The following is a 72,089-nucleotide window of genomic DNA, read 5'->3' on the forward strand; positions in this document are numbered from 1 at the left end:
TATTTTTTGAAGAAAAAAGGAAGAAATATTGAAAGAGAAATATTGGAAGAGTGAAAGAGAAGAATTGTTGTTGTGTGAATGAAGAAGGAGTTTAGGGGTATTTATAGATAGGAAATTTAAAAGAGAGAGAGAGAGAGAGAGAGAGAGAGAGAGAGAAAATCGGACATAGCCGTTAAACTTCAAAATTCGATTTTTTATTTTATTAAGGCGCGTGTACAACACGCGCCAAAGCCAACCACCATCGAGTAGTACTCGACCGCTCGAGTAGGAGGCCTTTGCATCAGCCTACTTGATCTCCACCTTACTCGAGTAGGTGGGATTGGGTAGACCGATGCAGATGCTCTAATGATCGAATCATCGAATAGACAATTCAATTATTTCACTTTAATTGTCTTTTTCTAACCGAACAACATTACAAGCTAAGCCGCCCATGTTTAATTGGGTGTTTTTGAAGATTGAAAAGTAATTCAATTAATTAAATTCGTTACTTGTTGTTTAGTTTGGGTAATGAGTTAAATATTATCCTTATTTGAGGATAATCCAACCACCCAATTTGTTACCCCTCAAAATAGAGGGGAAACAAAAGAAAGAGAATTTTTTATTAGTGATTCATTTCCATTGTTAAACCAAACACTCAATCATTTTATCTCTTTACTTGATTTCATTCCCTTTCCATTCCTTTACTTATACCAAACGAGCACAAAATATGTTATTTCAAAAATAAATAAATAAATAAAACTGAAAATAGAAATAACATAATAAAAGTTAGCGAAGAAGAAGAGCATTAGCCTTAGTGAGCGTTGATCATTGAGTAACGGAAAAAATCCGTTATCTATGAGCGTTTTTCTAATAGTGACTGTTACATATTATAAGGGTGCATTCACTTTGATGAATGAGAAAATGAATGATACAAAAATTTATGCCTTTAAATGCCTTCCCCCCTCCCCCCACATTTTACACAAAAGAGAAATTCATCATTTTTTCTTTTTTATTTTCACTTCAAGAAGGAATAATATTATCCCCTATGAAGAAAAAATTATGAACTTCTCTTTTGTGTTAAATGTGGAAAAAAAAGGGAAACATTTAAAGACATAAATTTTTGTTATCTCTAATTTTCTCACCCATCAAAGTGAATGCACCCTAAAGGTATTGAAAAATGTGTTAGTGTGTTAGTTTAACGGCAGATGATTAATATCCAAGAACTGAGATATTAAATTTGAATTTATCGTCATGTGATTTTTAAATTTTTTTATTCGTAATTTATTTGAATTTATCGTCGTGTGATCTTTAAATTTCTTTATTCGTAATTTATTCAAAAAGAAAAGTAATCAAAAATGAAATAATTAATGATGGATTTGCCGTTAATAATTAGCATCAATATTTTAATATAGTGTAATATAATATGCTTATTACTACATATTAGTTTAAATATTATTATATTATTCTATATATGTCAGCAATCATATGATTAAAGTCACGTAGATATATTAATTTTTTTTGGTGCTAAAATTATCAATTTCACACAGGTAGACTGGATTTGTCTGGACTATCGAACTTTTAGCATATATACATTCAAATATAATTCAGATACAAACATATTTATATAGGGTTTATTGACGCTAAAGTATTTTGGTTTTGTAGATAAATTTTGAAATATGTGAATAAATATATGAACTTAAATATTATTGTGATTTTTTATAATTTGAATTTCCGCTCAAATAAAATCAGACTTGGAATCCAGTAGCATATTAAAAAAAAATTATTTAAAAAAAACACCCAAAGAGTGAGGGATTAGGCAGACCCCCAATCAGTAAATAACATCAACTAATATCTCATGCATGACGCTGCCCAAAAGTGACAACACTTATCAGAATCAAAATGAAAAATATATAAATCAAACTGACAAATGAAATACATGACCGTAGCCGACTACAATCAGAAGATAACTGAGACACTAACAAAATAGAAGCTAACCAAATCAAACTAACTATCATCATGAAATTTGAACCTAAAGTTAGAATAGCCAAGCTGGTCCATGCTAACTAGCGATAAAATATAACGGGGAGACAATCGAAAGTAGTCAAAGCCGAAACTTGATGTCCTCTCCTCGCTATAAAATCAGCATGCCGATTCCATTCGCCCTGAATGTGAGTGAAACGATCAGTAACATATTTAATTTTGCATGATGTAACTTCAAGTGACACAACTCTAAATAAATTGGAATTTATTTTTAAAATGCATAAAAGATTGAAATTTAAAATCCACCTCATTTTCCCTTATGAAAATGCATAAAAAAATTGGTTTTTATTTTTTTTAACAAATCCACCTCGTTTCTATCTCTCTTCTCCTTCTCTTTCTTTTTGGAAGTACTCTCATTTTCTGTTCTCCTCAGATTAAACTAACAACTTTAATTTCTACAAATATAATAATTGTGTGCTTCTTGTTGCAAAATGATAAGATGAGAGAATTTGAATTTTTACGGAACGTTTGATTTAGCACGTGGATGAAATAAATAAGATCAATAGAATTGAAGAGTAATTAAATAATCTATTTAATTTTAGGTGATTAATATAATCACTCAATTGCATGATTAAAGTGCATGTTTAGTTATTTATCAATCATGTAAATAAAAATTTGATTAAATTGAATTATTTTATCAATGATACCTTATCACACAAACCAACGCCTCCTTAATATTATGGTGATGATTGTTCTAGTTGAAAATTTGTGTAAATTATTCTCACCAACGCTGATGAGGAGATCAACCTCAAGAACTCGTTGATGCTGCAACTAGAGGCCCGTCAGCGACAATAAGCGCAAGTGGAACCCCCCGAAAAGGATTCCACTTACCGGATCCAACCCAAGAAAAATTGGTCCGATTAAGGACTTGTGCTGCGCTAAGTGAAGTTGAGCTAAAGTCAGCATTTTACGTCGCCGACTTCGGTGATCTGTTACGAGGAGTTCACTTCTTTAGACGACCTTGGTGTTGTAATCAAGATGTGGGGGAGAGGAGGGGATGAAAAAGGAATTGAATTGGAATTAACAATTGTTTTAAATATATATAACAAACAAAATAATGTAATTTTAATTGAAATTGTGCCACCTCAAAGTTATGCCAGATTCAATTTGAGCGAAATTATAAATTGTGGATAAATCATAACAACATTAAAACCTCGTATATATTACTAAAGTTGCAAATAAAACTTTAATCAAAGCAAAAGAAAAAAAAAAGATAAATTAAAAGGGTTAAAGTTAAGAAAGGACCTTCTCTTTAGGGGTTTAATTGATTAAAAAGAAGTTTAAGTGCAGATCTGATTTGGTGTAAATAGACCAGGCACCTGAATGTGCCTTTTCCTCGTAATAAGCGATTTTTTGGCAGCGCAATGGCACTATCAAATCCGCATACACATATTTGTCTCACAAAAAAAATATATATATTTGCATATACATATATTGATAAAAAAAAATTCCACATACTTTTATTTGTAATAGAGTAATTTGTAATTTAATACTCGATGTTTGAGATTATGCAATTTAGCCCTAATTTTTTAAACTTGCCAATAAGAAACCCACCTTAATATTCTTACCATTTTGCCACCTTAATATTCTTTATAGTTTAGATTTATATACGATATCAAAGTTGAGATTTAAACCTTTATTTAAGGCTGAAATTCAAAATTGACATAAAGTATTTTGTTTGAAATGTCCTACTTCCCCCGTCTCACAAAAATATGAACAATTGTAAATGACACGAATTTTAAGAAATATTGTACTCCATTAGATAAAAGTATATTGTGAGTGAAAAATGGATCCCATTTTATGAAAAGTGGAGATGAAAAGTTAAAAAATTATGATGGGATAGTGTACCAAAATAAAAATGTTCATATTTTTTAGAGACGATCAAAAAGTAACAAAATATTTATGTTTTTGTGAGACAGAAAAAGTATTATATTATCGATTTTATTTATTGGAGGTCCAATAGTTAAGTAATTGAGTCGCGAGGGGCATGTCAAAGCTAAGGCTCTGCTTTCGAACTAATTATAATTATAATTTCGATTGTTTGATAATGAAATTGACAACACAAAATAACAATTCAAATAATAACATTATAAAGCCTTCCATCATCTTTAATTTTGACAAAATCTTTACTTCACTCTCGAGCAAAAGATTAGGTATGTCTAAATTACAAAAAGAATATAAAAATTACTCCCTTTATTCATGAAAATTATGTCACTTTGGTCTTATTTGGCGTTCATTAAGGATGGTGTGTTTACTTTTTATCCCACTAAATAAAATGATTGTTTGGTTTGAATGAGTAATATATTATCCATTCCTCATAAGGTGATATAAAATTATACCATCCTCCCTTAAGTATAAAATTATCAATTTTCCAAATGAAAAAATGTTGTTAAAAAATTTATACCATCTGCTCAAATTTTTTATCACGTCAAAGCAAACGAGGTATAAGGTTGCAAATGAAGCTTTCCCTTCTTTATACCTCAAGCAAACACACTATAAAAGTATGGACGATGAAGTGCAGTCTATTGGTATGACACTTCTCCTTTGGCTAATAGGTCGGGGATTCGAGTCACCTAGAGGGTTAGAGTGTGAGTGTGTTTTTCCTTTTTTTGGGTAATAATAATTAAAAAAAAACACCATAAAAGTATAACATTTTCCTTTTCAGGATATGACCTTATACTATATCTTTATAATTCCATTTTACATACATCACTTAGAGCATCTGAAGCGCAGGCTCTAGCGCAGGGCTCGATCCCTGCTGCTAGAGCTTGCCTGCCGCCCCCCGCCCTCCTCTCCTTGACTTGACTTGATGCTGACCATTAAACTAGAGCTGAGCACGATGGTGTTAATATGGGGCGCGTGTTTACACGTGTCCATATTTAAAAAACAAAATCGTGGAAAATTGTGCAGAAATTCAAAATTTATTATTATTATTATTATTATTATTATTATTATTATTATTATTATTATTATTATTATTATTATTATCAAACAAACGGTTATTTCACATTTTTTTTCATTCCTACCTATATTAAATACACCTATTCATACTCTATTTCCTATGTCAAACACTTATTTCTTTTCCAATTGTAACTTATTTGAATTCAAGTAATTTGGTTGTAATTATTGTATTTGATTTTAATTAATGTAATGTAATAATTTTAATTTTAATGAAAATGTTGGATTTGCAAATTGAATAGTTAAAATAGAATAAAGTGAATGAGAAAATTAAAGTCCTTTCTTGAGCCATATTACAATATTTAATTAATTTCTCTCTCTTCCACATCATCAATATTCATCCCAACCCAACCACTCTATTTTTATTGGTTTATCAATGACCACCCAACCACCCAACCATATAATTATTTTGTTATTATTTTTAATCGTAATAATTTTAGTAATATTAAATAAAAATATTACAACAAAAAATAAAAATGAAAAAAATAACATACTATTAATAAAAATTTAAAATACGACAAACTAAAAATAGAAATTACAATAACCCAAACTCGAAATAGAAAAAAAAATAATACTACATACTAGCATTTAATTATCATTGCCAAACTTTTGCCATATGTGCTCGATCAAGTCATGTAATAGAGAGTTGTGAGCTTCTCTATTGCGAAGTTGGGATCTAGTTGTCATATAGCTCGCTAGGCTTGCAATCCTATTTGTAGAATATACGAAATCATTAGTTTCCTCTCCATCTTCACTTGGACGAGTATTCTGGCTTAGTTGATCTTCGATGAGTTCTGTAGGATCGTGATAGTTAAGGTAAGTGCTTCTTTCATCTTCCACTATCATATTATGCATGATGATGCAAGCAATCATTATTTTTCCCATAATATCACGATCCCAAATAAGTCATAGCCGCTTGATAAAAGCAAAACGCGCTTGTAAAACTCCAAAATGCTCGCTCAACATCTTTTCGGGCAGCCTCTTGATGTTGGGCAAACAACTGGTGCTTTCGAAGTTGTGGAGCAGGAATAGATTTGGTAAATGCCGCCCATTGAGGATATATACCATCAGTGAGATAATATCCTATATTTCTTTCGCGGCCATTAACGATATAATTGACCTTAGGTGCTCGACCTTCCAAGATATCATCAAAAATAGGCGATCGATCAAGTACATTGATATCATGTCTTGAACCTGGGGTTCCAAAAAATGCATGCCAGATCCATAGGTCTTGTGATGCAACTGCTTCCAGAATAATTGTTGGCGTACCGCTTCGTCCTGCATATTGCCATGCCCATGCCGTAGGGCCATTTTTCCATTCCCAATGCATACAATCAATACTACCCATCATGCCTGGGAACCCTCGCCGTTCTCCGATATGAAGAAGAGCTGCTATATCTTCTTCAGTGGGCTTTCGGAGGTACTCAGCTCCGAAATTGGAAATGACACTTTCAACAAATTTGATAACTGATTTACGAATGACTTGGGCGTTCATTTGTAAGTATTAGTCATGCAAATCGGCTGAAGTGCCATATGCCAACACCCTTATGGTTGTAGTACATTTTTGAATTGGAGACATACCAAGACAGCTAGTTGCATCAGGGTGTTGTTGAAAATATCTATCGGTGGCGACGAGCTAGTTCATTATACGTTCGAACAAAGGCTTTCGCATGCGAAACCTTGTTCGAAAATATTTTGGGGAATAGATTGGATCTTCTGAAAAGTACTGCTCGACCACACCTTCATGACCTATCTCACGTCTTCTTTCAATATACCGTCTCCTTGCTCTGAAGGCATGATTGGTAGGTTGTACAGATAGACTTGCGGCATGGACGACCACATTCTCAATTATATATATGCGATCAAGTTGGTGATTATGTTCGGCAACGCTTTATTCCCATGCTTCATCATCGCTAGAATTTGAAGCACCAATATTAGAACTGGAGGCCATTTTTTGAAGAGGAGTTTTTTCTATCTAGAGTATAGAAGAGATAATTGTTTTGAGATTTGAAAGAATACATGGATAAATATATAAGTAAGAGCATGATAAGTGTCACATGCTATCTTTTTGGAACTATCGTGACAATAATTCAGAAATCACATGGGTGGTGCCACCGAAAATCAATGCTTTTGAAACTATCATGACAATAATTTAGAAATCACATGGGTGGTGCCACCGAAAGTTAATGCTTTTTGAACTATCATGACAAAAATTCAAAAATCACATGGGTGGTGCCATCGAAAGTTAATGCTTTTGGAACTATCGTGACAAAAATTCAGAAATCACATGGGTGGTGCCACCGAAAGTAAAGGCTTTTGGAAATGTCATTGAAATTACTCAAAATGAAATTACATTGAAATTGCACAAACTGAAATTACATTGAAATTGCACAAACTGAAATTATAGAAAATGAAATTACACTGAAATTACATAAATCAACCATACAACAATAATTTAAATAACACAATAATTAAAAACAAGCATCATAAGTTCGATTACATTCCATAAAGTTCTGCCATTAGCCGACGTTTGAGAGTTTCCTCTTCTGGAGATAACTGGGGTTTTTTCATCAACGTATTCAACGTAGATGTTTTCATTTCTTTTTCACGTGTGATCCTCATTTCACGTAGTTCATCATTGAAAGCATCTGAAACTATCGAAGATTGTGATTTTGTTTGTTTTCCTTTTTTTTGCCTTACCTTTAGCTTTATCCCTACCAATAGGATGCTGAAATTTCGAAGCATCACTACCTGGAGTTTCTGGAGTGGAGTCGGTTGGAGGATTCGCATCTTCATCTGTCCTTGATTTTTTTGAGCTGTTGCGACTTTCGTCAACACTGTCTTCGTCGTCTGGGTGAGAATGTCGTACGTAACCAGTACTTTCCAATTTCAGTTCCCAGTTCGGACAGTTGCTCATAACTTTTTCAAACACCTCATGGTGAGTAAACTTAGTTTTACCATAAATTATTTGAGCTGCTTTCTCGATATCCTCTTTGGACTGACCACTCGTTCGTCGCTCATATGCTTTTTCGTATGCAGCAACCCACAAAGTTACATTTTTGTTGAGGCATTTGAAACGTTGCCTCAATGATTCCAAGGTCCTTGGACCTCTAATTTCTGGATTATCTGCTCGACTTTGCTCATACATACCTGCAACACTTTTCCAAAATGACTTACTATTTCGGTTTCTGCCAACAATTGGATTGTTACTGATAAAGCACCAAGCAGACATTAGTGATATATCTTCTATATCAGTCCAACTTTGCGCATTGTAGGAAGGGTTTCCTAAATTTTTTTCAGAGGTTTGGTGATATTCAGAAATAGGATAATCAGTTGGATTAATCGAGAATTCTGAATTCATAGCATAATCAAACTCTGAAAATTCATTGGAGCTTGGAATATCAGCAAGATTTGGATAATAGTCTTGGGAGAGGTTGAAATTTTGAGAGTTAAAGAAGGAATAGAGAAACAAATAATAGCAAGAGTGGTCTCTATTGAAATTGCCTCGATCCATTGAAAAATAGAGAAACAAATAATAGAAGTTATAAGTAAAGAGGATAAATGGGAGAATTTGAAGGTGTATTGAAATATAGCAAGAGTGGTCTCTATTTATAGAGAATGAAAAAATATAAATTTTGGTATTTTTTTTTATTTTTGTTTATATTTTATAGGGTTAAAGTACAGATTAGCCCCTAAAGTGGACACCACTATAGCGTTGGGCTCCCCAGACTCGACCGAGGCCCAAATAACTCCCCATAGCCCGTAGAAATACTACACTTAAGCCCACACCTCAAATGGCCCGTTAACGCCGTTTTCTTCGATTTTTAATTTTTTTTTGCGTGGGCCCACCTAATGTTTACGCGGGTTACTCTAACAAGAACATGAATACGAAGAGTCTTCTTCCATTTTTCAAACCTACAATCTTCAGACTTCCTCTTGGTGCTCCGACGATTTGTTCGTTCGATTTCTTCAAATTAGTGGAGTGCTCCGGCGACGAAGATAATCAAATTGGTCAAATATGTAAGTATTGCTTAAACTTGAGTGTTGTGAACAGTGTTTTCAGAGCATGCAAACCGTTGCAAATCATGTATTGAATGTTTACTTTGTGTTATTGTCGTGTTTTGGTTGTGCAGAAAGATGCCTGGTTCGAAAGTGAATTTTATTTTCAATTACTGGGGTTATTGGAAGAAAGATGATAAAACTGGTAAATTGTTATATGATGGATGGATTTCGGAGGAAATCGAAGATACTTTGGAAAATATGACTTTGGACAGAATTGTGAATGTATTCGAATCTTGCCTAAAATCTAAACCTAGGGCTATGTATGCGCTTTATGAGGATCGTTCTATAGAAGATGGCCTAGTACTTCTTAGGAATGATATGCATTGTGCAAAAGTGATAGAATACTTTGAAGTTATTGGTCAAACAGAAATACTATTTTTTGTTGACGCTGAGTCTGATCCTATGCCTAGTATTACACCACTTGAGTTATTTACTGATGATGAAATTGAGCGCATGAATGAAGCTAATGATGGGGTACGAGCAGAGGGTTTTCAGGTTGAGATTGGGGATGATGCTACTGTTACTAAATCAGGGTTAGAGAGAAAGGGTTCTGCTACTGAAATTGAGGCAGGGGAAGGGGTACAGAGAGAGGGTACTGCTACTGAAATTGAGGCAGGGGAAGGGGTAGAGAGAGAGGGTATTCCTACTGACTGGGGGGCAGGGGAAGGGGTAGAGAGAGAGGGTATTCCTACTGACTGGGGGGTAGGGGAAGGGGTAGAGAGGGAGGCTATTCCTTCTGAATTTGGGGCAGGGGAAGAGGGAGACATAGAAGCTATTCCTACTGACTTTGGGGAAGGGGAAGAGGGAGAGGGCGTAGAGAATGTTCAGGCAGAGGGCAATGAGGGAGAAGAGGATGACTCTAGTGTTTATAGTGATAATGGTGATGACAGTGATGGTGAAGAAATGAAAATAGGGCAGTTTTTTGCTAGTATTGAGGAAGGAGAAGAAGGTAGGTTTGAGTTGGGTCAGACCTTTGCCCCTGCAAAGGAGTGTAGGGAAGCAATCAATGCTTATGGTGTTAGGTTTGGATACAAAATTAAGTTTGTAAAAAATGAACCTACTAAGATTAGAGTTGTATGCATGAATGAGGCAGAGTGCCCATTTCTTATGCATGTCTCCAAGGATGGAGATGTCTCCGGTCTAATGGTTAAGACTTTTGTTCCTGACCATAGTTGTTGCAAACAGAGGGAAGTGCCTAGTGCCACTCAATCATATTTGGCTAAATACTTCAAGGAAGCAGTCTATAGGAATCCCAGATTCATAGCCAAAGACATGCAAGGGCATGTGAAGGATCATCTCAAACTACATGTCAGTTTAGCTAAATGTAAGAGGGCTAAGAAGGATATCAAAACTAAGTTGGAGGGTAGTTACAAAGAAGAGTTTAATAGACTTGTTAGGTATATTGAGAAGGTCAAAGAGTGTATGCCTGGAAGTAGAGTGGAGCTACAACTATCCACTGAACACTTAGAGAATAGAAGAAGAGTCTTCAAAAGACTCTTTGTTATGCTAGAACCATGCAAACTGAATTGGTTAGGAGGGTGTAGGCACATCATTTCAGTCGATGGCTGCCACCTTAAAGGAGTTACAGTTGGATGCCTTTTAACTGCTGTTGGGAAAGATGGAAACGATAGCATTGTTCCTATTGCATGGGCAGTAGTGAACAAAGAAAACAAGAACAATTGGAGATAGTTTTTGGGTTTGTTGAAGCAAGAACTGAAATTAGATGATGGAGGTGATGTAACCATCATGTCAGACATGCAAAAGGTATGATATTACTTTACTTTGTTCATTTAACTGTTAATTATGTTTCTTCAATACAGTTTTTAACTTATTTGGTGCTTTAGGGATTGATGGAAGCTGTAAAAGAGGTTACTCCAGAAGCTGAGCACCGATGGTGTGCAAGGCATATCTATGCCAACTAGAGCAAAAAGTGGAGGGGTGAGGAACTCAAAAAGAGGTTCTGGATTGCAGCATGGAGTTCATTCCACCAGGAGTACAAGCTCAACTTGGCCAAGATCAGTGCCATCAACAAGAAGACAGCCCAAGATCTTCTGCAATACCCCCCTGAAAACTGGTGCAGAGCCTTCCAAACACCAAGGTGCTCAACTTACATGGTAGATAATAATATCTCCGAGTCTTTTAATGCGAGTATATCTGATGCAAGACACAAACCAATCATTTCTATGCTTGAGGATATTAAGATGATAGTGATGAATAGGATTAATGATAAGAGGTGTTGGGTTGGTGGTTGGAAATCTGATTGGTGTCCCAATGCTTTGAAATTGTTTGAAGTAAATAAACAAGCCTCTGTTGACTGTAATGTTTTATGGAATTGGGATAATGCTTATGAGGTCAGTCAGGCAGATGACAAACACATTGTGTTTGTTGATACAAGACAGTGTACATGCAGAGCATGGGACCTACATGGAATTCACTGTGCTCATGCAATAGCTGCATTTTACTCATCCAAGATGGATCCCTGTCAGTCATGAGCAAATGGTATGATAAGGAGACATACCAGAAATGCTATCAACATGCAATACAACCCATTCCAGGTGTGAAATTTTGGAATGTGGATTGGAAGGATGCCATTGAACCTCCACCTATTAAGAAGAAAGTGGGGAGGCCGAAGAAAAATAGAGTTAGAGCTCCAACAGAGCCAAAATTGAAGCACAAACTTTCAAGAGTAGGAAAGGTGCAACACTGCAGCCTCTGTGGAAGTAAAACCCACAAGAAGGACAGATGCTCTAAAAGGCCATCAAAGATTCAAAGGTGAGTATTTCAGTTTATATGCACATGTTTTTTTTTCCATAAAAACTGACTTGTTGTATTTTTCCATGTAGTTGGTTCAAGAGTTACAAGCGTCCACGTCCTCCAATCAAAGAAAGAAGAGTACAAGAGGAGCTTCACATGCTGGACTAGGGTTGTATACCAATGTTGAGACTGGAAAGCAGGTCCTCAATGTAAGTGCTCAACATTTATGATACTCTAATATTCAATTTGGCATGCAATAAGCTATAAATCTGATCTGCTATTGTTTTCATTACACAGCCCGGGGGATCTTCATCTATTGTGATAAATGAAGGTACACAAAAGGAGAGTGATCCAAACACAAGATTCCCAATACCAAACGAGGCAAGCATAAGAAAAGAAAAGATGAAGAGAGGACCAAACACAACTGGAGGGCCTTCAAAAGTGAAGAAAGATGCAGCTAAACCATTTAAGGCACCTAGAGGAAAGAATGTCATTTCAACTGTTGAATCTACAACAACTTGTTGAAATGACATTTAGCAGTGTGTAGTTGGGCAGTAGTTAAGGGATTTCTATGATTTTTGGAATCTGAACTTGTTTTCTTCTTGCAACAACTTTTGTTTTTTAAATTACACAGATTTGGATTGTGGATGAATGAGTTGGTTTGGAATTAATGCTATTGGTTTCATTACACAGATTGTGGTGTTTGGAAATTCTGCATTTTGTGTAGTTCTCTTATACTTGCACAAGTATAACTCCTGCTATTTCATAACAGTATAACACCTATTCCAAAACCACAAAAAATATGTGAATCAAACTCATCTCTTTCATTCATTGATTCAAAAACAAAATACAAAAGTAATGAAGGACTAACAATTGAAAAAACACAATTTTCTTCATGATTGAACAACATAGCCTATCATCAACCAAGATAGTATCAAAACCATCACAACAATAAAATTTTTCCTTCTAACTCTCCTGCTTTCTTCCTTCAAGCCTTCGATTACATTCCAAAGATCACCAATTTCATTTTCCACATCCATAAGGGGGGCCGAACTTTGATGGATAATTAGGAGCTTCACATTTTCAATCTTCAACTCGTTTATAACTTCTCTAGCCCTCTCACACATTGGCTCGTCATACCATTGGAAAAAACCACAGCTTTTCGTCTACAAAAGAAATAACAAATTGTGAAAATTATAAACTTTCATGAGGGCCATGGGAAAATAAACTAAGTAGTGACATACCTTCCAATTTCTACAACCATAGAACCTTCTCCCTGGGTTGTCGTCTGTCCATGAGGTCATTCTCGGAGCCTTAAGCCGCTTGCCTTCAAACTCGCAACGACACCACACATAATTACTCCCATGCTCAGACTCCAAATGTCGTCAACCGCGCGACGAGGTTGACCCAAATCCGAAGTTCAAACTCATGTTCTTACCTCGAATTGTGATATCCACGAGAAACCCTAAGATAATTTCAACAAATTTCTTCTGCTTCACTCAATTCATCACACATGAGTTCGCTATTTAAGGTTCATGCTATTTGAACCCTAATTCCCAATTAAAGAACCGTTGGAAGCCGTTGCACGTGGGCCCACGCAAAAAAAAAAAAAATCAAAGAAAACGGCGTTAACGGGCCGTTTGAGGCGTGGGCTTAAGTGTAGTATTTCTACGGGCTATGGTGAGTTATTTGGGCCTCGGTCGAGTCTGGGGAGCCCAACGCTATAGGGGTGTCCACTTTAGGGGCTAATCTGTACTTTAACCCTATTTTATATAAAAGATATACTTGTTTTTATTAATTATCCTAATAAAATCGGCTCAACAAATTAAATAATGACAAGTGTTACAATATCATTAGTTTATACTTGAGGAGAGAAAGAGACCAAACATGGTCTCTTTTTTGGCAAGGTCAACCATGGTCTCAACGGCATTATCACTTTTTTTTTTTAATTTCGCTTTACTGATGTGGCAGGGATCTGGTCTCCCATTTTATAATCGATAATAGTGGTCTTAGAGCCTTTGGGATGGAGATGCTCTTAGAGCATCCACAATGGCAAGGCCCCTTTGAGAGCTCTAAGGGGTGGTCCGCACTCAAGAGCCACCACTCCACAACAAGGAGCTCTAAAAGAGGCTTTAATTATTTCATTTCTGTTTCATTCCAATTTACTTTTTCAATTTTATAATCTAATATTTTATTAAAATTTCAACATTATATTAATTAAATTAAATTTTAATAATTAAAATGAAATTAGAATAATTTAATTATGGCTCGATCGAACCAAATCGAACCCAAATATGTTCGATTAAATCTGAGTTGAGATGATTATGAATTTGGCTATCGTGAAGGGAGAATTTCCAACCCAAATATTGTCAAAATTATGACAAAGCTCCGGTGCGAGGACATGAAAAGTGTGCATTTTTTTTGAGACGTCCACAAGAATGTGCATTTATCATTTTTGGACACTACCTCATCGCTAACTCTTTATTTTTTACTCTTATTTCATTTCTCCATTTTTAATATACTCATCTAACATTTTATTAAACATGTGCATGTCATCAAAAGTGATGCACACTCTTGTGGATCGAATGAAGTATATTTTTAATGTCGGGTCGGGTTAGGTCAGATCGGGGCGAGTAGAACCTATCAGATCCATGCACACGGTCTGTCATTAAAATTTGTGTATAAAAAATTGGATATTAGATCAATAATATAAGATCGTATTTAGTTTCAAAAGAAATATAAGATCATATTCAAATAAAGCGACGAAATATGTTTGTTTTTTTTATTGTTTTAGAAATGAGAAGCCTACCCAAGTCAGCTACCCAAGTGAAGCTAAAGGGATTTTCATTTTAATATACACTCATAACGATGCAATCTGGCCGCCACGGCCACCTCCATTATTAAAAAAATACGTTCTCATTATTAAATATTTTTGGGTAGAAAAGATTGGCAAAAATTAGAGCTGGTGATTAGTGAAGGCCGATTATTATTTGTATTACACTAATTATGGTCCATCAATTACGCGGTCCCATACACTCCCGACATTGCATATTGCATGAATATCCCGAGAGACACACATTGATCAACTGGATTCTATATGAGAGAGAGAGAGAGAGAGAGGAAGGAGCTCACTTCTTTCTTAATGGCCGAAAGCAACAATTGTTGAACCTTAAATAAACTTTTACAACTCCAGCGCCAGCCACCAGCCAGCCCACAACACTCACCTATCACCCTTGATTCACTCTGATTAAACTATTCCAACACCTTTTTCTGTCAGAAAATAAAAATTGTTTTCACAGAGGAAAAAGATAAATTGAAAAGAACTTCTTTCTTGTCTCATCTCCCCGGATCAATTTCTGCGGGAGAGCCCATTTCATCTTCAAAATCTCTTCTTGGTCACAAAAAAATAAAATCTTGTTTTGTTTCCCGTGTTGAAAAGGAGTGCTATCTCAGTCAAATGTTTATTTTCTATTTCCCAATTCACCGTCTTTCGCGGCAGAGATTAAAGAATTAGAGCAACAACCTTGCATTTTCTTGATTTCGACCCCTCTTTTATTCATGGAATCTAGACCCAAACCAATGGCTGCATTCACACTAGGCGTTTTTTCTGCAGTGTAGTGCGTGTTTGAACATAGTTCTGAGGCAAAGTTTTGATTTTTTCTTTTTCTTTTTTCTGTGTTTTTGATAGAATATGTTTTATTGAGGTGTAATAGAGGGCTAAGTTTGGGGGGAGCTGTGGATTTAGAGGTTTCAGTTTACCGTAATGTCTGAATCCGAAGCCTCAGAAAACGAGAAGGATCTGAGGTCTTTGGCTCTGACTCCAACATGGTCTGTGGCTACTGTTTTGACCGTATTTGTTGCCGTTTCACTGCTCGTGGAGCGATCGATTCACCGCTTGGGAATTGTGAGTTGCATTCTCTTTAATGTTGAAGTTGTTGCCTGTTTTTGTGTTCACAACAGCTATATATATGTGTGTTTCTTGTTTGGACGAATGCAGATACAAGCATTTCCCTTTTTGATTTTAGGATACTCGTTTCGAATCATAATGCTGTTTGGCTTTGTTAATGGAAACAATGAAGTATATTTAGCCCACGTTTGGTTGGGTGTTTTTAGAGGTTGGAAAGGGATTCAATTAATTGAATCCATTACTTGATGTTTGGTTTGAGTAATGAGTTAACCATTACCCTTACTTGAGGTTAACCTAATCACCCAATTTGTTACCCCTCAAAATAGAGGGGAAACAAAAGAAAGGGAATCCCTTACTAATGATTTATTTCCATTGTTAAACCAAACACTCAATAAAAGTAATGATTATTGTTACCATTCCACTCCTTTATTTGATTTCATTCCTTTTCCATTCCTCTACTTGAACCAAACAAGCACTTAATGTGTCTTGCATAGTCTATAAATTGTGGAGGGTGAAGTTGGTAGTGGAAATACTTACCTCTATGTTTTCTTGATTTGAGTAAGTCGTGATAACGATGGTGTTGCAAGGACTTATTCTTATGTATAACTTTTTACGAATGGTTTTGTTGTTATTACGATGTTCTTTGTGTGCACATGCTGGTTCTTGTTGGAGTACTGGTTATGCCTATTCAAAGCATAGAAAAACTAGGAATGTATGGCTCTCGATCTGTCAGCAATTGAATGTCGTATTCCCATGAGCTCATGCATTCTTATTATTTCACTTTCAGTGGTTAAAAAAAACTGATCGGAAACCTTTGCTTGCTGCTGTTGAGAAAATGAAGGAAGGTAAATACGATGTATCACGCAATCCTCTTTTGAAAGTCTTGTTATGTCGAATAAGAACCATTTTGTTTATGCAAAACTTGCCTTCGATTGCATCTGTATTGTTGCAATGTTGGTTTTTTGTCCACTCATTGCCTCACATGTCAATACTGCGCTTCTACAGAGTTGATGCTTCTTGGGTTTATATCCCTTCTCCTTACAGCAACTTCAAGCATTATATCGAACATTTGCATACCTTCGAAGTTCTATGACAGTGCATTTGCCCCATGCACTAGGAAAGAAGTCGATGAGGAAATTGAAGATAATCATTTACAGGAGCGTGGACTTTTGACTGCCTTCTTTGATCATCGCGTACACAGGCGAGTGTTGATGGGTCTAAATCAGAATACTTGCTCAGAGGTAAGTTTTAGGAATAAAATCATTAGTCAAAATATGCACTTATGTTTCTTTCCCATAGTTGTCATGTGGTTATTCTTGCCATCATCTCTATAAAAACTTACAAAGTTTATGACTTCTCATACAGAATTATGAACCGTTTGTGTCATATGAAGGACTTGAGCAGCTCCATAGGTTCATTTTTGTTATGGCTATTACACATATATCTTACAGCTGCTTGACGATGTTGCTGGCAATTGTAAAGGTAGTACTTTGATGATTCAGTTTATTTACTACTGAAATACCAAGCATACTATTTTCATATATGGTATTTCTATCAATGCTTTTCAAATTTATTGCAACCCTTATCTCTAGTTATGTGATTCTACTATTACTATGTAATCTTTTTTATAGATTTTTTTTAATGAATATCCATGAACTTATTTACCTCTTTAAGAGTTCTAATCTTTGTTGCTCAACATTTCTGCTAGATTCACAGTTGGAGAGCATGGGAGGATGAGGCTCACTTGGACAGGCATAATTCATTGAGTGGTAAATACAAAATAATTTGTTTGTATCGGAGTTTGACCTTGTAATGTATTTACTGTAACATCCAAATTTCTCATTATGGATTCTTGAAATTATGCATCTTTTGAGTAACAGACGTGAATTTTAGAGGAACTCAACCCCTTGATGAAATGCCAATGAAGGCTATAGACTAAAATGCTACACTTATATGAGGAGAGAGTTCTACTAGTGAAGTCTTTCGCTTCATTCTGCTATCCTCTGCTTAAAATCTCAAGATTTGTCAGATTAACTTATAAATTCACCATTTTGATTGGGCGCACAGCTCAAGTAGGTGGCAAATAGTCTGTCGAATTGACAATCTCATATAAAAGCTTAAGCTTTTAGAGAGGAAAATCATTTAGTGATACCTAATAACTTCAATAGGAATCTCCACTTTCCTTGGAATCTTTTAAATATTATGATAGGCAGTGAGATTTGAGCAGATTCCCTTTTTATGGCCCAGCTATTATACCATGTTAAATGGTTACCTAATCTAAGAGCTAGTGGAGAATAATTTAGAATTTAAAAAATAAAAGCTATAAAGACTTTCCTTTCACAGAATGGTACCAAAAAACTATTACTTTAGTGAACTAATACGGAAAATTCAACCAGGACGCTTACTTTGACTATCACTGAGTCAGTATCTTTAATATCTCCTCGTGCATTTTCGTCTGTGCAGAAAAAACCAGAGCAATGACAATGCAAAGACAATCAACTTTTGTGAGAGTCCATACATCAACTCCTATGCAGAGGAACAACTTTCTTGTTTGGGTGGTAGGTTCACTACAATCTTGCATGAAAAGTTCAATAAAATTGTTGTCCAACATGGATTATGATTATAGCATAATCTTGAATGATTTACTGATGATACCTATTTGCATATGTGAACTTTTCTTTATTTTCACTAGCTAACTTCTTATTGTCCATTCATTAACAAATATTTGCTCAAACTAGTTGATGTTTTAAGATAATTCTCTATGAAGGGCTAGACACAACTTTCATCTGATTATATATTATTGATGTATATCCAGACGTGCTTCTTCCGCCAGTTTGGGCGTTCAGTTGTTCGTGCCGATTACCTCACCCTTCGACAAGGATTTATCACGGTATGTGAACATTCAACTTCATTTCATTATTCTCTAAAGTGGAAAAATAATGGAGTATGATTTATGTTCAAAGCATTATTCTCCACGAAAAACTTCCATCACTTCAAGATTTTTTCCAACTACGGCGACAAGTCTGGACAATTAATTGCAAAATAATGTTGAGTCTTTAGGCTGCGGACAATTCTGACCTAAGAGTTACTTGAATCCAATATACAACTAGGATGAATTATCTTGCGAACTTAGAATTTAGAAATGCCTATCTGTACGGATACTTTTGACATTCATGAAAGCGATTATTATACATGTAGTCATACTTGATCTTTATGCTTTCACTTTTATATGACTTTTTCTTCAAAAAATGAAGTCTTATATAATTACTTGTCGACTTTCCATAGAAAATTGCACCTCACTAGATCAACAACCAACAAGTCATTTGATCGATGATATGGATGGATATTTAATCACTCTGTTTCCCCGTACATGGATTTGCCTCATACGCCTTTGCTATGTTCTTTCTGTTGGTTTTGCATCAATTTAAGTTTTGATGTACTTGGACAAATTAAGCTTAGTGCTTACTTTTCTATTTCTTATTTATGGCAGAACCACAACCTCACATCAACATATGATTTCCACAGCTATATGATTCGTTCTATGGAAGAGGAATTTCAAAGGATAGTTGGTGTCAGGTAAGGAAAATTATCATTTCAAATGCTGACTATTCTCCTAGTATTGAATGGTTGACATTTTTAACAATGTTCATTAATCGAATATCGTGCTCATGCTTCTTAAACTAAGGGAAGTTCTGTACTAGATTGCAAGAATTTCAAGCTCCTATCATTTTCACTGACAGCAAAGCCAAAATAATTAAAGTTGATGTTGATAAACTCTAAATGCTTTTAATGACTTATCATATGCCAATAAATGAAGGATTATAGTACATTGTAATGGTTATATTGCATTAATCACTTGCTATCTATTTGTGTAATCTACTCATGCTTCCGGTAAAAGTTGGCCTGAGCTGTGTACAAAGCTAATTAGTTCAAATCCGTTAAATATAATATTTTGTTACTCCATGGTCGTCGTGGAAGCTTTCTGACACCCCCCTTCTTGTGGATTTTACAGCGCTCCACTCTGGGGATTCGTTGTAGCTTTTATGCTGTTCAATGTAAAAGGTTAGTTAGTTAAAAGCTTCTATGGCAACTCTCTCTCTCTCTAGGAAATTATGAGATTGACCCCGGGTCATTTCTGGTGAAACTACATTATCACTAGAAAATGATTGTCGATCCAGTTAGTTTTTTCATTATAACTCATTTACGTGTGGAAGGATCCACATGGAGGCTAGGGTGGGCTGAAGCCTACTCCCAAACTTTCAATTTTTTTTTAAAAGAAATCAATTTAATTATTATTTACACACATATATATATATATATGTAATTAATTTGTTTAAATAGTTTCTATATTTAAATCAATTAATCAACTTAATTTAGTATCAATTAATAGATTTTTAATTTTAATTTTAATAATTTGTGTAGATAATTGCATGTTTCTTTATTTAAAGGTAATTAATTTAAATATAAAAATACCAAAATTCACTAATAGTTTGTGGACTTACAGCCAATTAACGTCTCAAAAAATATGTTGTGAAATACTGATCTATAACTTTATAGTTAATTATAGAATTGGAAAAATACCAAAATTCACTAATAGTTTGTGGATTTACGGCCAATTAACCTCTCAAAAAATATGTTGTGAAATACTGATATGTAATTAAAAGTTCCAAAAACTCTTTCTACACTAATAGAAAATTTGAAAGAAAAAATATCTAGGTATTTTGGTGAAAACTTTAAAGAGATAATAGTGTTCATTAGATAAAAAAGGTTTTGTCAAAATCTTGATCATTCATTTGATAAGGCTTCAACTATAAAATAATTTCATTTCATTTTAATGCTATTATTTTTGTTAGAGCTATTTTATATAATATAAAAAACTTATAAAATTTTATTTTCTAAATATAATATTCTAAAAAATATAGATTATAATAGAATTTGGTTGGGATAGTCCCCGAACCCTCATACAAGTTTAGCACCCCTAATGTAAATTTCTGGCTCCGCCACTGTGTGGAACATCTCTTTGCCATCATATCCCGGTCCACTTTGCTTTCAGTTACTCTCTTTGCCATCACATCCCGGTCCACTTTGCTTTCAGTTACTCCTGCTACTGATTTAGCAGTAACGTTTTGTTATATGCCTTTCAATTGATTTCTTGTCCTCCTATTTATTCTTCGGCTGTTAACTTTTATTACAGGATCCAATCTCTACTTCTGGATTGCACTTATTCCTGTCACTGTAAGTTACAAAGCATAAACATATGATGCTTCTCATCTTTGGAAACATGTATTCGAGACTTCGTGTCTTAGGGCTTAGGACTAGTTTAGTACTCAATAAGTTGCATACAGAAATGGGACAAATAGTACGAGATTACTTCATTTAAATAACGGCATTGTGTTGAATTGCAGCTTGTTCTACTTGTTGGCACAAAGCTGCAACATATCATAGCAACCTTGGCATTAGAGAGTGCCGGAATTACTGGGAGTTTTAATGGACCTAAGTTTAGACCCCGAGATGAACTGTTTTGGTTCAAGAAGCCAGAACTGTTGCTGTCCCTGATTCATTTTATCCTGTTCCAGGTTTTCCACTTTTTTCACTACTGATTTGTGTGTATATGTGTGTGTGTTCCAGGTTTTCCACTTTTTTCACTACTGATTTGTGTGTATATGTGTGTGTCTAGGGCTATCGCGTGTTTCCTTTGAGTTTTCTAGTGGTTTATGTTATGGTCCCGTTACAAAATAAGTTCAACACTAACGATTTTTATCTATGTTAACACTGTGGCAGAATGCATTTGAGCTTGCTTCATTCTTCTGGTTCTGGGTACGTCCTCCTTTCTTGCTTTGGTTTATTTTCTTTATAAGTTCTCAAATTTGGAATGTTCTGGAACTAATGTTTTCCAGAAAGATATGTCGAGCATCAGTATTCCGAATTTATCATGTATCAAACTATGGTTTTCCTACAAATGTCAATGGATAATTTGATATCAAGGTTGTGATATGGTTGAAGTTTTTGTTAATTACAACATGCAATGAGGAAGTTCTTATATTGCAGTGGCAGTTTGGCTACAATTCTTGCTTCATAAGGAACCACTTACTAGTCTACTTACGACTAATTGTTGGGTACGTCTAAGTAACTTCAATTTTCACTTACTAGTCTACTTACGACTAATTGTTGGGTACGTCTAAGTAACTTCAATTTTCTCGTCCTAAGATGATCTGAAGTTGAAAAACTAAGGCTGCAGCTTTTGTCCTCCAGGTTTGCAGGGCAATTCTTGTGCAGCTACAGCACCCTTCCACTCTATGCATTAGTTACTCAGGTGATACGAATGGCTTAAATCCTCAATCGCCTGAATAATAATGTTTAGTTTGTTTCGTTGTTTAGATGGGAACGATCGCCCGAATCTGGGTTGTCTATCTTATACAATAATGTTTGGTTTGTTTCGTTGTTTAGATGGGAACGAACTACAAGGCTGCCCTGATTCCACACAATATACGAGAGACGATTCATGGATGGGGAAAGGCAGCTCGGAGGAGGAGAAAACTGGGCATCTTCACAGACGATTCAACCATTCACACAGATACTAGCACAGTCATGTCAGTCGAGGAAGATGATCATCAGTTACTAGACAGTCCCAGGTTCGGCCCTCAGTCAGCTGCAGAAATCGAGCTGCAACAAACCACGGTTGCCATCAGCGATCAATCCCCACCATCTGCTAACGAGACTTCAACTCGGGTTGGTACTCCTCTCCTTCGCTCCTCTGCTTCCGTTTCTGTTTCTTCCCCGGCTTCCTTCAGAATTCTGCAAGAAATGACACAGAGATCTTCCTCTATGCCGCGGTAGAGGAAGTCAGCAACGCAAACGAAAATTATAGTTAGTTTGATGTTAATACTTCTACAGGCAGTAGTTGTAACATACTTTGGTAGATGAAAACAGATGTGAAGAAGAGAATGTTGTTGTATCACAAATCTTCAAATCTTATAGAGTGAATGAGAATAGCTTAAATGTATGCAGTATGCTTTCTTTTTCTTTTTGCAAATTCTTAATGACAACATCTCTTTCAATTTTCTGCTTCATGTAATTCAATTTTCCTGCACCAAAAATCAATGCTTGCACAGAATCACAGTGTACACTATAGTTCTTGAAGTCTAATGATTTCAAACAATTTTTCAAATATAACTTATTTCTCAGCTGTTTCTTTGAGCTCAGATATGGCAGCAGTTGATTGTCTGATATTATTTGAAATTGAAAAAGAAGAAGACAAATAACAATATTATAACAGAATCATAAATATCTGCATTTAAATAGTAAAGTCAATCATCTATTTGAAACATTCAAAGGGAAGCTTGAGCAATATGCAGCACAACTTAATTGAAATACAATGAAATACTTCCTCCGTCCTGCGAAGTTTGAACAATTTCTTTTCAGCATGAATTTTAAGGAGTTAGTATTTTGTGTGTTAAATGTTGTAGGGGAAAAAAAAAGTGAACAAATGTAAAAAAAATTGTCATATAAAAAAAGTGCTCAAATTTCGAGGGACAGCCCGAAAAGTAATACTACCATTCAAGCTTTACGGGATGAAGAGAGTAATATAAAAATTATAAATATAAGATCGAGTATAGAATTTGTTTTAAAAGGAAATAGTTATTGGGGACAGAGAAAGTATATTATAAAGGCGTAGGCAGCAGATGAATTTTTGAGACAAGAAGGAAGACAGAAATAATAGTCGTACAAAAAATAGGTCTAGTGATATCCTCAACTCAACTAAATTCATGTCATATTTTGAAAAGGACGGAATTGCCCTCGCATATAAAATGGTAGTCGCAAATCCCAACCCTCTTAACTCACTCTCAATTGCTCGTGCTGCGGCCCCACTTGTTTCGGACACTGGCCACTTCGCCTCCTCAAAGTCAGCGGCGGCGACGCCAATCTCTCCCTACGCCGCCGCCTCCGGTATGCTTTCTTCTTCTTCTCCGATTCGATTTCTTTTCTCCGTTGATTATCGCGGATCAGGAGTGATCGTCCATACCTATCTGCTCAATCCTCTTCTTTTCCTTTTATGTTTTTTGTGCGTGTTACAATGAAGATATTTTTTATTTTCCAATCTTGTAACTCATGAATGTCGGAGATTGCAAATATGTGATTTATATTCTATTGTATGTTACTCCTCGTTTTTTGGAATTTTAATGCAACCAATGCGTAAAACTTCAAGGGTTGAACATGGGAAAGCAATTGTTTCTTTTTTCACTCTATTTTGATTTTCTGTTTCCAAGATATAAGATTGATTTTCTAATTAGTTGAGCTTTAGACTGTTTCAAGGCAAGGAGATAGGCATTTTTGTCGAGAGAAAAGAAGAAGAAGAAAAGCATCAATTTTTTTGGTATGAAGTAATGGCTACATCTACATGTTTAGGGTTTTGAACTGTATGGATACAAAAAAGGGCTTCTTTATAGCATTTTTATTGTGAAAGGTGCATCAAATAAATTATAGATGTCTGAAGTATACTAAAATGATCCAGCAGTATTTATATGTCGATAAAAGTCGAAATTTTTGGAATTAATTTTCTAATTATTAAGCTGGTAGAGTTCTTGAAGTGATTGTAGAAACTTGAGAGAATTCTTGATGTCCTTCCAGCTGAAGGCGATCCTAATTTGCAGAATTTCTTAATATCAGGGTTCTTGAAGTAGGAGCTAGTTATTGCTCAAGATTTTGATGGATTATGAGATAAATGGTGATGTAAATGGCGAAGTAGTAGGAAGTTCTACTAATTATGAAGGAAGAACAGATGATGACGATACAATTGTCGGGAGTTCTGCTGACGGGGTGCTCCAGCACGGACTAGATATTAAAGTGGACGAAGATTCCTCCGAGAGGGATTTGTTTCAACTGGATGAATTGCAGGATGTTAATTGCGTCACTCCTATTGATGAACCATATGTGGGCCAAGAGTTTGAGTCTGAAGCTGCAGCACATGCTTTTTATAACTCATATGCGACAAGAGTTGGTTTTGTCATCCGTGTCAGCAAGCTTTCTCGATCAAGGCGTGATGGAACTGCCATTGGTCGGGCACTGGTTTGCAACAAAGAGGGCTTCAGGATGCCTGACAAACGAGAGAAGATCGTACGCCAAAGGGTTGAGACAAGGGTTGGTTGCAGAGCCATGATTTTAGTTAGAAAAGTAAGTTCGGGTAAATGGACAGTTACAAAATTTGTAAAGGAGCATACTCATCCTCTAACTCCCGGTAAAGGCCGAAGGGATCTCATTTATGATCAATACCCCAATGAGCACGATAAAATCCGGGAACTATCGCAACAGCTGGCAATTGAAAAAAAGAAGGTTGCGACATACAAAAGGCATTTGGAAATGATATTCGAACACATTGAGGAACACAATCAATCACTTGGAAAGAAGATCCAAAACATTATGAACAGCGTCAGAGAGATGGAAACGAAAGATCAACTAGATCCTAGATTCTGTTGATAAAATCATGTTGTGCCGACAATAGAAGGAAAAAAAACCAGTATGAAGATTTCTGTTGGATGGAGAAAGTTTCTAGAACTATAGTTGATTAAGGTTTTTTCAAACTTTTATCCCCAACTTAGGTCTGGATTGATATGAACTAGTTTACATTGCCTTTTTTAGTCCTCTGTACATTTGTTGTAGGAATAGTGGGCTCAGAGTGTGTATTGTGTGCACTATCAATTGAATATGAATTGAGAGGGTTTACATGTCTCAGGAATTCAAAATTTTGATAAGAGTTATGAATTACTTTACAGGGAAAACACCTTCTCTCTCGGTGGTTACATGTTTGTAATCTGTCGTGTATATCAATTTTTTGGTTAATAGATTCCGTAATGTGCGAGCTGGTAAGTTCTTCTCACACATTTTTGTACCACACTTATCAAATTAGCCCATTACTTTTACTGTCGGCAATGCCTTTTTTTCCCAGCTGTTGGGTTATATGATAGTGCTCTTTTGACCATGTGGGCTTTCTATTCTAATGCTTTAGTCTGCCATATATATGGATCTCGTCATCTTCATTTATTAGGACAGTAGTGTTTGCAGATGATAGACAGATTCTGTTAGGCTATTTATTGAGAAACAGAATCCTTATGTTAACCTGATTGTTATCTAGGGAAGGAGTGTAATCTCTCCCAGTATGTCTCAGTGGTTTGCTGTTTTCAACTGAATTATTAACATAGATTCTATTGATGTAAGATTCTTTGCAATTGTGGCCATATAAATTGAATTACTGAAGCAGAATCGTTGGTCCCTTGCTGCATCATCTATAAGTGGCACCGGTTTCCGGCATCAGCAAAGTTTACAGGAAAGCTGCAGTGATTAGCTTCTCATGTGGTAAGTAATGAATTCTCATGCACATGGAAGAGTAACTTTTTTGTTTTTCCACTGGTGTTGAATTCTCATGCAGCCATTGTTCACTGCATTTAATTCTGAAGTAGTTTCTTTTTCGTTCATGTAATCATGTTTGAGCAAGAGATTATTCCGGTAATGCTTCTTGGAGAGTATGTTTTGTGCTGAGGAGAGTATCTTTGCTGGAGTTTTCCCCAAAAACTACGTGTTCAGTTTACTTCATTGAAAGCTTTGTTTATAGCAGGGTGATTTTGTCATTTCATATATTCCCCATCATCAATTCTGAATGCTTGTTTTGATATATGTATACCACCTATTCAAACTGTTAGGCTATTAGTATCTTTTATTTCGAGAATCCAGCAACCCATTTTTGTATAATTTCATCTAGTTTCCTGCACATTGCTCAGATTTTCAGTATCTAAGTTATTGTGTTAGCTTCTAAAAATATATTAAGAGCTATGTTCCATTATAAGCAAGATTTTGGAAAGGAAGTTACTGGCACGAACCCGATCGTAAGTAGTTAAGTTGAGCTCATTTTCATAAACATATTCACGCACATAGCAAACCAGATTGTAAATTTGTAATTTCATTTGATAAGTAAACAAAATAAAAACTACATTATGCTAATTTATATTCAAACTCAGTTCAAATGTCATTTGAAAAAGTCTTGGCATAATCCAAAGCTTCAATTTCTTGGTGTATAAGCGCACAGTTTTACAACAAAATGTAATGCAATAAATTATTCTAAAATTTTCCCAAAATTCTGATAAATAAGTGCAATTTCAGGAATATTAACCTTCATCAACGAACAAAAAGAATTCGTTCATTTATATGGCTAGCAGCTTCAATATCTGTAACTTTCTCCAGTGACCAAAAATATTTAACAAAGTGGTCTCACACCATATATGTATTAAACATATCCTCTATCATCAGTTTCAGGCACAAATTCTACGGAATCTACAGCTACTACATCCCAAAATTTGGAAGATGAATATGAAAGAAGGCACCTGCGATACGGAAACCTAACGTAAACAAGAAAGATCATATTCTTCAGACGCAAACTGAAGCATCAGCATCTGTCCCAACGTCTCAGATCTTACTCCTAAAAACCGCTTCGCTCTACTTTTAGGGTAGTATAAACGCATTAAAAGAGATCCAAGAAGCATCAAATAGTTCCTCAGGTAGCAACATCGGGATCCAACCTTCTTTGAATAGCAGCTGCCGCCTACAAATTTTAAAGAAAACCACCCCTGTTAGCAGACACGGTAGGGATGGATCATATTGACACAACAGTCACCTCACCTCAAAGTTGCCAAGCTTATATTGATAAGCCATCTCTTCCCTGAGTTGGGCTTGCTCTTTCATTGCTTGAGCCTAAACATATCAAACGAGAATGAGAATGAAGCCAACACATTTGTCAATCATGCCTCCAAGTGGGAGAAAAATAAATATAGAAAGAAAAAATAATGATGAAGAAAATTATTCATAAACAGCATACCATTCCAGACTGCATCGACTGCTGTAATGCTTGCACCTGTTCCTCTTTTTGTCTTTCACGCTCTTTCTGCAATTCTAGCCTGTAACAGAGGACATTGCAAGGAAGAACATTATGGACTTCAGCCCTGGACTGAGTGTCGGACTAAAGATCATCGAAGATCAAAGTTGGCAAGAAACTCAAACTGAAAATAGAACCGGTCACTTGCAATACATACAAATAGTCCTTAGACAGTTTCAACATCAAGTGGTTAAGTACGTAGTGAATGAAATGGAGCCAAACGAGAATGATTCCTCGACACATGTTGCTGATACCAAATAAACTTTTCCTTCCCGAGGGGGTGAACAGAAATTCTTTTTTTCAGAAAAGGCAGTTTACAACATTCAGTCATATGCAGACTGGAAGGCATTTCAAGATAAAATTTCAATGTCGCACTAAGTTATTGAATAAAATCCATTGAGAGCAATAAACAAGAATGATATCACCTAAGCAAACTAGATATTGTACTCAGTAATCGATAAGATACTGTCAGGCATAAATGGGCTGTCAGTAGGATTCCTCAATTATTTCTAACGCATGCTTTAAGTCTCTTTATGAGAAAAGGGCAGCTTCAAATCAAGACTATGGAGAATGGCCAGTTACAGTTAACTCTATAAATTCTTGACCAAGTTTGCTCACACTTACAGAGCTTTCAGGCCGAAAACAAAAACTTAAAATCATAAATTCGATCCTAACAAGTAGAAGTAGAAGGATGCAGTTTTGTTCTTTTGAACGTTTTCAGTGCTAGAATCAGAATTACAAGCCTTTTTATTCATGAAATATTCACAGAAATTATCAGATACTATCATAGTAAAGTAATCTGAAAAACAAACCAAATTCACTTTAAAAAAACAAAATCCTTTACTAATTATGTCATCTGTACTATTGGATTTCCATATAAACATACGATATTAGTTAGTTCTATAAGATATTACTCCCTCCGTCCCATTATTGAAGACACACTTTCCTTATTGGGCTGTCCCAATAATAAAGACACACTTCCAAATAAGGAAAGAATTAGAACTTAACAATCATTAATTAATTTATCACTAATCATCTAATAAAACCCTAAATCATTTCTCCCTCTCTTGAATATTCTCACTCATCATCTCTCTCTCACGGCTCTCTTGGCTCCGCCGCCGCCCTGACCACGGCGTCGCCGCTGCATGCCCTGCCGGCAGCATCCATCCTCATCGCGCCCTCCCCCCCATCACCGCCGCTGCCCTGCCGAGCCCTAGCCCCTCCCTCTTTCTCTCCGATTCTCCCTCAAACAGTCAAACCCCTTTTCTCATTTCCTTTGCAGAACTCCGGCGAACATCAATCGGACCTCCGCAAGCGTCCCTTGTCTCGCCTTTGTCTCACCCTCTCTCTCTCGGCGCTACCGGTCTCGCCTCTGTCTCGCCTTCTCTCTCTCGACGCCGGAAGAACAGCAGCAACGAGCCACCATTGGCGTCGCCGAACCACCAATTTCGAAACCCTGAGCCGCCGAACCACTACCACACAGTCCCCCAATTTTAGAACCCTCAATTTCTGGGTTCGATTTGAGAGAGGAAGAGAAGATGGATCTGAAATTTCTGGGTTCGATTTGAAAATCGGTGGATCTGGTTCTAGGGTCGATTTGAGAGAGGAAGAGAGAGGCGTCACTCGAGATACATGGCGGATCCAGATCCGCCAAACCACCACCGCCTTATGCAGCCGAACCACCACCACGCAGCTCCGGCCTCTTTCTCTCTCCGATGGCAGCGGCCATCGCACAACCCCCAATCTTTTCTACTTCTCCCAAAAACCTAGATCCCTAAGTTTCCCTTGAAGATTCATACCCCAATTTCAGATCCCTCAATTTTCATTTTGGAATGAGAATAGTTTTGTGTCAATTTTTATTTCTTCCAATTTTTGTTTCTGACAATTTTTGTTTCAAACGTTTGCCGATTTTTGTTTTGGAATGGATATAGTTTTGTTTGGAATGAGAATTGTTTGTTCTTTGCCAATTTTTATTTTGCAGTCACAGATTTGGTGCTAAATTGTTTGGATAATTAGCGATTTCTAAGTTTGATTTTCCGGCGGCATAACAGAGAGAATCGACGGTGGCAGTTGGCGGTGGCGGCGATGGTCGGCGGTGGTAGTCGGAGCCGGAGAAGATGAGAGAGAGAGAGAGAGAGAGAGAGTGTGAGTTAAAATAATTTAAAATAAAAATAAATAAAGCCCCTAATCAACTTCTTAATCAAATACCCACAACACACTTTATTCCTTAAACTACCTCACCTTAATCTCCGTGCCCAAATGAAGTGTGTCTTCATTATTGGGACGGAGGGAGTAAGATATAACTCATCATGAATGAACTTTCAGACATTAAATCCTTCTTTAATAGTGCCATTCTGCATTACTGAATATCCAAAATTAAAAATGATAACAAATATTTCTAGAAAGAGATATCTTATGATTCTTATCATATAGAAATGTAAACATATCTATGTAATTACGATTTTACTAAAAGTGGCACTAATTGCACAACAATTCTAAAAACCAAACAAGAGCAATTTATAGCTCTCAACCCAACTCTTACTTCATCAGTTTGTTAAATTTAGCCAAATTAAACTTGGATTATGAAAGTAAACTAATGAAAAGTCGTTGAACCATAAATTTTTCAAAACAATGCTAGAACTAGTGGTTTGTAATCACAATATTCAGTAATGATCAGAGAATGTAAAACTCAACGGAAAAAGATTTTTCACCTGCGCTGTTCTTCATCATTGAATACAGTACGTTCGGACTCCTGCACTTTAGCAAATCCCTTTTTGACTTCCTTTTCTATTTTATGTTTGTAATAAGCATCGAGGTTATAATACCTGCACACATAAGAACAAGAATCATTCATGCAACAGAAATAAGTAATGGAGCTGGCGACAATCGTACTTGCATGTCTGAGCAGAGGATACCCCCAAATAATACTATAAAAACATAGGTAAATGAAATAACAGAATCGACAAAAACAATCCATTAAAGGTGATGGAGTAAAGGTGAATGACGCCGGAAACAAAAGATATATTGCAAAGAGAACTGCTCAAACTGAGGCCTACGGTAATTCTACCGTCCCAAAATCCCAATCAACAAAAGCTACCCTAACAATGTCAATGAAAATAGAATCTATAACTAATAGTTACAAACCCTACTCTAAAGCCCATGCAAAAGCATGGGCCTGACTCTTAAATAAAAATGTAACTGATACTAAACCATAACTGAAAAATAAATAAAAACATAAAGAAGCAACTAATAATTCACGACAGCTTGTAAACCACTCATGGTTCGTTATCAAAAGGCCACAACGAAAGAAACTTTGAAGTATTATTGAGACGGATAAGAAAACATCTTAAAGAGGAATAAGAAAATATGTGTCCAAACCAATAAAGTTTGAGAGGTAGCATAGTAAAAAAGGAAAGAGGACTAACTTTTTAGATGGGAAGGTTGCTGTGTTATGATCTTCCATGAAGCTGCAGAGAAGACAAGCATTAGGAAATTTTAGTCCATCAATAAAAGCATATTGTACAAAGGAAGAATGGTCAAGTCATTTTGACACTAAGTGTCAAGCTTATTTTCAGGTATAACATTTCATAGAAGTCTAGGACTCTAGATACAATCAAGTACAAGAAATTACTCTTTGAAGAGCTGCTTCTCTTCCCAATTGGCTAGACTTTCCAGGTTGACCTGTTAACAGAAAAATCAGAAAGTATCATAAACGGAATCACTCCCCCCAGAGTCTAAAAAACAATGGATAGAATAGGTCTGTCCCAAAACATATGCAGGCTGCTGTTCTATGGAAACTTTCGTTGCTAGACATATCTTCCTCAGTATAAAAAAAATGGAAAGCATACAAAAATACTTTGAGAGAACCATCAGCCATATATAGTGAACAAAACAATGATAAAGAACACTATTAAAATTCCATGGGAACAATACAAGAACAAGAATTTTCACAAGGAACACAAGTACACAACTGTAGTAAAGGAAACTGATAAGTTCATCCAAAAGAATACCTTTTTCACTTCTGCTAACCATGCGGTAAACTCAGGTCGCTTATTCCTACAATAAATCATGTTAATGGATACTACATCAAAAGTAACCCAACAAGGTACTTAACAGTTAATCGATAAAATTCTAAGAAATGGAACCAAAAGCAGTAATCATAAAAAATGAGCATAGCAGCTCACAGTTATTGCAAGATTAAGGGAAAAAAATATTTGAGGCACAGAATAATCTTATCATGTAAAAAATGAAGGATGTTCGCCCTTTCCCCTGCGCAAGCATTTTAACTTCCTTTCATTTTCTCTATTGTTTTCCAGTAGAAACATGGTGTTAATTTATCATGACACGAAAGAAACAGACCCCGATCAACTAAAGCTAGGCTAGCAGAAACAACACAAGCTAAGCAGTCTCTAACCTTATATAAAACCATCTATTTTCCAAAAAAAAAAAAAAAAAAAATAATAATAATAAAGAAATCAATTTTGCAGCATATAACCATCTCAAAGCTACTCTTCAGCCTCAACCACAAAGGACAAGAAGATATTCATCATTCTTTCAACGCCATGAATTGAACAGCCTACTCCCTAACATGTAAGCAAAAGGTGAAATTGTGAGCAAATTAACATACCACATATCAGTCTCTCTAATAATCCCATACTTCCCCCAGGAATTAGTGACGGCGCCTTTCTGCCCCTTGTCTTTCTCCTTCTTTTTCTTCTTCTCTTTCCGCTTCTTCTCTTCCCTCCTCTTCCTCTTCCTCTCCTTCTCCTTCTCTCTCATCCGCCTCTCCTTCTTCTCCTCTCTCCTCCTCCTCTCCCTCCTGTGGCGCCTCCTCTCCTCTTCGTCCGACTCGGAATCGTAAGAGTCTTCATCGGAGTGCGACGAAGAGGTATAGGAATCGGAATCCCTGGAGCGCCTTCTCTTGGAGCTGGAGCTCCGGGTTCTACTGTGGCGCTTGCTCCGTTTCCTGGTGCCGTCGGAATCGTGATCGGAGTCAGAGTCCGGGTCGGGCTCGGATTCCGAATCGGATTTATGGTGGGCGCGCCGTTTGCCTGCGTTTTCGTTTGCGGGTCTATCCTTGCCCATTTTTCTTGATTTGGGCACAAACTCTTTCGCTGCTTTATACCTAATTCTTTCAAAACACGACTCTACTTTACTCCAAGGAAACGCCACTCGACTCTCTGTGTGTCTACTGTTCCGAATTTGATGTCGTGGACCCCAACTACCACCACGAGTCAACATCATTTCAAACTCGTCTTGCTAAAAATATCTATCTTATCTATATTAGATTTTCAATTTCAAATTGATTTCAAATCAATTTTTGGTAAAGCATAAATGATCGTTTGTTTGGTAAATTATCGGTGAATTGTGGATTTTATCTAGAGATCGATCGTAAAAGTGAGAGAAGATTGCTAGATCGCTGAGAGCACGAGGGAAAATTGTTGCAGTAGTAAAAGTATTGAAAGCGTAGGTTTACAAGGCACATGCCAAGGGCTATTTATAGATTACACGTAAAGGGTAAAATGGTAACTCCATTGCCGGAGCATGCGTCTTGCGTGGTCAGGGGCATAATAGTAAAATTGCCCTCAAGCGGGAGATTTTCCCGCTCTTCTGGTGATCCCTCTGGCGAAGACCGTTGCTCTGGCGAGAATGGCTTCTCTGGTGTAGGCCGTTCCTTTGATAAGGCCCATTCCTCTAACTTCTTTGGGAAGCCCGTTTCTCTGATGAAACCCGCTCCTCTGGTAATTTTATAGTTAGAATAAAATTGAAGGTTTATTTATAAGTCATACATTTTTTTTTCTTTTCCTTTTAACTTCTTATTTTTCTATTTTATTTCTTTTTTAAAATTATGAAATTCGACTAATTATAAAATATTTGATATGCATATCAAATTAAAGATCATGACAAGAGCTTTAATTTGGTATATGTTATGTAAATATTGGATTTAAAATATAAAAACTATATTTACTTAAAGATTAAAATTTAAGAAAAATCTCTCTCCTCTTTCCTCTTTTTTTTGAATAAATCTATTTTTTTCAATTATCTTTTAACTTATATTGTTTTCTTTTTTTTACAATATCAATTTTTATTAATATGAATTATTCTTTATTATTTTTATAATAAACTAAAATATATTTATCTTAAATTATAGTAGTATTTTTTTATTATATTTAGAATTTTTATATAATAATCAAATTAATATCAATTTTATATATAATAAAATATAAAAATATTTTGTGTGCGTTGCACGAGTGCAAATGCTAGTACTATATTAAAAAGGAAGTTTTCAATTTCAAATTGATTTGAAATCAATTTCAAAATTGAATGGTAATTTAGTAGTTATAATAAAATTGAAGGTTTATTCATAAGCTATACATATTTATTTTTTCTTTAACTTCTTATTTTTCTATTTTATTTCTTTTTTTAAATTGTGAAATTCGACTAATTATAAAATATTTGATATGCATATCAAATTAAAGATCATGACAAGAGCTTTAATTTGATATATGTTATGTAAATATTGGATTTAAAATATAAAAATTATATTTATTTAAAGATTAAATTTTAAGAAAATTCTCTCTCCTCTATCCTCTTTTTTTTTAATAAATCTATTTTTTTTCAATTATCTTTTAACTTATATTGTTGTCTTTTTTCACAATATTTTTTATTAATATGAATTATTCTTTATTATTTTTATATTAAACTAAAATATATTTATCTTAAATTATACATTTGAAATTTTTATATAATAATCAAATGATAATCAATTTTATATATAATAAAATATAAAAATATTTTTCTTGCGTTGCACGAGTGCAAATGCTACTTGTGATAAAAATGACTAAAAAATTTATATTAAACATAAACATAATGCTAAAAACATGTATTTTCATCATAAAACACAATTGAGTGGATAATTCGGTGAGCTTCATATCTTGGAATTACACTAGAACGGCATAAGAGCATTTATATCGGCTGATTCGATGGGGTGATTCGATTCAGCCGAATCGATGCAGAGGCGATGGGATAAGTCAAGCTTGTTCTTCCTTATAAATAATAACGTGTGAATTACACTCGCCTATTAAAAAAAATTAAAAATAAAAATTATTTAAATTTGAAATCAGGAGTGCAACGACTATTTTCAGCCATTTTTTTTCCTTCTTTTCTCAAACGGCGACTTCACCTTTTTCTATTTTATTTTTCTTCTATAAATACCTATCTATTCCTACACTATTTTCACACTAAAATCTTTCTCCCTCGTATTTAACTACTTCATCCTTTTGCTCAAATTTCTCTCATTCTCCCTCAACTTTCTCTCATTCTCTCAAATTTTTCTTCCATGGATCCCAACTCTCTCGATTATTTTTCTTCAAATTTGAACTAGTGATCTTTCGGTCCATACTACCAACCAAACCTTTCAGCGGTGAATTTGGGGAAGGATCCTCAAGGCGAAAGACATGGCTAGGCGGAGCCACAACCACCAAAAGCGAGGAACACAAAGGCCTACAAGAAGAAGGTGCGGGCTAGTGGAGGCGACAAAAAGGAGAGCCACGCTTACACGCTCGAGGAGACCGATCTCACCGCCCGATGCCATCCGTGGTGTCGACCAAAAAGGGGATCCCTATTGTGGGCGAGTACTAAATCGAGTAAACGCCATGGTGGCCGAGTCGTTTACCATCCGCCAAGTCAAATCGCATTGGGCGCGTGTCACTGTCGAGGTCAAGCTTTGGGAGGCTACATGGGTAGAAGCCAATGCCAATTGGTTATTTCGACTACATGATCCGGGAAAAGGCGTAAGCAAACGCTATATACATCGCACAATAAGGGCGTTCCATTCAAGTGGTGGAACGCGTGGAGGATTCTCCGGGCGAACCGAAAGTTCAAGTCCTTGTACCTCTGAGGCGACATTCATTCCTTCAAGAGGACAAAGATGTTGGAGAGTGGCGATTTCACTACTTCAGTCATAGGCAAAGAAATTTATTCTTCTCGACCAATAGGTAACAAGGCGGCAAAGGGCAAAAAATCGGAAGACTCGATCTCTCCTCCCGAGTACGTGGAATTCATGGGCGAAACGCGCATAAATCTCACCAAAAATCGCTGAAGTTATGAGAAAAAGAATCGGCTCAAGCGAGAGATACATAACAATAATATTTTATTCATGGATACGTCAAGGATGAAATCGAGCAACGAGAAATACATGCACAACGGGTGGCTGTGATCCTAGCGAGACAGAGAGCTAGGGATGTTTGATTTTTTTTTTAATTTTATGTATTTCTAATTTATGTAATTTTAATTTTCGTATTTTAAATTAATGTAGTTTTAATTTTAAGAATTATGTTATTTAAATTTGTTATTTTAATTAAATGAAAAAGTTAAAATCAAAACTAATCTATATATAATATAAAAGAGGAGTCTAACGTAAAATTTTTTCCACCAAAATTTCTCTCTCTTTATTTTTCTTTTTGTAGTTTTTGATTCTCTTTTAAAATCATCAACTTTAATTTATAAAAAAAATATTCAATATGGATGTTAAATTAAAGATAATAACGATATCTTTAATTTGATGTAAAAATTATAAAAAATAAATTTAAAACCATAAGTTATTATAGTTTAAAAGTCACAAATTTATTTTTTTTCTCTCTTCTCTCTCTTCCCTGCTCTATCATATCCTCTCACATTTCTCATTTTTAAAATGTTACAGTTCTTTAATTCCTTTTTCCATATTCTTTCATTTTATTTTTTTTATGTTGTTACTATATATTAGTAAATTGAAGAGTTTAATTTTGCAATAGCACATTTATTTAAATTTACTGAAATTGTATACATTTTATTTTTGAAAATGTTGGGAACCTTGTGGAATATCCTAACCCTTGTTTTGATGATACCAAAATTCATAGGACTTATATGTAATAGACTAGAATCGTTTTGAACTCAAGTGTTAGAGTTCGTTTCTAGTTTAGCTTGCGGTGTCAAAGACTGAAGACTAAAGACTGAAGAACGAAGACTGAAGACTGAAGACTGCAGATACCAACTGAAGTACCAGTTGAAGAATCAGTTGAAGACTGATTATTTAGTGCGCGCAATGGACTGATACTAAAGTCAAGTATCAGTTGAACATTCCTCCTAGGACTGATCTTCCAACGTTCAGAGGAAGCCACGTACGCACAAGTACAGCCGCATTAAATGCAGAGATCTCAGAATATCTTATCTCTGCAGAGGTCATTCCTATCTGGTGGTAACTTTTCAGAGACGTCACATCTCCTGTCCATCAAAGAGAGCCGTTTCCACACAGACAAGGAACCTCGAAGATTGAAGCCTCAGCCCAAATTCGAATTGCTCTCCAACGGAAGAAATCTTGAGGACGATTTACGCCAACGGATCTATTCAAGAGTTCTCCTACAAATAGCGCTCGAGGATCACTTCAACCTTCACCGATTCAACGACATAAGCTGAAGCTCTGCCAAAATTGCTACTCAGCCTAAAGCTTAACCTCCCCAAAGCTTGAATCGAAGAAGAGAATTCCAAAGCCAAAATCAGTCACTGCTGATTACATACATTCTCTTAGACCCTAGGCATTTATCTGTTTACCCAGAAGTCAAAGGTCAAACTTGCTTCAAAGAACTTGTTCTTTGTAAGTATAGTTGGCACTCGTTCAAACCTCCCCCCCCATAAGAGTGTTTGAGTGGTTCGGAGTTCAGGAAGGTACTCTAAACTCTGAGTGAAAAGTCTGAGCACGAGGTGTGCTTAGAAGGGAAATCCTACGCGAGGTTGTGTGGGTGCTGAAGATTCTTCAGTTCACGGTTGTGTGCACCAGGCAAGCACACGGGTACGGTTTGCAGTGCACCAGTGAAGCACTTGCGGAGTGGATTATTGGTCTGATCAACCAACCGTGGATGTAGGAAAGGGTTTTTCCGAACCACGTAAAAGTGTCTGTGCTGTTTACAGCTTTCAGTTTTACATTCTTACTTGTGCTATTTCAATTGATAAAACTGAACACTGACTAACAGCAAAGAGAAACCTTAATCCAACAACCTGCTTCACCGAGGCTATTACGAAACTAAGTTTAATTTCCGCTGCGCATGATATCGATCTGACTGAACTATCCTCTGATAGTCAGGAAGAGTGATATCATCTCTATCCTAGCAAACACGACTGAAGCCCTTACTTGCATCAGTTAAGTTCCAGCAACTTAACTGATAACTCATTACTGAAGAGCTTTCAGTATCAGTCGTCAACCCTGTTGGTCAAAACTGATTTCAGTAAAACATGAGTCATTGTTTACGTGCAAAGTTTCGTTTTGATCTCTGACTGAGATCCCTCTGATTGAGGTCAGTAGATTGTGCAAAAATAGCCTATAGGTGTATTCCCCCCCCCCCATACACCTATTCGAGACCCTCAGGACCTAACAATTGGTATCAGAGCAGGTTGTTCGCAAGAACTATCTGCATCTGACTAGGTTCTATTTGAACTAGATCCTTTTTCTTAAAGGTCTCGAAAAAGTTTTACTCTTTCTTTTTGTGCTTGCTATCTGCTCTATCTGCTGTTATCTGTTCTCTCTTTTTTGATGGAGACTAACCACATCAGATTATCTTCTCTACCTATGTTTAGTATTGAAAAATACGACATATGGAAGTTTCGGCTTGAAAGCTTCCCCACCGCCCAACATTGCCGAATGTGGGAAGTCATCACCAGCGGACCTATAACCATCACCGAAGTTATCAAAAGGGTTCCTGCTGATCACCATCAGGATCCTTACGATGAGGTCCAGCCCAAGTCAAAGGCAGACTTCACCACAGAAGAAAGGAAGCAAGATGAGCTTGACAACCTCTCCAAAAGCATCATCTCCGGCACCGTTCCCGACAAGCATGTCATGAAGATCATCAAGTGCGGAACAACAAAGGAGATGTGGGACATTCTGGAAAGAATGTGCGTAGGTTCCGAGAAAATCAAGGAGAATAAGCTATCAATAGCTTGCCAGAAGTTCGACTCCTTTCTCATGCTCAAGAATGAATCTGTCGAGGAAATGGAACAAAGATTCAATCTTATCTTGAATGAAGTTCAATCCATTTCCAAAGACAAATACACTCAACGAGAAATCAACCTGAAGATTCTTCGAGCACTGCCACGTGGAGAATGGCAGATCTACTCAGTCGCTCATAAGCATAAGCCAGGATTCAGTCAGCTCCCGACAAACAAGCTTTTCTCCGATCTCATGGCAAATGAGTTCGACCTTCTGAGAAATCTTGGTAACAAGAAGGCTGGAGGATCAGACGAAGATGGTCCATCAACCTCAAGAGGAGTTGCACTGAAGGCCTCAACCAGAGAAGGCAAGAAGCAGATCAAGGAGCCAACGGAACTCAACCCAGAGGACTTCTTCAGTCAATATGCTTTGTTGACTGAAAGATTCAACAAGATGGAGTCCAAGTTCCGGAAGTACAGAAGGTTCCACAAGCAGCACTACAAAGGAAAAGAAAGAGAAGGCAACCCCAGACATTCCACAGATCGAAGCGGAGAAAGGAAGTCACCCGCTTACGACATTAAAGATATGGAATGCTTTGGATGTAGAAAGAAAGGGCACTTTCGACATGAATGCCCTGATCTGACTCCAGCTGAGCGCAGAGAACTGAGAGCTAAGAAAGATCGTAGCTTTTCAAAGAAGAAAACGATGGTTGCTGACGATGCTGACTCTTCCAAAGACACATCAGAATCATCCGACTTCGACAGTTCCAGCTCAGATGATGAGAGCCGAGCCCTGATGGCCAATGAATCAGAAAGCGTGGCTGACAACAGCTACGACAATGGAATGAATGGCTCAAACTCAAAAACTCCTTATACTGATAACTTCCTGATGCTTTCAGGAGACCACTCAGAATCTGGAGGTAGCTCATCCGATGAAACTGACGAGTTTGATCAGCTCATGACTGATCACTGTCAGCTGAGGAAAATGTTCGAAGATCTCCTCAAGCAGAATCAGAAAATGGACAAGGAGATTAATGATGAACGAGCAAAGAATCAGACAATCATCTACTTACCGGATGAAACTTGTCTTGATCAGCTAATCATGGAGAACAGCTGACTGGAAGAAGAGCTCAGAATCTCCAACTCAGAATATGAAAGAGCATCTCATGAAATCAAGAGGCTCAATCACAAGCTGGAACAAAAGGCTACGGTGTGCTCAACATGGGTAACGCCAGTATCAGTAATGTTAGCTTTGTTTCTGGTCTTAAACATAATCTGTTGTCTGTGAGTCAATTTTGTGACAATGGTTTCACAGTGAAGATCAAGAAGGATGAATTCACTGTTAGAAACAATCAAAAGAAGGTGGTTCTGAAAGGATTCAGACAAGGGAGTCTCTACGTCGTTTCTTGGGAAGACAGCCCACCAGAAACGTGCCTCATCAGCAAGAGCAGCTCAGAGCTCAATTGGCTATGGCACAAGAGACTCAACCATCTCAACTTCAAGACGATCAACAAACTTGCTAAACATCAACTGGTAGAAGGCGTTCCTTCTATTGTGTTCCAGAAGAAGCAAGAATGTGAAGCATGCCTCAGAGGAAAGCAGACGCGGATGTCATTCAAGTCAAAGTCAGGACACTCTTCTGAAAGGATTCTGCATCTACTTCACATGGATCTGTTTGGCCCGATCACTCCAAGAAGCTACAACGGTAGGACGTACACCTTATTAGTTGTGGATGCTTATTCACGATATACTTGGGTTATCTTTCTCTTCAAGAAGAAAGAAACACTGGAGGAACTGCCAAAGCTGCTAAGAAGACTGAGCGTTGAAAAGGAAGTCAACATCATCAGCATCAGATCAGATCGTGGGACTGAGTTCCTCAATACTGTCATTCGTAAGTATTATGATGAACAAGGAATCAGTCCTCAAACTTCTGCATCAAGAACTCCTCAGCAAAACGGAGTTGCAGAAAGAAGAAACCGGTCTCTAAAGGAAGCAGCAAGGACGATGCTAGCCGAGTCAAAACTACCCTTGAAGTTTTGGGCCGAAGCAGTCAACAACGCATGCTACACGCAGAATCGCTCCTTCCTCACTCAGAGACATGGAAGAACTCCATACGAGTTATGGAAGAACAGAAAGCCATCGATTGCCTACTTTCATGCTTTCGGTTCTAAGTGTTTCATACACAACAATGATAAGAAGAGATTAAACACTTTCGATAGCAAGGCTGATCCAGGAGTCTTCCTTGGATACTCTGGAACAGAACGTTCAAGCAAAGCCTATCGAGTGTTTAATGCTCAAACTCTTTGTGTTGAAGAAACACCTAATGTGATCTTTGATGAGTCTACAGATGGTTTCAGGGAACATGAAGCTGAAAAGTGTGTTCAGAACACTGAAGGTTCCAAAGCTGAAATCCACAACACTGAGCCCTCTACTGTCTTGGTGTAGGGACCAGGCAAAGATGAAGATGCTGAGATGCTTCAGTATCAGAAGATCAACCAAAGGTCTGAAGTTCAGACTGGAGCCAATGCAGATGGCATCAGTCAAGGGGGAACTCCGGTTGCTAAAGTTCGAGTTGAACGAGCAGAAGCCGCTCCAGCTCAACACTCCCCTGCTCCAGAAGGTGCTCAACACCTCAGAACCATACTGACCGAAGAAGCCCTACCATCTCCAGAAGAGATCAAGAAGTATCGAAGATGGTTTGAACTCCACTCAAAGGAGAACATCATTGGAGAACCATCAGATGGCGTCAAGACTCGGAGATCTATGTGCAACCTCGTCTTCGACATCAATCAGAACTGCATCAACGAAGATAAGAATTTCAATTGTTTCTTATCATCTACAGTGCCCAAGGATATTGAAGAAGCTCTGAAGTCTACTCAGTGGGTCATCGCAATGCTAGAGGAACTCAATGAATTCAACCGGAATTCAGTTTAGGAGTTTGTGGATCGACCAGACGATGCAAAGATGATTGGTTTGAAATGGATTTTCAAGAACAAGGAAGACGAAGAAGGAAACGTTGTGAGAAACAAAGCAAGGCTAGTGGCTAAAGGATACAGTCAAGAAGAAGGAATCGACTACGACGAGACGTTCGCCCCAGTTGCCAGATTGGAAGCAGTCAGACTTTTCTTAGCCTTTGTAGCTCACAAAGGTTTCAAGGTACACCAAATGGATGTCAAGTGTGCATTTCTCAATAGAGTGCTCACAGATGAAGTCTATGTAGAACAACCTCCAGGGTTTGAGGTTGCTGGACCAGAAAAGGTGTACAAGCTGAAGAAAGCGCTCTATGGATTGAAGCAAGCACCAAGAGCGTGGTATGATACTCTCTCGGAGTATCTGGTTGAACAAGGCTTCAAAAAGGGATCTGTGGACAGAACTCTGTTCACTCTCAAAGAAGGAGAAGATCTCTTGCTTGTTCAAATTTATGTCGATGACATAATCTTCGGATCCAAATCCGAACGCATGTGCAAGAAGTTTGCTGACATCATGACCAACAAGTTTCAAATGTCCATGATGGGAGAAATGAATTTCTTTCTCGGATTGCAAGTCAAGCAGACCAACGAAGGAATACTGACCAGTCAGTCCAAATATACCAAGGAACTGATAGCTAAGTTCGGTATTCAGCACATGAAGTCAGTCAAGATCCCAATGAACACAAACTGGAAAGTTGATCCAGGTTCAGAAGGAAACTCTGTCTCTTCGAAGAAGTACAGAGAAATTATTGGATCTTTGCTGTATTTGACTGCAAGCAGACCAGATATCGCATTTGCAGTCGGGGTATGTGCAAGATATCAATCAGATCCTAAGGAAGCTCATTTGGATGCAGCAAAGCGGATTCTGAGATATCTCAAAGGCACGCCCAATTTAGGATTGTGGTATCCAGCAGACGACGACATCAAGCTCACCGGATATTCAGATTCAAACTTCGGTGGATGCAAGCTTGATCGCAAATCAACCTCCGGAACATGTCAATTCCTAGGCAACAAGCTCATCTCTTGGTTTTCAAAGAAGCAGACTTCAGTCGCCACCTCTACAACTGAAGCTGAATATGTTGCTGCCGGAAGCTGCTGCTCACAAATCCTGTGGTTAGTCCATCAACTAAAGGACTATGGGATCGACGAAAAGGAAGTTCCTATCTATTGCGACAGCTCCAGTGCTATTGCAATCTCCCAGAATCCAGTTCATCACACCAGAGTGAAGCATATTGCTATTCGACATCACTTCATTCGTGATCATGTCGAAAAGAAGGATATCTCTGTGGAATGGATTCCCACTACTATTCAGAGAGCGGACCTGCTGACCAAGGCTCTTCCAGAAGAGAGGTTCAATGATCTATGTGCAAAGATCAGCCTCATCAACCCTGAAGAGTGATGCTGTGTTTGAAGATCTTCTCAAACAGTCATGCTGACTGGTGGTCAACCAACTGCTGATTCAACGATCGCCAACGTGGAAAGCAATGAAGTCCGAATGCTCATCTGAAGAAGAAGTCATCCTGATGAAAACAACCAGGATCAAGTGGTATCAACTGACTACAATGTTCAGTTGATCAGTAAGTACTTTAAATGCTTACTTTTTAAATCAGTTATTCCAGTTAAGAGCTTTGAGTTTTTAGTTCAAAATCTTTTCTCTAACTGATCAGTTTCTTTCAAAAACTTTAACTGATTGTTGGAATTGTTGGTAAATGGAATATCCGTGAAGGACAAGATTTTTATAAAGGAAAAATCTGTTTTGACTGAACTTGTCCTGATCTTTTTGCCAAAAATATCCTTCCAACCTTTTTGCCTCTGCAATAAAATTTCTTGAAAAGCTCATTGACATGACAGTATGTAATGATGCCTTTCAACTTTTTGAAGACGCAGTCCCTCGCAGTGACGGCGGACGCGAATCTTCTCTTCAATTGCATTTTAGGCACAATTTTCGAAAAACCCTTTCATCTTCTTACATGGTTCAAATCTTGTCTTTTTATACCATGTTGTCTTCACGATTTTTCTGCATCAACTAACAAATCTCCACAGCCTTCACTGTGAGAAAAATTTTCAATCTTTTCTAAAGTTGCAGAGAAAATTTGTTCCGACTAAAGGAGAAATCTATGACTGCAAAGTCATGGAGTGGAAGAATGACGCTCACACACATGGTCTTCACCGGACCCTTCCACTGGACCTCAACGTCTCTCCGGCGTCAAAGTTTGCTCTACCCTCACTTGTATCCAGCGAAGCGAGCGTCTTCCATCCTCATGCCCGGCACATGGATTGGAAGTTCCTGTCTAAAAATGGACAGACTTCACCTGATTCTCAGGAAGCTTCTCGCCTTTTGGTGAAGCCTCCATGTGGTGCAACAACAATGAGCAGTAACTCATTGCCATCCGGTGAAAAATCGACAGTGCTAGTCCTCACGACTACCACTGATTCGATTCTCCATCTTCACCTCATCTTCTCCCCCATGTATGACGAGGCGCGTTTTAATCCATTTCTTTCATCAACGCCTCGCCATGCATTTCCTTCGTTTTTTCTCCCCCCCCTCTCGCACTCCTATAATTCTTCTCTCCTCGTCTGTCTCCTCACTCTCCGGATCGTATGTATAGTTGCATCTCATGTCTATCTCTAACGACGCTATGCATATTTTCCTTTCCTTCACACTGCTCTTCTCCATTCCTCTGTCTCCCCGCCTTCTCCGTCCTTCCATTTTCATCCTTCTCCACCCACTCCTGACGTCCTCCTCCTTCTGCATTTTCGGGACTCCTCCCCTTCTCAAAGTCGTCACCACAACTTGAGAATTGGAGTTGAAGTCTCATTTGATCTCAGCTTCCATGGTCATCTCTCTTTTTGATGTTGCCAAAAAGAGGGAAAGTTGGGAAAGTCAGAGTCAGTGAGCAACCTTTCATTTGGTTACTTCTGTCCCTATTTCTTGACTGTAGATGGGATAGCTAAGGATCACCAGAAGGATGACGTTTCAGAAGAGACCTCAATTCAACAAAACACAAGTGAAAGTGGAACAAGCTTAGGAACATGAAGACATGAAGACAGAAGATGAAGATCAAGAAGTTCAAGGCACAGCCAAGCAGACTGCTGGAGTCTATGGGTTTCCCATGTTGTTTTTGTTTTTTCTTTTTACTCCAATGTAAGTCTTGCTCTGTACCTCGACTGATGGTTTGTCAGTCCTTTTTAATGAAATGAACTTCTTATTGATCTCAACCAGAAGACAATGACTCTTTGTCCAGGCTCTGATTATGGTTTTTCTGTCTTCTTTATGTTCTGTTTTAGAACTGTTTTCGTTCTTACTCTAAGTACAAGTTTTTAGGTTCTATTGTTTAGGGGAACTATTTTCACCCCATGTTTAGAACTTGTACTGTGAGTTCAGTCTTTTTGCTGTCTAGAACTGCTGTGTGGTTTTGGCATCATCAAAAAGGGAGAAATTGTTGGGAACCTTGTGGAATATCCTAACCCTTGTTTTGATGATACCAAAATTCATAGGACTTATATGTAATAGACTAGAATCGTTTTGAACTCAAGTGTTAGAGTTCGTTTCTAGTTTAGCTTGCGGTGTCAAAGACTGAAGACTAAAGACTGAAGAACGAAGACTGAAGACTGAAGACTGCAGATACCAACTGAAGTATCAGTTGAAGAATCAGTTGAAGACTGATTATTTAATGCGCGCAATGGATTGATACTAAAGTCAAGTATCAGTTGAACATTCCTCCTAGGACTGATCTTCCAACGTTCAGAGGAAGCCACGTACGCACAAGTACAGCCGCATTAAATGCAGAGATCTCAGAATATCTTATCTCTGCAGAGGTCATTCCTATCTGGTGGTAACTTTTCAGAGACGTCACATCTCCTGTCCATCAAAGAGAGCCGTTTCCACACAGACAAGGAACCTCGAAGATTGAAGCCTCAGCCCAAATTCGAATTGCTCTCCAACGGAAGAAATCTTGAGGACGATTTACGCCAACGGATCTATTCAAGAGTTCTCCTACAAATAGCGCTCGAGCATCACTTCAACCTTCACCGATTCAACGACATAAGCTGAAGCTCTGCCAAAATTGCTACTCAGCCTAAAGCTTAACCTCCCCAAAGCTTGAATCGAAGAAGAGAATTCCAAAGCCAAAATCAGTCACTGCTGATTACATACATTCTCTTAGACCCTAGGCATTTATCTGTTTACCCAGAAGCCAAAGGTCAAACTTGCTTCAAAGAACTTGTTCTTTGTAAGTATAGTTGGCACTCGTTCAAACCTCCCCCCATAAGAGTGCTTGAGTGGTTCGGAGTTTAGGAAGGTACTCTGAACTCTGAGTGAAAAGTCTGAGCACGAGGTGTGCTTAGCAGGAAAATCCTACGCGAGGTTGTATGGGTGCTGAAGAAGGGTTTTCTTCAGTTCACGGTTGTGTGCACCAGGCAAGCACACGGGTACGGTTTGCAGTGCACCAGTGAAGCACTTGCGGAGTGGATTGTTGGTCTGATCAACCAACCGTGGATGTAGGAAAGGGTTTTTCCGAACCACGTAAAAGTCTATGTGCTGTTTACAGCTTTCAGTTTTACATTCTTACTTGTGCTATTTCAATTGATAAAACTGAACACTGACTAACAGCAAAGAGAAACCTTAATCCAACAACCTGCTTCACCGAGGCTATTACGAAACTAAGTTTAATTTCCGCTGCGCATGATATCGATCTGACTGAACTATCCTCTGATAGTCAGGAAGAGTGATATCATCTCTATCCTAGCAAACACGACTGAAGCCCTTACTTGCATAAGTTAAGTTCCAGCAACTTAATTGATAACTCATTACTGAAGAGCTTTCAGTATCAGTCGTCAACCCTGTTGGTCAAAACTGATTTCAGTAAAACAGGAATCCTTGTTTGCGTGCAAAGTTTTGTTTTGATCTCTGACTGAGATCCCTCTGATTGAGGTCAGTAGATTGTGCAAAAATAGCCTATAGGTGTATTCCCCCCCTCCCCCATACACCTATTCGAGACCCTCAGGACCTAACAATTGGTATCAGAGCAGGTTGTTCGCAAGAACTATCTGCATCTGACTAGGTTCTATTTGAACTAGATCTTTTTTCTTAAAAGTCTCGAAAAAGTTTTACTCTTTCTTTTTGTGCTTGCTATCTGCTCTATCTGCTGTTATCTGTTCTCTCTTTTTTGATGGAGACTAACCACATCAGATTATCTTCTCTACCTATGTTTAGTATTGAAAAATACGACATATGGAAGTTTCGGCTTGAAAGCTTCCCCACCGCCCAACATTGCCGAATGTGGAAAGTCATCACCAGCGGACCTATAACCATCACCGAAGTTATCAAAAGGGTTCCTGCTGATCACCATCAGGATCCTTACGATGAGGTCCAGCCCAAGTCAAAGGCAGACTTCACCACAGAAGAAAGGAAGCAAGATGAGCTTGACAATCTCGCCAAAAGCATCATCTCCGACACCGTTCCCGACAAGCATGTCATGAAGATCATCAAGTGCGGAACAGCAAAGGAGATGTGGGACATTCTAAAAAGAATGTGCGTAGGTTCCAAGAAAATCAAGGAGAATAAGCTATCAATAGCTTGCCAGAAGTTCGACTCCTTCCTCATGCTCAAGAATGAATCTGTCGAGGAAATGGAACAAAGATTCAATCTTATCTTGAATGAAGTTCAATCCATTTCCAAAGACAAATACACTCAACGAGAAATCAACCTGAAGATTCTTCGAGCACTGCCACGTGGAGAATGGCAGATCTACTCAGTCGCTCATCAGCATAAGCCAGGATTCAGTCAGCTCCCGACAAACAAGCTTTTCTCCGATCTCATGGCAAATGAGTTCGACCTTCTGAGAAATCTTGGTAACAAGAAGGCTGGAAGATCAGACGAAGATGGTCCATCAACCTCAAGAGGAGTTGCACTGAAGGCCTCAACCAGAGAAGGTAAGAAGCAGATCAAGGAGCCAACGGAACTCAACCCAGAGGACTTCTTCAGTCAATATGCTTTGTTGACTGAAAGATTCAACAAGATGGAGTCCAAGTTTCGGAAGTACAGAAGGTTCCACAAGCAGCACTACAAAGGAAAAGAAAGAGAAGGCAACCCCAGACATTCCACAGATCGAAGCGGAGAAAGGAAGTCACCCGCTTACGACATCAAAGATATGGAATGCTTTGGATGTAGAAAGAAAGGGCACTTTCGACATGAATGCCCTGATCTGACTCCAGCTGAGCGCAGAGAACTGAGAGCTAAGAAAGATCGTAGCTTTTCAAAGAAGAAAGCGATGGTTGCTGATGATGCTGACTCTTCCAAAGACACATCAGAATCATCCGACTTCGACAGTTCCAGCTCAGATGATGAGAGCCGAGCCCTGATGGCCAATGAATCAGAAAGCGTGGCTGACAACAGTTACGACAATGGAATGAATGGCTCAGACTCAAAAACTCCTTATACTGATAACTTCCTGATGCTTTCAGGAGACCACTCAAAATCTGGAGGTAGCTCATCCGATGAAACTGACGAGTTTGATCAGCTCATGACTGATCACTGTCAGCTGAGGAAAATGTTCGAAGATCTCCTCAAGCAGAATCAGAAAATGGACAAGGAGATCAATGATGAACGAGCAAAGAATCAGACAATCATCTACTTTCCGGATGAAATTTGTCTTGATCAGCTAATCATGGAGAACAGCCGACTGGAAGAAGAGCTCAGAATCTCCAACTCAGAATATGAAAGAGCATCTCATGAAATCAAGAGGCTCAATCACAAGCTGGAAGACACAGTCAAGAACTGCATGATGCAGTCTCCCATGATGAGCAACTTTCCATCGAAAGGTCTGGTCAACAGCATCGGAGGAAAGATTGCAGCTGACAAAGGAAAGGATATCATGATCATCTCAAAGGACGATCCTTCTGAAATCACAACCACAGAAGAATCAAGAGATCATGATATGGATGAAGTTCGCAAGCGCAGACTGATGGCTAGATCAAATGTTCCACCTCCACGAAGCTACAGACGAGCTGAGGAGGCCCCCAACCAGATCATTCTATTAAGAAGGCTGGAAAGCAGATTTCAGTCAAAGATCAGGGAAGGAACATCAGAAGTCAAGAAGAATCTTCCTCATCAATCCAGGGGGAAGAAAGGCCTCATCAGTCAGAAACTGACATCTTCAGTTCAGTTTCAGAAGGAACAACATCCATGGAGACCAAGCAATGCTGAGTCCAGACGAACCAAGAGCCATCCACAACAACAAGCTACTGGACATCAGCCAAGTCTCCAAAAGTCTGCAAAGACTCGAGTATCTCAGGGAAGATACTTCGCCGAGCAAAGAAGACCTCAACCACTCATCAGACAGAACTGCTACAAGAGTGAGGCCTTCAAAAAGATTTCTCAACAGAAGAATGCTCATGTGCCACCTGAAGCGCCAATGACGTCAATCAGACATTCAACAAAGCGCAAGAGATCAGCCAGACCAATTCTGAAGCAGATATGGGTTCCAAAGGGAACTCGAGCTAACATCGAAGGACCCAAAGCTTGATTGGGTGCCTGAAGCAACTCTTCCTTGCAGGTCAATGTCAGGAAACACAAAAAGAAGGAAGATGCCAAAGCTTTAATTAGAACGTGGTATCTGGACAGTGGCTGCTCGAAGCACATGACGGGCTACAAAGAATATCTATCTCAGTATGTTGAGAAAGCTGGATCCAAAGTTGCATTCGGAGACAACTCAATCGGAGAAACAAAAGGCTAGGGTGTGCTCAACATGGGTAACGCCAGTGTCAGTAATGTTAGCTTTGTTTCTGGTCTTAAACATAATCTGTTGTCTGTGAGTCAATTTTGTGACAGTGGTTTCACAGTGAAGATCAAGAAGGATGAATTCACTGTTAGAAACAATCAAAAGAAGGTGGTTCTGAAAGGATTCAGACAAGGGAGTCTCTACGTCGTTTCTTGGGAAGACAGCCCACCAGAAACGTGCCTCATCAGCAAGAGCAGCTCGGAGCTCAATTGGCTATGGCACAAGAGACTTAACCATCTCAACTTCAAGACGATCAACAAACTTGCTAAACATCAACTGGTAGAAGGCGTTCCTTCTATTGTGTTCCAGAAGAAGCAAGAATGTGAAGCATGCCTCAGAGGAAAGCAGACGCGGATGTCATTCAAGTCAAAGTCAGGACACTCCTCTGATAGGATTCTGCATCTACTTCACATGGATCTGTTTGGCCCGATCACTCCAAGAAGCTACAACGGTAGGAGGTACACCTTATTAGTTGTGGATGCTTATTCACGATATACTTGGGTTATCTTTCTCTTCAAGAAGAAAGAAACACTGGAGGAACTGCCAAAGCTGCTGAGAAGACTGAGCGTTGAAAAGGAAGTCAACATCATCAGCATCAGATCAGATCGTGGGACTGAGTTCCTCAATACTGTCATTCGTAAGTATTGTGATGAACAAGGAATCAGTCATCAAACTTCTGCAGTAAGAACTCCTCAGCAGAACGGAGTTGCAGAAAGAAGAAACCGGTCTCTAAAGGAAGCAGCAAGGACGATGCTAGCCGAGTCAAAACTACCCTTGAAGTTTTGGGCCGAAGCAGTCAACAACGCATGCTACACGCAGAATCGCTCCTTCCTCACTCAGAGACATGGAAGAACTCCATACGAGTTATGGAAGAACAGAAAGCCATCGATTGCCTACTTTCATGCTTTCGGTTATAAGTGTTTCATACACAACAATGATAAGAAGAGATTAAACACTTTCGATAGCAAGGCTGATCCAGGAGTCTTCCTTGGATACTCTGGAACAGAACGTTCAAGCAAAGCCTATCGAGTGTTTAATGCTCAAACTCTTTGTGTTGAAGAAACACCTAATGTTATCTTTGATGAGTCTACAGATGGTTTCAGGGAACATGAAGCTGAAAAGTGTGTTCAGAACACTGAAGGTTCCAAAGCTGAAATCCACAACACTGAGCCCTCTACTGTCTTGGTGTAGGGACCTGGCAAAGATGAAGATGCTGAGATGCTTCAGTATCAGAAGATCAACCAAAGGTCTGAAGTTCAGACTGGAGCCAATGCAGATGGCATCAGTCAAGGGGGAACTCCGGTTGCTGAAGTTCGAGTTGAACGTGCAGAAGCCGCTCCAGCTCAACACTCCCCTGCTCCAGAAGGTGCTCAACACCTCAGAACCATATTGACCGAAGAAGCCCTACCATCTCCATACCTTCTCCAGAAGAGATCAAGAAGTATCGAAGATGGTTTGAACTCCACTCAAAGGAGAACATCATTGGAGAACCATCAGATGGCGTCAAGACTCGGAGATCTATGTGCAACCTCGTCTTCGACATCAATCAGAACTGCATCAACGAAGATAAGAATTTCAATTGTTTCTTATCATCTACAGAGCCCAAGGATATTGAAGAAGCTCTGAAGTCTACTCAGTGGGTCATCGCAATGCTAGAGGAACTCAATGAATTCAACCGGAATTCAGTTTGGGAGTTTGTGGATCGACCAGACGATGCAAAGATGATTGGTTTGAAATGGATTTTCAAGAATAAGGAAGACGAAGAAGGAAAAGTTGTGAGAAACAAAGCAAGGCTAGTGGCTAAAGGATACAGTCAAGAAGAAGGAATCGACTACGACGAGACGTTCGCCCCAGTTGCCAGATTGGAAGCAATCAGATTCTTCTTAGCCTTTGCAGCTCACAAAGGTTTCAAGGTACACCAAATGGATGTCAAGTGTGCATTTCTCAATGGAGTGCTCACAGATGAAGTCTATGTAGAACAACCTCCAGGGTTTGACTGTCGCAGCCCGATTCCCGACACTAATGATAGTGGGGTACGAGTATCGATACGACTATTTTTAAAAGAATAAAAGATAAGAAGAATAGGTCGAACATCAAGCGGAAGCTCGCATCAAAAGGTGTTAAAGAAATCATTATAAATGAACCCAAGGGTAAAATCGTCAATGTCGTTATAACTTTTTAATTATCAGGAATTTCACGAACAAAAACAAAACGGGTATCGCTCATTTTTCGTAAGGAATCATAATATGCAGAGTATCGCAGCAAAAGGCGAACCGATTATATGTATGAAGACATATAACCGTGAGTACATTGCTTAACTTCAAAAGAAAAATAAAGTATATCAATCATCAAGACTTTATCGTCAAAATGGAAATACGATAAAGTAAATACATCCTCCAACATTTCCCCGCCAGCACCAGACCAATCTCGCTCCTCGCTTAGTCTGCACATTTAGAAATACATGCAGGGCGTGAGTATATAATACTCAGTGGGCAAACGCCGAAAAACAAGAAAGGTGCTCATAGAGCTATAAGTTTGAAACTTGCCACATCTCAGCAATACACAGAAATAAAGTTAGCGTAAATGAATCTGTGCATGCAGTTTTCATAATTATGATATCATAAAGAAACGATAGCGCTATCAAAGTACTCATCATCATGCATGTACCACATCTACAACTCATCATTATTAAGGTACTGAGAAGTAGGCCTCCTTCTCAAGCACCGTGACCGGCCGACCCGAAGACGGCTCACGATCACCTCTGTGTACACAACCCCGCTTTTGGCAGGATCCGAATTCGTCTCATCAGTAGAGGGTAACATACAAGCTCAACATCAAAAATTGGCAAGTCAAACAGTTCTCAAACATCATTTATCTCAAAACATTTGTTAATCTCATAACATCATTAAACAATTTTAGAAAGCTCATATAATATTCGTATACTCAAAATATTGCCCACCTGAAGACCTTACTCAAAAACTCCCGTCAAAGCGGAGTTACTTACTTCCCTGCTCTGCTCGTGTCTTCAGGGATCATCGTCATCATCGTAGGTTCATGTCATAAAATGAATCTCGATTAGAAACTCAACGACAAAAACTCATGCCTCAACTCATGTTCTATCTTATATTCTATCTCTTAATCAACTCTACATAAACTCTTTACTCATTTCAAATCCTTAAGTCCAAGGATAGGGTTCAAGAAAATCATGGTTCTAGGTCTCGATTCATCTCTCATATAAGACTCGTCTAATCTCATTCAAACACTTGGGCAACATAAACACATAAGGCACATAAGAGAATACAATCAAACATCAACAAATCATGTTCTGTTTTTACACAGACTCGACTTCAAACTTTAACACGTTCTGACTCCGACATCCCCTGGATTCCAGACTCATACCAAAAGAAAGGTATTTGAGTCTAGTTTCATTTAAAAAAAAAGTAGAGTCAGAAACTCCAAGTGGTTTGGGAGATATGGCGTTTTTACCACGGTCTACCATATTCGGCAGTTTTGAGCAATCGGAAACATTGATTTTTGAAAAATAGTAAACGTTGTCAAACTGAGCTCAAATTTGGTGGATATCTAGCCCATACAGTAAGGTTGATACAATAAAAATTTGGAAAGCTAGATCATACAGGAAGTCACTGAAATGAATGACTTTGTCCCCTGTTCTCTGAAATTCCCGGCAGAAATGTGCAGATTTGGTTTTGCATTTTATAAAAATAGCAAATCAAGTCCAAATGACTTGAAATTTTACAGAGGTGCTCAAGACTCATGTAGGGACATTCTGTAAAATTTTCAAAGCTTTTTGACATCGACAAACCGTCGATCACAGTAGGTCAGTAGCCTACGAAAAATCATCAAAAACTCATCTCAAACTCTTAAATGCTCAATTCAACATTCCTTCAAGGAAAACCAATCAAAGCTCAATTTAAACACATATAACACTCAAAAACATTCAAAAACATTAAAATACTCATCATACTCAAATTAACTCTCCTCTTTTACATCTTAACTCAAATCTCAAGGGAAACGTTTCAACAACGTATCAATCAATTCTCTTTCTCAATTTCATGCTCGAAATTTCTCAAATACTCAAATATGATCATTTACATCATATAACTCATTATTCTCATATTTACTCTCTTTTTATCATAAAAACTATATTTATTACATTTTTATGAAAATCCATGTATCAACATAAAACTCTTAGCAAAACATGGATAAAATTCTCATAATGATCATAGAGCAAATAAACCTCATTTTATAAAGCATCAAACTCACATCATATAAAAACTCAAAACTCATACAAACTAAACTTAGTCAAAATTTTATTTAGCCTACAATAGACTTAATCAAAAATACAAAGACACTACTATCATGCTTAAAAACATATATCTCAAGCAAAAACACTTAAATAACACATAGACTAAAAAGTCCTAATTTTTACTAACTAACTCTTTGAAATTTTTACAACACATACAAATCTTTAATCTACTCATAGATCTTTCATTTTTAACCAATTAATCTCACATCAAAACCATCAATTCACAAATAGGGGCATATATACACATATCCCTAATTTTTAATAAACTAACCCACATCAAAAACTCCAATTGACATCATATACTTAAATTAATCCATCAATCATCATCATCTACACCTCATAGACTCATTTATATCATCAATTCATCATTTAACTCATTAACTCAAAAGTTACCATTTTTGGGGTAAACTAACTTCCATCAAAGTTTCACATCTCATGACACATATTTCACAACATATATCAAACATCAATACACATCACATAACTCTCATTTTTCACCCCCAAACAAGAAAAGAAAAAGAAAAATTTTGAAAGGGGTGAAGACCCATTTTTCGAAAATTTGGGAAAGAAAAGGGAGGGGTGATTTTCTTGCTCATCCTTCAAGAATACACTTACATAACATCTTTCAAACAAGATTTTAGGAAAGACATGGTTACTTACCCAAGTTCTTACCAAAGTTTACACTTTCTCACTCTACTTTGGAGCTTCTTCTTCAAGGATTCTCTTGAATAAATGAGGATAGATAGTGTTTATGGAAAGTTTTAGAGTGGTTTGAGGTGTTTGGTAATTTTGTTGGAAGCTTCGAAGGTTTGCTCTAATGGTGGAAAATGGTGGAATAGAGAAATGGAGAAGATGAGTGTGTGTTGGGAGAAAATGTGTGTGAGGGAGAGAGATGATGTTGGCCGAAAATTGTAAGTGAGGGAGAGAGAAATTAGCTTTGCAAGATTGAGAATGATCTTGCAATCTTTAAAGGAGATTTGCAAATCTTATGAAATATTTGCTAATTAATGAATGATCTTTCTCTCTCTAATCTCTCTCTAATCTCTACACTCTCCCATCTCATACTCTCAATTCTTTACTCTCTCAATTCCATACTTAGCAAAATTGAGACATATAACATATGGTATGGGAAAATAAATAAAGTGTGAAGGGTGATTAAATAAAAATCACAAAACTATGGTAAAGTCACTCATTAATAAAATACCATAGTATAATTATTCATGTGACCAAAATAATGATCATAGCACTATTATTAGTGCACTCACTCAATTATAATATTCCTCTTCGTAGGAAAAATAATTTAAAAAATATTATGCCCGGAAAAATTTTCATAAACCGGCATCATTCGATTTCTCGATAAAAATAACCCATACCTGCTTTGGAAACTCAATCAAAATTCCAAATGCTAAGGTCTCGAATAAAAATCATAATAACTCGGTCACAGTGACACACATCACGAAAATCACATAATCGATCAGTCACGTAATTTCACATAATGTCACATTAAAGCAGTCGGCAAACAAACAAACTAGACATCTCTCGGACCGACTCTTTTCATCAAGGTTCTCACTCTTTCTTCCTCGACTCTAGGTCGGACTCATTATACCTATTCTCTTTAATAGGTCAGTCAAACTCTGATAACTCAGTATCTGTAAAATTTATTCCCGGTAATCGGAAATAAAATCTCAACTCAATTCAATCAGCATCTCTATCTCAGCTCATTTCTCGAATCTCATCATTCTAACTCTATCCTCGGTTTAGTCACTCGTATCTCTATTTAAATGACAATCTGTCTTATCTAATCATAAAAAAAATAGTCTCGTATTTCGACATCTCGGTACTCTTATTAGTGTTAAGACACTATCTCACAACATGAGGAAAAGTACGGGGTGCTACATCCTACCCCCCTTAAAAAAAATTTCGTCCCGAAATTTGAGTTATTCTTCTTCGGGAAAAAGCTCTGGGTGCTTCTCTTTCATCTTCTCTTCAACTTCCCATGTTGATTCTTCTTGACTATAATATCTCCATTGGATTTTCATCAAAGGAATCGATTTGTCCCTCAATTATTGGATCTTCCAGTCCAGTATAGCATCAGGTCTATCTCTTCGTAGCTCAAAACTGGTTCCAGGGACACCTCTTCTTGATAGATGACATGTTTTGGATTAAACACGAACTTTCTCAAATGAGAAAATATGGAAAACGTCATGGACGTTCGCGAAGCTCGGAGGCAACGCTAGTTTATAGGCTACATGGCCTACTTACTCTAATACATCATAAGGTCCTATGTATCTCGGTTTGAGTTCTTGTTAACTCGAAAATAACATGCTCCCCGAGATAGGGAAAAACTCACATAATCATCGTTTCTATCATCAACAGAATCTATTCACAATTACTCAATTGTTGAGTTTTCTTTTCTCGATTTTGCTAATCGATGCCATAATTCATGGCTAAGTGGTCTCACTTCTATTGTGGAAGTCTCTAATAGGTATAATTGTATAAGGTTGCCAAAGTGGCGCCTTCACGTGTTAACACGTTAAATATCCTTCTACGAAAGATGCCCTTTCTCGCTTCTTATTCTCCTATCAAAGCGTCGTTTCAGTCTTGGCATATTTTTATACTGCTCACATGTGTGGTGTAAGGGTGTCATGAGCTTCGCTCATAATCTCATTCCTCAACTCTTCTTTATCGGGTATACACACTCTCTTTTTAAACAAAAAGGCATTATCTGACATCTCTCCATAATTCTCTACTTTTTCGGTTCGAAACTTTATTCGCAATCTTTCCATCTTCTCATCCACTCTCTATGCTGTGACCAGTCTCGATCGTAGGTCAGGGGTAACGTTCAGCGCAGAAATTATTATTTCTGTCGTTCGTGGTGGTATTACTACCTCCAAATTCATCTTCTCGAATTCCTCGATTAGGTTCTCTTCTCGAGTAAGGAGAAATCCTAACTCTCTCTGATTCTTTCTGCTCAACGCGTCGGTTACAACGTTAGCCTTCCCAGGGTGATAATTTATTCCACAATCGTAGTCCTTCATCAACTCTAGCCATCTTCTTCGTCGTATATTCGGATCTTTTTGCTCAAAGAAATATTTGAGACTTTTATGATCGGTGTACATCTCACACCGTGCTCCATAGGAATGGTGTCTCTAGATCTTCAAAGCATGCACTACGGCTGCTAATTCTAAATCATGCGTCGGATAACTCATCTCGTGTGATCTCAGTTGTTGCGAAGCATACGCTATAACTCTTCACTCTTGCATCAGTGCACATCTTGGACCGTTTCTTGATGCATCAGTATAAACTGCATACTCTTGATCCCCTTCTGGAATAGCTAACACTGGGGCTATAGTGAGCCTCTTCTTTAACTCTGAAAACTTCGCTCGCATTTGTTCGTCCAAACGAACTTGACTTCTTTCTTCAGCAGGTGCGTCAATGGCTTAGCGATTTTCGAAAAGCCGTAAATAAAACGTCGATAATACCCTGCTAATCCCAGAAAACTGTGAATCTCGTGCGGTGTGGTTGGCGATCTCCGCTCCTGTACCGCTTGAACTTTTGCTGGGTCTACTTCAATTCCTCTCGCAGAAACAATATGGCCGAGAAAATTGACTTCTTCAGGCCCGAACTTTCATTTGCTAACCTTGCTTAAAGCTTTTCAGCTCGTAATCTTTCTAACATGATCATCATACGCTCTTTGCGTTCTCGTTTACTCTTTGAGTAAATCAGGATATCGTCAATAAAGACTATCACAAACTTGTCTAGGTATTCGCGAAAAACGCGGTTCATGTGATCCATGAATACTGTCGGGACGTTCGTCAAACCGAAAGACATATCTTCCAAACATCTTTGAGTTTATAGTAATGCCATAATGCATACGCGATGCCGTCTTCGGAAATATCTTCCGATCATATCTTCAGCTGATGGTATCCCGTTCTCATGTCAAACTTTGAAAAAGTGCTCGCTCCTTGTAGTTGATCGAATAGATTATCGATCCGGGGTAACGGATATTTATTCTTTAACGTCACTTTGTTCAGCTCTTGATAAACGAAACACAACCTCAAGCTTCCATCCTTCTTTTAGAAAGAACTGGTGCTCTTCCACGGAAAAACACTGGGTCGAAAAGAAAATCATATCTGGATATTCTTGGAGTTGCAGCTTTAACTCTTGCAACTCTGTGAGGGTCATTCTGTACGACGCTTTCGACGTCGGTACGGCGCTAGGTTCTAACTTGATCGTAAACTCAAGCTGTCGATCTGGGGAAAACCCGGTAAAGTTTTAGGGAAAACGTTTTTGTAATCTCACACGACTGGCGCGTCATCAACATTTGCCTTGGATTCGTCTCTCTGGTTCAGATATACAACATACGCGGTTGTATCTTTTCTTTGCAAGGGATTTCTTGTTTACAGTGCCGAGATAATCGGCGTCTTCTTCCATTTTCTCTCAATACCAATGAAGGAAATTGGTTCTCGGCCAAATAGCTGAAAATATATTCATCTCTCCGTGCATTGTATCTTCGCACGATTTTCTTCTAACCAGTCCATTCCTTACATTTATATCCAAGTACCACATATGCATCAGTCTCAGATTTCTAATCTCGAGCTTAATCGATTCTAACTTAAATTCTAAGTTAGAGCATACGGATGAAACCGTAGTAATTCTGTCTATGGGTATGGCTACTCTTTAGAGGTTGTGGAGCAAGCTCTATGTTCAGTGTCGAACAAACATACTATGGGCACATCTTTCAACTCGCCTATATCTAACGAATTTCCTCTATTCTTGTCCGGTGCTTCCTACTCAAGCGCGAACAGTTTCTGGCGATGCGGTTGATACGCCCACGACGATGCAGTCGATTCGCCTGCGGGGCTGGTAGTTGCCTTCCTGACTGACGCGGTCGATAGGTTGGCTGTTGTCGCTGTGGTGGAAATAGCGGTAGATTCCCTCCATTGCTTTGAGTTGCGGTCGAAACTGAATCGGTCGTCTTTCGCTTCCACTTTGCTGACGATTCGGACACTGGTTCGAGTAGTGCCCGATCCTTCCGCAGGTATAATTGCTATTCTTTCTCATCTTGCATTCTCTCAGACGTAATTTATTGCTCTTCGACAAGGCGATAACCCTCGCGGTCCCTGAAAAACTGCTGCTGGGGCAGCTGGGCCAATTTAAAGCCGTTCGTCTCGGTTCTGATATTGTGGTGGCGTATTTTGACTCCGCCACGGCTCCTTGGGAATCTTGACTTCGGTCGTCCTATTTTCTCTTTTCTTCTTGCTTGCATCCAGTAAAGGATGGATTGCACGTCTGAGTGCTCTAACTCGTTTGGGTGCTGAAGCTCAAATCACGTTCTCTGGCTGCATTGCCAGTTTTATATCAAATGCTCTATTTAATGCTTCAGTACACATAACCGCATTCTGACTCGTTAAATCGTCTCGTACTTCTTGTCTCAAGCCTGATCGAACATTTTCTCGTTCAACTCTTCTCGACAAGTGGCATACCGAACCAAGTCGCGAAACTGACGTTCGTATTCAGCTACGGTTTTATTGCCTTATCTCATATCATCAACTCTATTTCTTTCTTCGATCGGTTTTCTCTTTCTCGGTAAAAGTCTAAGGGAACATATATCAACCTTAGAACTAATTCTCATAACTCACGAATCATAAGACTCTTACTCAACATCATACTATTTTCTCAATTCTCATAACTCATCGTCAAAGACATATTTCATGTCTATCAATGCAACATCAGCTCAAAACTCTACTCAAGCATAGAGACTCTCTGGTCATCGTCATATAGACATATAAGAAAATTTTCTCTTTCGAGAACTCTTATTAATTGCGGGGCAAAACGAAAATAAAACATCCCCTATTATTACGACGATGCTACTTCTATACTAGTCATCATCCCAGTCTGCTATCGTCGAAAACGTTATCTGCTCTAATCTGTAATCTCGATCTCCTTGTATCTGCTGTTGCCTATTCTGGCTTAGCATCACTTCTTCTCATCCTCGAATTAGTTAGCTTTCGGCATACTTGGCTAATATAAGAAAATCCATAATCAAACAGTCATGCTCGTCCCGTAATAAAATATATTCTACGACTGCTCCCCTAAATCGGGTTTCTTCCATACACTCTTCTTGTTATACCATCCTAATTACCTAGACGATCCTAACTCTTGTCGGATGTGGTAGGGAATAGGATGTGATGAATAAAAATGTCTGATCTTGAACAAGACGAGCTCAAGTAATGGAATGATTCCATAATAGCCAGTACTATTTCAAGGATAATGAAGAAGTTACAATCAAGGTAAGATCAAAAGCTAGAACAGAATCTAGAATGAAACTGAGATACGATATGATAGGAATAAATCAATACTGGAGGTAGAAACAATCCACTAAGTGGAAAATGAATATATTGTCCACTGTTAAAGCAAGGGGTAAAAATTTCCAACACAAACGGGTCAGGCTCAAATACAGTGGATCTGGAAAAAAAATTTCTCAATAGTAAATAGTTCTTCTCCTGCGGGAGTTCAAATGGATGCAGAAAAATTTAAATACGACCAAGCGGGATAGGGACTCAATAAGTCTACTCTCATGACTACTCTAGCGATGATACGCGCGGTCCCGGTGAAAGTACCTCTATTGCGAAGTACAATTGGTCAATAGTATCTATGCATCCCATGAGTCTCCATTATACGTTCGTCCTATTAGGGTCGTGTCCCTAAATCGCGATGAAATCTCTAACTCTCGTCGTATTATCTCAACGGTTGGTTTCTCTGTTCCTCTTCTTCATCTTCTTCTCGATTTATGTTCCTTCTGTTCCCTCTTCTTCTCGGAGGTATACTATAAAGGAAAAAGAGTTATATATAACTATCGGCTTCTAAACTAACCGTTCGTCGTTACAAAATACAAATCCTCGTTTCTCATTTCACTTCTATATCTTATTTGTGATCTCAAAGTTCTCAAAACTCTCATCCAGTCTATTTCTCGTCTATCATCGTTCGTAATTCTCATCAATCTTTATTTCTCATTTTTCATCAAGCATCAACATCATCATCATTCTCAAAGCTCTGATAAAGATAGTGAAACTCACTAATCAACTACATCTCTGTATATACATATATAAGGAAAATTGCCTCTCTCTCGAGGTCTTTTACAAAAGTAGGATCCTATGTACAAAGGTCCTAACACTATAATGATGCTCTAACTATACAAGCATCATAGGTACTAAGCACCTATAGATATATACTATATGCACATACACACTATACTATGCCTCTCTTCCTATATATATACATATACGTATATATCGACTATGCATCCATACGTATGTACGTGTCTACTAGATACACGTGATCGCTAGTCGTCGTCTTCTGAAATCCTACTCATCGCATCGTCAACCTCCATATCCTCACTCGGCTCCGTCTCCTCGCTCGGCTCCGACTCCTGACTCTCGTACTCGTCGATCAGTCGGTAGACACTATCGTCGCTCGGCTCATCCTCGACATCGGTGTCCATCATCGGACCATAAATCGGCACCTCGGGAACAGGTACCCACGTCTCGACTCTGTCGGCAGTAATATGACGCTGTAATGGCTGGGTCCTTCCGTGGCCAACCGTCATCTCTGGAGTTTCCTCATCCGGGTCCTCCTCATCACTGTCCAGGTGTACTGGCCGAGACCTTCCCTCATGGGCGTCTCGGGACGGTGAATATAAAATCGAGTGTATATACGTCTGAAAAGCCAAAGTGCCCGGCTCAGGCAACGGGGCAACCCTCGGATAAGGATCAAAGGGCACATACTGTATCTGAGGCTCAACAGAAACAATCGGCTATGCCGACTCAACAGGTGGCAATGGCAAAGGTGCCGTTGCCAGAGTCAAATCCCAAGGCGGTAACTCAGCGCTGGGAAAAGGAATAAGGGATAGAAACGCAAACGGGTCATGCTCTACCACTGGAGAGTACGCCTCGAAGTCCATTGGCTCTGAAACATCAGGCTCAAAAGAAACTGGAATCGGATCAGCTGGGGGTAGAGGGGCAATCGGAAATGGCTCCTCGGGAAGTGGGGGCACAACAACAAGCTCCCTTCCCTGGGCTGGTCCCTCAGACTCTCCATACGGCGGTGAAGGTGGCTCGCCATAAGCAAGGTAGCGGTGGCTCAACGTTGCGATGAAACCACGAAAATCGGCGCTCACGAAACGCCTAAACTCAGTCCTCAAGATATGTTACGGCACTAGCGGAGCCGCCCAATCATGCCACTCGGGTGGCAGCTGTGGAATCAGGTGAGTGATGGCCTCAGACTCGTCAATCCTGTGGATACTAGCCTCTAACCAACGACGGTGGTAATGCGCTAGAAATTCTCCAAGAGTATCGCCCTCTCTCGGTCCATTAGTCCTGAACCAACGGCACATCGTCTCGCTATATCGTCTCTGTATCGCTGCCTCTTCTCGACTTCATCCTCGTTTGGTACTGTAGGGCATCGGCTATACTAGCCTCAACATCTCTCCTCGTATTCCACATCAACTGCCTCGTATCGGAATTCATCATCTCAAACAATTTCGTTATTAAAACAATACATGACTCATTAGTGAATCAAACTCAGCTCTCAACAAGAAAGCAACAAGAAACAACATCAACCTCTTACCTCGTTAAGCCGGAGGAGATGGGGTGCTGGGGTTTCGTTTCAAACTGACTCTCTCAAACTAGCCTAAGAATTCAAATTAGACTAGTACTCAATTTAAAAAGATATCACTAATCAAAGGTTCAACTCAGTCAAGCAATAGACTCAGAGCAGATGACCTGCTCTGATACCACCCTGTCGCAGCCCGATTCCCGACACTAATGATAGTGGGGTACGAGTATCGATACGACTATTTTTAAAAGAATAAAAGATAAGAAGAATAGGTCGAACATCAAGCGGAAGCTCGCATCAAAAGGTGTTAAAGAAATCATTATAAATGAACCCAAGGGTAAAATCGTCAATGTCGTTATAACTTTTTAATTATCAGGAATTTCACGAACAAAAACAAAACGGGTATCGCTCATTTTTCGTAAGGAATCATAATATGCAGAGTATCGCAGCAAAAGGCGAACCGATTATATGTATGAAGACATATAACCGTGAGTACATTGCTTAACTTCAAAAGAAAAATAAAGTATATCAATCATCAAGACTTTATCGTCAAAATGGAAATACGATAAAGTAAATACATCCTCCAACATTTCCCCGCCAGCACCAGACCAATCTCGCTCCTCGCTTAGTCTGCACATTTAGAAATACATGCAGGGCGTGAGTATATAATACTCAGTGGGCAAACGCCGAAAAACAAGAAAGGTGCTCATAGAGCTATAAGTTTGAAACTTGCCACATCTCAGCAATACACAGAAATAAAGTTAGCGTAAATGAATCTGTGCATGCAGTTTTCATAATTATGATATCATAAAGAAACGATAGCGCTATCAAAGTACTCATCATCATGCATGTACCACATCTACAACTCATCATTATTAAGGTACTGAGAAGTAGGCCTCCTTCTCAAGCACCGTGACCGGCCGACCCGAAGACGGCTCACGATCACCTCTGTGTACACAACCCCGCTTTTGGCAGGATCCGAATTCGTCTCATCAGTAGAGGGTAACATACAAGCTCAACATCAAAAATTGGCAAGTCAAACAGTTCTCAAACATCATTTATCTCAAAACATTTGTTAATCTCATAACATCATTAAACAATTTTAGAAAGCTCATATAATATTCGTATACTCAAAATATTGCCCACCTGAAGACCTTACTCAAAAACTCCCGTCAAAGCGGAGTTACTTACTTCCCTGCTCTGCTCGTGTCTTCAGGGATCATCGTCATCATCGTAGGTTCATGTCATAAAATGAATCTCGATTAGAAACTCAACGACAAAAACTCATGCCTCAACTCATGTTCTATCTTATATTCTATCTCTTAATCAACTCTACATAAACTCTTTACTCATTTCAAATCCTTAAGTCCAAGGATAGGGTTCAAGAAAATCATGGTTCTAGGTCTCGATTCATCTCTCATATAAGACTCGTCTAATCTCATTCAAACACTTGGGCAACATAAACACATAAGGCACATAAGAGAATACAATCAAACATCAACAAATCATGTTCTGTTTTTACACAGACTCGACTTCAAACTTTAACACGTTCTGACTCCGACATCCCCTGGATTCCAGACTCATACCAAAAGAAAGGTATTTGAGTCTAGTTTCATTTAAAAAAAAAGTAGAGTCAGAAACTCCAAGTGGTTTGGGAGATATGGCGTTTTTACCACGGTCTACCATATTCGGCAGTTTTGAGCAATCGGAAACATTGATTTTTGAAAAATAGTAAACGTTGTCAAACTGAGCTCAAATTTGGTGGATATCTAGCCCATACAGTAAGGTTGATACAATAAAAATTTGGAAAGCTAGATCATACAGGAAGTCACTGAAATGAATGACTTTGTCCCCTGTTCTCTGAAATTCCCGGCAGAAATGTGCAGATTTGGTTTTGCATTTTATAAAAATAGCAAATCAAGTCCAAATGACTTGAAATTTTACAGAGGTGCTCAAGACTCATGTAGGGACATTCTGTAAAATTTTCAAAGCTTTTTGACATCGACAAACCGTCGATCACAGTAGGTCAGTAGCCTACGAAAAATCATCAAAAACTCATCTCAAACTCTTAAATGCTCAATTCAACATTCCTTCAAGGAAAACCAATCAAAGCTCAATTTAAACACATATAACACTCAAAAACATTCAAAAACATTAAAATACTCATCATACTCAAATTAACTCTCCTCTTTTACATCTTAACTCAAATCTCAAGGGAAACGTTTCAACAACGTATCAATCAATTCTCTTTCTCAATTTCATGCTCGAAATTTCTCAAATACTCAAATATGATCATTTACATCATATAACTCATTATTCTCATATTTACTCTCTTTTTATCATAAAAACTATATTTATTACATTTTTATGAAAATCCATGTATCAACATAAAACTCTTAGCAAAACATGGATAAAATTCTCATAATGATCATAGAGCAAATAAACCTCATTTTATAAAGCATCAAACTCACATCATATAAAAACTCAAAACTCATACAAACTAAACTTAGTCAAAATTTTATTTAGCCTACAATAGACTTAATCAAAAATACAAAGACACTACTATCATGCTTAAAAACATATATCTCAAGCAAAAACACTTAAATAACACATAGACTAAAAAGTCCTAATTTTTACTAACTAACTCTTTGAAATTTTTACAACACATACAAATCTTTAATCTACTCATAGATCTTTCATTTTTAACCAATTAATCTCACATCAAAACCATCAATTCACAAATAGGGGCATATATACACATATCCCTAATTTTTAATAAACTAACCCACATCAAAAACTCCAATTGACATCATATACTTAAATTAATCCATCAATCATCATCATCTACACCTCATAGACTCATTTATATCATCAATTCATCATTTAACTCATTAACTCAAAAGTTACCATTTTTGGGGTAAACTAACTTCCATCAAAGTTTCACATCTCATGACACATATTTCACAACATATATCAAACATCAATACACATCACATAACTCTCATTTTTCACCCCCAAACAAGAAAAGAAAAAGAAAAATTTTGAAAGGGGTGAAGACCCATTTTTCGAAAATTTGGGAAAGAAAAGGGAGGGGTGATTTTCTTGCTCATCCTTCAAGAATACACTTACATAACATCTTTCAAACAAGATTTTAGGAAAGACATGGTTACTTACCCAAGTTCTTACCAAAGTTTACACTTTCTCACTCTACTTTGGAGCTTCTTCTTCAAGGATTCTCTTGAATAAATGAGGATAGATAGTGTTTATGGAAAGTTTTAGAGTGGTTTGAGGTGTTTGGTAATTTTGTTGGAAGCTTCGAAGGTTTGCTCTAATGGTGGAAAATGGTGGAATAGAGAAATGGAGAAGATGAGTGTGTGTTGGGAGAAAATGTGTGTGAGGGAGAGAGATGATGTTGGCCGAAAATTGTAAGTGAGGGAGAGAGAAATTAGCTTTGCAAGATTGAGAATGATCTTGCAATCTTTAAAGGAGATTTGCAAATCTTATGAAATATTTGCTAATTAATGAATGATCTTTCTCTCTCTAATCTCTCTCTAATCTCTACACTCTCCCATCTCATACTCTCAATTCTTTACTCTCTCAATTCCATACTTAGCAAAATTGAGACATATAACATATGGTATGGGAAAATAAATAAAGTGTGAAGGGTGATTAAATAAAAATCACAAAACTATGGTAAAGTCACTCATTAATAAAATACCATAGTATAATTATTCATGTGACCAAAATAATGATCATAGCACTATTATTAGTGCACTCACTCAATTATAATATTCCTCTTCGTAGGAAAAATAATTTAAAAAATATTATGCCCGGAAAAATTTTCATAAACCGGCATCATTCGATTTCTCGATAAAAATAACCCATACCTGCTTTGGAAACTCAATCAAAATTCCAAATGCTAAGGTCTCGAATAAAAATCATAATAACTCGGTCACAGTGACACACATCACGAAAATCACATAATCGATCAGTCACGTAATTTCACATAATGTCACATTAAAGCAGTCGGCAAACAAACAAACTAGACATCTCTCGGACCGACTCTTTTCATCAAGGTTCTCACTCTTTCTTCCTCGACTCTAGGTCGGACTCATTATACCTATTCTCTTTAATAGGTCAGTCAAACTCTGATAACTCAGTATCTGTAAAATTTATTCCCGGTAATCGGAAATAAAATCTCAACTCAATTCAATCAGCATCTCTATCTCAGCTCATTTCTCGAATCTCATCATTCTAACTCTATCCTCGGTTTAGTCACTCGTATCTCTATTTAAATGACAATCTGTCTTATCTAATCATAAAAAAAATAGTCTCGTATTTCGACATCTCGGTACTCTTATTAGTGTTAAGACACTATCTCACAACATGAGGAAAAGTACGGGGTGCTACATTGAGGTTGCTGGACCAGAAAAGGTGTACAAGCTGAAGAAAGCGCTCTATGGATTGAAGCAAGCACCAAGAGCGTAGTATGATAATCTCTCGGAGTATCTGGTTGAACAAGGCTTCAAAAAGGGATCTGTGGACAGAACTCTGTTCACTCTCAAAGAAGGAGAAGATCTCTTGCTTGTTCAAATTTATGTCGATGACATAATCTTCGGATCCAAATCCGAACGCATGTGCAAGAAGTTTGCTGACATCATGACCAACAAGTTTCAAATGTCCATGATGGGAGAAATGAATTTCTTTCTCGGATTGCAAGTCAAGCAGACCAACGAAGGAATACTGATCAGTCAGTCCAAATATACCAAGGAACTGATAGCTAAGTTCGGTATTCAGCACATGAAGTCAGTCAAGATCCCAATGAACACAAACTGGAAAGTTGATCCAGGTTCAGAAGGAAACTCTGTCTCTTCGAAGAAGTACAGAGAAATCATTGGATCTTTGTTGTATTTGACTGCAAGCAGACCAGATATCGCATTTGCAGTCGGGGTATGTGCAAGATATCAATCAGATCCTAAGGAAGCTCATTTGGATGCAGCAAAGCGGATTCTGAGATATCTCAAAGGCACGCCCAATTTAGGATTGTGGTATCCAGCAGACGACGACATCAAGCTCACCGGATATTTAGATTCAAACTTCGGTGGATGCAAGCTTGATCGCAAATCAACCTCCGGAACATGTCAATTCCTAGGCGACAAGCTCATCTCTTGGTTTTCAAAGAAGCAGACTTCAGTCGCCACCTCTACAACTGAAGCTGAATATGTTGCTGCCGGAAGCTGCTGCTCACAAATCCTGTGGTTAGTCCATCAACTAAAGGACTATGGGATCGACGAAAAGGAAGTTCCTATTTATTGCGACAGCTCCAGTGCTATTGCAATCTCCCAGAATCCAGTTCATCACACCAGAGTGAAGCATATTGCTATTCGACATCACTTCATTCGTGATCATGTCGAAAAGAAGGATATCTCTGTGGAATGGATTCCCACTACTATTCAGAGAGCGGACCTGCTGACCAAGGCTCTTCCAGAAGAGAGGTTCAATGATCTATGTGCAAAGATCAGCCTCATCAACCCTGAAGAGTGATGCTGTGTTTGAAGATCTTCTCAAACAGTCATGTTGACTGGTGGTCAACCAACTGCTGATTCAACGATCGCCAACGTGGAAAACAATGAAGTCCGAATGCTCATCTGAAGAAGAAGTCATCCTGATGAAAACAACCAGGATCAAGTGGTATCAACTGACTACAATGTTCAGTTGATCAGTAAGTACTTTAAATGCTTACTTTTTAAATCAGTTATTTCAGTTAAGAGCTTTGAGTTTTTAGTTCAAAATCTTTTCTCTAACTGATCAGTTTCTTTCAAAAACTTTAACTGATTGTTGGAATTGTTGGTAAATGGAATATCCGTGAAGGACAAGATTTTTATAAAGGAAAAATCTGTTTTGATTGAACTTGTCCTGATCTTTTTGCCAAAAATATCCTTCCAACCTTTTTGCCTCTGCAATAAAATTTCTTGAAAAGCTCATTGACATGACAGTATGTAATGATGCCTTTCAACTTTTTGAAGACGCAGTCCCTCGCAGTGACGGCGGACGCGAATCTTCTCTTCAATTGCATTTTAGGCACAGTTTTCGAAAAACCCTTTCATCTTCTTACATGGTTCAAATCTTGTCTTTTTATACCATGTTGTCTTCACGATTTTTCTGCATCAACTAACAAATCTCCACAGCCTTCACTGTGAGAAAAATTTTCAATCTTTTCTAAAGTTGCAGAGAAAATTTGTTCCGACTAAAGGAGAAATCTATGACTGCAAAGTCATGGAGTGGAAGAATGACGCTCACACACATGGTCTTCACCGGACCCTTCCACTGGACCTCAACGTCTCTCCGGCGTCAAAGTTTGCTCTACCCTCACTTGTATCCAGCGAAGCGAGCGTCTTCCATCCTCATGCCCGGCACATGGATTGGAAGTTCCTGTCTAAAAATGGACAGACTTCACCTGATTCTCAGGAAGCTTCTCGCCTTTTGGTGAAGCCTCCATGTGGTGCAACAGCAATGAGCAGTAACTCATTGCCATCCGGTGAAAAATCGACAGTGCTAGTCCTCACTACTACCACTGATTCGATTCTCCATCTTCACCTCATCTTCTCCCCCATGTATGACGAGGCGCGTTTTGATCCATTTCTTTCATCAACGCCTCGCCATGCATTTCCTTCGTTTTTCCTCCCCCCCTCTCGCACTCCTATAATTCTTCTCTCCTCGTCTGTCTCCTCACTCTCCGGATCGTATGTATAGTTTCATCTCATGTCTATCTCTAACGACGCTATGCATACTTTCCTTTCCTTCACACTACTCTTCTCCATTCCTCTGTCTCCCCGCCTTCTCCGTCCTTCCATTTTCATCCTTCTCCACCCACTCCTGACGTCCTCCTCCTTCTGCATTTTCGGGACTCCTCCCCTTCTCAAAGTCGTCACCACAACTTGAGAATTGGAGTTGAAGTCTCATTTGATCTCAGCTTCCATGGTCATCTCTCTTTTTGATGTTGCCAAAAAGAGGGAAAGTTGGGAAAGTCAGAGTCAGTGAGCAACCTTTCATTTGGTTACTCCTGTCCCTATTTCTTGACTGTAGATGGGATAGCTAAGGATCACCAGAAGGATGACGTTTCAGAAGAGACCTCAATTCAACGGAACACAAGTGAAAGTGGAACAAGCTTAGGAACATGAAGACATAAAGACAGAAGATGAAGATCAAGAAGTTCAAGGCACAGCCAAGCAGACTGCTGGAGTCTATGGGTTTCCCATGTTGTTTTTGTTTTTTCTTTTTACTCCAATGTAAGTCTTGCTCTGTACCTCGACTGATGGCCTGTTAGTCCTTTTTAATGAAATGAACTTCTTATTGATCTCAACCTGAAGACAATGACTCTTTGTCCAGGCTCTGAGTATGGTTTTTCTGTCTTCTTTATGTTCTATTTTAGAACTGTTTTCGTTCTTACTCTAAGTACAAGTTTTTAGGTTCTATTGTTTAGGGGAACTATTTTCACCCCATGTTTAGAACTTGTACTGTGAGTTCAGTCTTTTTGCTGTCTAGAACTGCTGTGTGGTTTTGGCATCATCAAAAAGGGAGAAATTGTTGGGAACCTTGTGGAATATCCTAACCCTTGTTTTGATGACACCAAAATTCATAGGACTTATATGTAATAGACTAGAATCGTTTTGAACTCAAGTGTTAGAGTTCGTTTCTAGTTTAGCTTGCTGTGTCAAAGACTGAAGACTAAAGACTGAAGAATGAAGACTGAAGACTGAAGACTGCAGATACCAACTGAAGTATCAGTTGAAGAATCAGTTGAAGACTGATTATTTAATGCGCGCAATGGACTGATACTAAAGTCAAGTATCAGTTGAACATTCCTCCTAGGACTGATCTTCCAACTTTCAGAGGAAGCCACGTACACACAAGTACAGCCGCATTAAATGCAGAGATCTCAGAATATCTTATCTCTGCAGAGGTCATTCCTATCTGGTGGTAACTTTTCAGAGACGTCACATCTCCTGTCCATCAAAGAGAGCCGTTTCCACACAGACAAGGAACCTCGAAGATTGAAGCCTCAGCCCAAATTCGAATTGCTCTCCAACGGAAGAAATCTTGAGGACGATTTACGCCAATGGATCTATTCAAGAGTTCTCCTACAAATAGCGCTCGAGCATCACTTCAACCTTCACCGATTCAACGACATAAGCTGAAGCTCTGCCAAAATTGCTACTCAGCCTAAAGCTTAACCTCCCCAAAGCTTGAATCGAAGAAGAGAATTCCAAAGCCAAAATCAGTCACTGCTGATTACATACATTCTCTTAGACCCTAGGCATTTATCTGTTTACCCAGAAGCCAAAGGTCAAACTTGCTTCAAAGAACTTGTTCTTTGTAAGTATAGTTGGCACTCGTTCAAACCTCCCCCCCATAAGAGTGTTTGAGTGGTTCGGAGTTCAGGAAGGTACTCTGAACTCTGAGTGAAAAGTCTGAGCACGAGGTGTGCTTAGCAGGAAAATCCTACGCGAGGTTGTGTGGGTGCTGAAGAAGGGTTTTCTTCAGTTCACGGTTGTGTGCACCAGGCAAGCACACGGGTACGGTTTGCAGTGCACCAGTGAAGCACTTGCGGAGTGGATTGTTGGTCTGATCAACCAACCGTGGATGTAGGAAAGGGTTTTTCCGAACCACGTAAAAGTCTCTGTGCTGTTTACAGCTTTCAGTTTTACATTCTTACTTGTGCTATTTCAATTGATAAAACTGAACACTGACTAACAGCAAAGAGAAACCTTAATCCAACAACCTGCTTCACCGAGGCTATTACGAAACTAAGTTTAATTTCCGCTGCGCATGATATCGATCTGACTGAACTATCCTCTGATAGTCAGGAAGAGTGATATCATCTCTATCCTAGCAAACACGACTGAAGCCCTTACTTGCATAAGTTAAGTTCCAGCAACTTAACTGATAACTCATTACTGAAGAGCTTTCAGTATCAGTCGTCAACCCTGTTGGTCAAAACTGATTTCAGTAAAACAGGAATCCTTGTTTGCGTGCAAAGTTTTGTTTTGATCTCTGACTGAGATCCCTCTGATTGAGGTCAGTAGATTGTGCAAAAATAGCCTATAGGTGTATTCCCCCCCTCCCCCATACACCTATTCGAGACCCTCAGGACCTAACAATTGGTATCAGAGCAGGTTGTTCGCAAGAACTATCTGCATCTGACTAGGTTCTATTTGAACTAGATCTTTTTTCTTAAAAGTCTCGAAAAAGTTTTACTCTTTCTTTTTGTGCTTGCTATCTGCTCTATCTGCTGTTATCTGTTCTCTCTTTTTTGATGGAGACTAACCACATCAGATTATCTTCTCTACCTATGTTTAGTATTGAAAAATACGACATATGGAAGTTTCAGCTTGAAAGCTTCCCCATCGCCCAACATTGCCGAATGTGGGAAGTCATCACCAGCGGACCTATAACCATCACCGAAGTTATCAAAAGGGTTCCTGCTGATCACCATCAGGATCCTTACGATGAGGTCCAGCCCAAGTCAAAGGCAGACTTCACCACAGAAGAAAGGAAGCAAGATGAGCTTGACAACCTCGCCAAAAGCATCATCTCCGGCACCGTTCCCGACAAGCATGTCATGAAGATCATCAAGTGCGGAACAGCAAAGGAGATGTGGGACATTCTGGAAAGAATGTGCGTAGGTCCGGAGGAAATCAAGGAGAATAAGCTATCAATAGCTTGCCAGAAGTTCGACTCCTTCCTCATGCTCAAGAATGAATCTGTCGAGGAAATGGAACAAAGATTCAATCTTATCTTGAATGAAGTTCAATCC

The 72,089-nt window shown here is 38.2% G+C and overlaps 4 protein-coding genes and 2 long non-coding RNA genes across 9 annotated transcripts; 2 read left to right on the forward strand and 4 right to left on the reverse strand.

Moving 5' to 3' along the window:
- Positions 1 to 5,866: 5,866 nt before the first annotated feature.
- Positions 5,867 to 6,472, reverse strand: LOC131008274 (uncharacterized). The gene has a single exon (XM_057935161.1). It carries the CDS (start codon positions 6,470 to 6,472, stop codon positions 5,867 to 5,869), a length of 606 nt encoding a protein of 201 aa, XP_057791144.1.
- Positions 6,473 to 14,878: 8,406 nt separating this feature from the next.
- On the forward strand, positions 14,879 to 22,703 carry LOC131013294 (MLO-like protein 11). The gene is made up of 15 exons (XM_057941363.1): positions 14,879 to 15,697; positions 16,488 to 16,545; positions 16,706 to 16,941; positions 17,066 to 17,182; positions 17,409 to 17,469; positions 18,164 to 18,258; positions 18,516 to 18,590; positions 19,191 to 19,276; positions 19,713 to 19,762; positions 20,895 to 20,935; positions 21,106 to 21,276; positions 21,482 to 21,517; positions 21,749 to 21,816; positions 21,953 to 22,013; positions 22,148 to 22,703. The coding sequence occupies exons 1-15, from the start codon at positions 15,557 to 15,559 to the stop codon at positions 22,535 to 22,537; spliced, it is 1,686 nt and encodes a 561-aa protein (XP_057797346.1). The 5' UTR covers positions 14,879 to 15,556; the 3' UTR covers positions 22,538 to 22,703.
- A 689-nt stretch (positions 22,704 to 23,392) lies between these two features.
- Positions 23,393 to 25,476, forward strand: LOC131013295 (protein FAR1-RELATED SEQUENCE 5-like). 4 transcript variants are annotated; one of them, XM_057941365.1, is made up of 3 exons: positions 23,426 to 23,647; positions 24,003 to 24,074; positions 24,368 to 25,476. In XM_057941365.1, exon 3 carries the CDS (start codon positions 24,407 to 24,409, stop codon positions 25,172 to 25,174), a length of 768 nt encoding a protein of 255 aa, XP_057797348.1. In that variant the 5' UTR covers positions 23,426 to 23,647; positions 24,003 to 24,074; positions 24,368 to 24,406; the 3' UTR covers positions 25,175 to 25,476. The 4 variants fall into 4 exon arrangements, with proteins under 4 accessions (XP_057797347.1, XP_057797348.1, XP_057797349.1 ...); XM_057941366.1 differs by having other exon boundaries at positions 24,014 to 24,074; XM_057941364.1 differs by lacking the exon at positions 24,003 to 24,074 and having other exon boundaries at positions 23,393 to 23,647.
- Positions 25,477 to 26,871: 1,395 nt separating this feature from the next.
- On the reverse strand, positions 26,872 to 32,789 carry LOC131013296 (uncharacterized). Its single transcript, XM_057941368.1, has 8 exons — positions 32,248 to 32,789; positions 31,631 to 31,676; positions 31,252 to 31,301; positions 31,046 to 31,087; positions 30,332 to 30,445; positions 27,564 to 27,642; positions 27,368 to 27,439; positions 26,872 to 27,290 (listed from the first exon to the last, which is right to left on the reverse strand). The coding sequence occupies exons 1-8, from the start codon at positions 32,703 to 32,705 to the stop codon at positions 27,243 to 27,245; spliced, it is 909 nt and encodes a 302-aa protein (XP_057797351.1). The 5' UTR covers positions 32,706 to 32,789; the 3' UTR covers positions 26,872 to 27,242.
- Positions 32,790 to 51,480: 18,691 nt separating this feature from the next.
- On the reverse strand, positions 51,481 to 53,349 carry LOC131013297 (uncharacterized). The gene is made up of 2 exons (XR_009097627.1): positions 52,289 to 53,349; positions 51,481 to 51,772 (listed from the first exon to the last, which is right to left on the reverse strand). It is a non-coding gene; the product is annotated as an uncharacterized LOC131013297 (long non-coding RNA).
- Positions 53,350 to 62,610: 9,261 nt separating this feature from the next.
- Positions 62,611 to 64,479, reverse strand: LOC131013298 (uncharacterized). The gene is made up of 2 exons (XR_009097628.1): positions 63,419 to 64,479; positions 62,611 to 62,902 (listed from the first exon to the last, which is right to left on the reverse strand). It is a non-coding gene; the product is annotated as an uncharacterized LOC131013298 (long non-coding RNA).
- Positions 64,480 to 72,089: the final 7,610 nt, after the last annotated feature.

Source organism: Salvia miltiorrhiza, chromosome 2 (genome assembly GCF_028751815.1).
Source record: "Salvia miltiorrhiza cultivar Shanhuang (shh) chromosome 2, IMPLAD_Smil_shh, whole genome shotgun sequence".
Taxonomy (NCBI): domain Eukaryota; kingdom Viridiplantae; phylum Streptophyta; class Magnoliopsida; order Lamiales; family Lamiaceae; genus Salvia; species Salvia miltiorrhiza.

Bases quoted from the DNA above. Each gene is read 5' to 3' on its own strand.
- LOC131008274 (XM_057935161.1), bottom strand. From the start codon at position 6,472: ATGAACGCCCAAGTCATTCGTAAATCAGTTATCAAATTTGTTGAAAGT.
- LOC131013294 (XM_057941363.1), top strand. From the start codon at position 15,557: ATGTCTGAATCCGAAGCCTCAGAAAACGAGAAGGATCTGAGGTCTTTG. The intron at 18,591-19,190 runs GTATGTGAACAT...TATTTATGGCAG, and splicing joins TTCGACAAGGATTTATCACG to AACCACAACCTCACATCAAC. The intron at 21,277-21,481 runs GTTTTCCACTTT...ACACTGTGGCAG, and splicing joins TTCATTTTATCCTGTTCCAG to AATGCATTTGAGCTTGCTTC.
- LOC131013295 (XM_057941364.1), top strand. From the start codon at position 24,407: ATGGATTATGAGATAAATGGTGATGTAAATGGCGAAGTAGTAGGAAGT.
- LOC131013296 (XM_057941368.1), bottom strand. From the start codon at position 32,705: ATGGGCAAGGATAGACCCGCAAACGAAAACGCAGGCAAACGGCGCGCC. The intron at 31,677-32,247 runs GTATGTTAATTT...GATTTATTGTAG, and splicing joins ATTAGAGAGACTGATATGTG to GAATAAGCGACCTGAGTTTA. The intron at 31,088-31,251 runs GTAATTTCTTGT...TCTTCTCTGCAG, and splicing joins GAGAAGCAGCTCTTCAAAGA to CTTCATGGAAGATCATAACA.